General features: G+C 41.1%; 1 protein-coding gene across 21 annotated transcripts; it reads right to left on the minus strand.

Moving 5' to 3' along the window:
- Window positions 1-4,346: 4,346 nt before the first annotated feature.
- Window positions 4,347-29,104, minus strand: LOC132603417 (uncharacterized). Of its 21 annotated transcripts, none has more exons than XR_009568235.1 (8): window positions 28,910-29,079; window positions 17,183-17,256; window positions 16,303-16,352; window positions 15,348-15,500; window positions 6,724-6,789; window positions 5,735-5,870; window positions 5,034-5,174; window positions 4,601-4,896 (listed from the first exon to the last, which is right to left on the minus strand). XR_009568235.1 is itself a non-coding variant. In XM_060316467.1 (4 exons), exons 1-4 carry the CDS (start codon window positions 29,022-29,024, stop codon window positions 5,832-5,834), a joined length of 309 nt encoding a protein of 102 aa, XP_060172450.1. In that variant the 5' UTR covers window positions 29,025-29,093; the 3' UTR covers window positions 5,467-5,831. The 21 variants fall into 21 exon arrangements, 1 of the variants encoding a protein (XP_060172450.1); XR_009568234.1 differs by having other exon boundaries at window positions 4,601-4,936; XR_009568243.1 differs by lacking the exons at window positions 4,601-4,896; window positions 5,034-5,174 and adding an exon at window positions 16,659-16,738 and having other exon boundaries at window positions 5,467-5,870; window positions 15,348-15,428; window positions 28,910-29,100.
- Window positions 29,105-72,089: the final 42,985 nt, after the last annotated feature.

Raw genomic sequence — 72,089 nt, forward strand, 5'->3', positions numbered from 1 at the left:
ACTTGACTAATCTTTGGAGCTAAATTGGATTAAATCAATTCCATATTTTAAAATTATAATTTAGTTATTCAAAAAGTACTACAAGCTGCAATTCTTCTCATATTAATATGGTGAAATGATATATCTCAAATTGTTGGTCAAAGTTTATATAGTTTGACTTTTAAAAAAGTAAAGTGGACAAGTAATATGAAACGGAGAGAGTAAATATCACACATTATCACATTAATTGTAATTGTACATGTTTTATCATTTATGATAACACATATAACAGAGATTCGACCCCTTCGCTCTCTCCATTTCCTTTCTTAGCTCCATTTGTGCCTTCCTTCTTCAGCTGAAATACACCGAAAACACAAAACAATCACCAATACATTGATCTTTGCGTCTTTAAATAAGAATATGACAAGTAAACAACTTTAAGCCCCTACAGCATGTCGTAATATTGATGATAACTCATTCCATTTTCTACTAGTTGCACGTAATTAACTCAATTATAGTTTTTTTTCTTTTTTGTATAGTCACTTAATTAGTTCAATTGTTACAAGAAGAATAAATACATAGTTACATACTCCTATATAATATTACTTCTTCGCCATGACACAGATCATATTTTACGATTTTTATATAGAATACACGCAATAGTACGTCCTTTTAATTTGATAGGTTCCTGAGATCCACATGACATTGAAATTCTTTTAAGATGACACGGTTGATTCGCTCTGCGACACAATGATTTGCTTCTTATGCAAGATGTGACCATCCCAATATAATTACTTTGACGAATCATAACAAGCTGGAACGTCATATGTTCCACACGCTCTATCCTCGTTAAAATTATATGGACCTCCAATTCCACAGCATGCTTTCAGTAATGATTAATTTTTCGTCGAATCCAAAATAGTCCGGGCGATCAAGAATTGATTTAAACGCACCCTAATAATCTCCATACATAATCGCAACATCCGGATTTTCAAGTTTTAGTAAAGATATATCCCCCTCCAAATAATCATTGTAATAAATAATGAAGTCATTGTAGGATTTCAAACATCCAAACTCGTCGTAATCTTCATAGTCCAAGCTTGAGAACTTAGTAAGGTAATAGGGGAAACAACCAATTGGATAATTCCCAGGAATCACTATACGTTTACCCCGTATTTAATCACCTTTCTAATACCTTTTACCATGGCCTCGACTTATATATACGGGACAAAAGTTTTAGCTTCATCAATGGATTTTTCTTGTGAAAATGCTTGGTAAGAATCATTCCCTCCAATTTCGAACATAAAAAGAGACTTTCCAAGAACTTTTGAACAATTTCGTATAGTGTGTTGCATGTGGTTTTAAGGTAGGTTGTCAACCAGTCAAGTTGAATTTTTATGTGACTTGTTGTATGTCGGTATGCTGATATTTCTAAGCTTAAAAAAACGGTTTTCTAGAGCTGTAGCTTCTGCTGTTGCGAAGTTTATTCCATGTGATCTGAAGGAAGCTTTCTTTTCCAAGTAAGGATTGAGAAGGGAAGGTTAAGAGCCTTGGCAATATAGTCTATAGACGACTATCAGAGAATCTGCCAGTAGGTTCGCCAAAGAAATTTCGACCATAAGGATATAGGTCTGCACGATAACTTGTGGTTGCATCAGGTATGCGACCTAGGTTTCCAGTATCAGAAATCAAATCCCCAAAATGGAAAATGTATTCGTAGGTGCAACTATTGGGGTTTCTTGAGCTATTAGTATTATTAGCAGCATAAGCAAAAGCCAAGAAAGATAGAGTAAGGAAAAAGAACTTGGAACTGATGAAGACGCCATTTGCAAAAAATATGCAGTACAAATGTTAAAGGCGAGGTGTTATATTTATTTATATTAAAAAAGTTATAGGGTTAGGTAGCCTGAGTTTTCCTCTTTATTTAAAGACTAGCAATATATGCCCGGGCGATACACGGGTCAAACATGTCTATTCACTTTAATTAGTCAGTTTTTAAAGTTTATATTTTAAAAATAACTTGTAAAAACATTCTAATTGTTGTTATATATACAAAATGTATTTTAGGTACCATCACTTTAATTGTAACTAAAAGTCTTTGAGATAGAAAGAGTCGGACTTTTTTTATCATTATCATGACAATGAAAGTTGTTCATTGATGTAAAAAAAAAATTAGTAAGAATATGAGGGAAAATTAATATTTTGATTCTAAATTTTTCTTTTAAATTTTTTAATATTTTATATGTATACCGACAGGTATCCATTTCAATTAAGTAACTGTTCAGATCCAAACATAAGAATCACTTTGTTGTATATATTGGATTAAAATATTTTTATTAAATTATTTAAGAAATATATTATAATTTTTTATATTAAATTTTACGAAGAAATCAAAATTAGAAATATATATGTTATATGATTAATCAAGAAATTTTAATTCTGAAATGAAAATATAAAGTAATACATTTTATAAATGTAAAGAAACAATAATCAGAGACTGCAAAGGAAAGTAAATAAGTAAAATATTGATAATGAAGGAAAACGGGAATAAATGTCACTCCCTCCCTTTACTTTTACTTGTCGACGTTAACATATCAAGGGAAAAAATTCTTCTTTTTATTTTATCCTTCACATTAATTATTCATTTTCAAATCATTTTCTGAAGCTATTGAAACTACATACTAATAAGTATGGATATTATGATATAATATATAGTTTATTTATTAATTTTCAAAGAACGTGAAAAGTCAAAAGTAAACAAGTTATGTGTAGGAGCATTAAAATAACTTTTGATACAAATTTGCATTGCTATTGTTCGTCCTCTCTTCACGTTTAAAGTATTGACAAAGAAGGAAAACGGAGATAATAGCAATAGAAAAGAAGATAAATATATAATAGAAATTAGACATATATTTTTAGTAATGTGGCCAAGTAATATGGACGAAGGGAGTCCTTCATTTTTATTTCTATAAGTACAGTAATGTAGTCAAGTAATATGGGACGGAAGGAGCACTTCATTTATTAATTCTTAAATAATATGAAAAATCAAAAGTGAACAAGTAAAAGTACACGGAAGAAATAAATGTAGCGGAGAATTCAAATTGAAGTGCATACTTCTATACTTGAGAAATAAATAAATATTAAGTACTATGACATATTAGAAATGTCCATGTGAGATAGGAAAATAGTTGGGTAAAGTGTACAAATTATATAGTTTATGGTATAAGCATTCATTGCGGGTACAATCTGTGAAACTTTTTGTACGGCTATTTAAAGCTGTGTTCGTCTCTTTATACATGAGAAGAGAATAAATATTCAGTACTATGGCATATATCCACGTCGGATTTATTAATTCTCAAAGAATGTGAAAAGTAAAAAATGAACAAATGAAACTGCACGGAGGAAATATATTTGTGTAGGAGAATTAAAATTGAACTGCATATGTCCATAAATGAAAAGAGAATAAATATTCAGCTAGATCATGAAAAATCAAAAGTGAACAAGTAAAAATGCACGGAGGAAATAAATGTGTCAGGAGAAATAAATTTGAAGTGCATACGTCTATACATGAGAAGGGAATTAAATATTATGTACTATGACACATGTCTACGTTAATATGGACGAAGAGAATACTTCATTTTTATTAATTCTTAAAGAACATGAAAAGTAAAGTATAGTAATGTGGCCAAGTAATATGGGACAAAAGGAATACTTCATTTATTAATTCTTAAATAACGTGAAAAGTAAAAAATGAACAAGTAAAAATGCATGAAAGAAATAAATGTGTCAGAGAATTAAAATAGAAGTGCACACATGTATACATGATAAGAGAATAAATATTCAGTACTATGACATATATCCACGTGAGATTTATTAATTCTCAAAGAATATTAAAAGTCAAAAGTGAACAAATTAAAGTGTATGGAGGAAATAAATTTGTGTAGGAGAATTAAAATTAAACTGCATATGTCTAAATGAGCAGAAAATAAATATTCAGCTAGAACACGAAAAGTCAAAAGTGAACAAGTAAAAGTGCACGGAGGAAATAAATGTGTCCGAGAATTAAATTTAAAGTGCATACGTCTATACATAAGAAGGGAATAAATATTAAGTATTATGACACATGTCTACATTGGATATAAAAATAGTTGGATAAAGTGTACAAATTTTATAGCTCATAGTATAAGAATTTAATGCGGGTACAATTTTTAAAGACCATGGGCAGCTGTGTTCGTCCCTTTACGGGGCTTATATATAATAGAAACTAGATAGAGATGGCCCGTGCCAATATTGTGAAAGCTGAAATTATTTTTGATCAATTTCATTTTGATATGAACTTCCAGATAAATAAAATTGATGTATGTAAGTTGGCGTTAGAATAGATATGTATATGTATATCATTGCAAGATAACAATACATAAATGGTCGAAACAAATTATGAAGTTTAGAAGAACATAAATTGTGGCTTAAAACATGCGAAGACCTCTACCACTTTCCATAACCTGCAGAAAATGCTACCAAATGGTATGGCTATACAAGTAGTATGGCAATCCAGGTAATTTCTCGTTCTCCTGCATTTCTCAAAGCCACACAATTACTTCTATTATATTGCTGAGATCTAGAAAAATTCTATCATCATTGAATGAGATAATAAGAACTTATTATTCAGCAGGTTACTCTATCATCCAATGTAAATGCTAAATGCTTCCAACCATGAGCATAGAGATGAAATGTGTAAATGCCTCGAGGAACTTGCACTACTTGTCCTCTCTAAGCTATACATCCATCCATTCATAAATCATACATTCTATATTGCTAGGACAATGTAGAAATAGACCAGATGCATCATTATCCACCAAACTTATACCAGTGTTGTTTGCTCCGGCAATTATTGTGAATACAGTTTTTGGTAGCATCCTGAGCAGACAAATTGTACTGAGCACACCATTAGAAGTATCTAAATAAACATTGAGAATTAACGTGCAGTTAGATGGAACCTCTAAGATCCATGCATCCAATAAGTGGTTTTTTAGTTGGAGGAGATGAATCAATACCTCTAGAACTAAACCATTCAAAAACTTCTTTGATTGATAGTGAAATATTCAGCAGCGATTGGGATATTATAAGTTCTTGACAAATCGATGAAAATATTGCAACTACTTCAAATCTTTAAACTTGTCATGTCAAGATGGAATCTGAAATTACATATACTGTCTCATATTACAAAAGTTGCAAGTACATAAAAATTTAAAATAGAACAAAGAAATGTGTCAGAATATGGTTTAAATGTTCACATGCATTAGTTTAAAGGACAACTTATAGTAAAGGTTCATGTGTGTACCAGCACAAAGGTATTACTGTTATACCAATATACAGTTGTGAACTCGAGCTAACAAGATAAGTACACATTACAAATAGAAGCCCAGAAACTCACATTTTGGTAACCATTGTAATGTATTTATTCTAACAATTTTTTAAGGCATCACAAAAGAGCAACTGCAATTTATATGTAACGTCTGAAACTCATTAGCAGGGAAGAAATTCAATGTGCACAAGATATAATAGTCAATTCAACAATCTTACATGGCTTGAGAGTTCCATATGCACAATGGAATAGTGTAATGAAAGTGGGGATTGTAAGTCTAGCCCAAAACAGACATAAAATTTCCAACTTCACAAAAGTAATATCAATTCTAAGGGAAGGGGAAAATTTAGTACGAAAGTAACACGCTCTGTCGTAAAGCAATAGGTTTACCGTCTTCATATTGTTGGTTGTTTATGCTAATGTTTCCATGGCTTTTCTCCATTGGATTTCGGAAACGCATAGCATTGGTCTGGCACAATTCCCATACTTAGCAGTGAGCGGTAAAAATCACAAAATTCTGTAAACTCTGCATAGAAGAGAAGGCAATAACATAATTACTTATATTTCTCCACAGAGCAATTATTAGATTAATGGACATGAAATTAAGTAACTACAATTGGCAAAGACGCCAACACATTCTTAAAAAATAAAAATGTAAAAGAGAGAAGATATAAGCTTAACTTAAAAGTGAATAGAATTGATCTCGACACTATCTTATTTATAGTTTTCAACTTCTTGGATTTTATGACTCTTTTCAACTCGAATTTCATGTTCTGCATTATGAATGTCATAGTGTAACATGCAGCTCAACAAGAGGAACCGCATTATCAATACAAAAAAGAATTTATATCTGGAAAGAAATATACAACTACAAGAACAAAACTCTAGATCAAATTATTAACCAATATTAGCACATTCATATTTATCATACAGAGGCACTGCTTCAGAAGAATTGATATCTTATTGGATTACCATGGAAAAAAATACTGTGAGAAGAAAAGTAAAACCCGGAGAAACAGAGAGAAGTAAAAGTGTGAATGATGCTTACTCTGAAATTCAGGAATAAGACACTCAAAAATGAAAATTCAATAGCATTCTCAAAACACATAACATATTGAATAAGAGTTGTACTCCTTAGATTCACCCGAAAAGAACCCATAAAAAGGTAGCATCAAATCTTAGACCATTTTAAAATCCATCTTTGAATCCTAGGTCTAAATCATAAAATCCCTGTCAATAGGATCATAGCTTTCCATGTCTCAATATAAAGCATCCCAACTAAAATTGATGAAAGCCACAGGAACTAATCTCGTACTTATAGAAAAGTGAAGTTCTTGAAAAATAGCAAATAAGCAAGTAGAAATAGAAAGAGAGAGTACCCATCTTCACAGAGGATGCCATCACGGAAATTACGAATTGGATTTGTACAAGCCCACTTCAATTTTCTGTACTTTTCACAAAAGATGATATGAAAGAACATGGAAAAGGAAGAAGAAAAACGCTAGAATGCCGATGGAACCTAACGGTAGAAGATGGGATATGCTACGTGGCTATTGCTGCCAAGGAGGCACGTATAAGAAAACTATGAAAGGTCTAGTATGCCCTTAGTTCTGAATTTATAAACATATAAGCAATATCAATCAACATAGGAAAAATGCTGACATAGAATATGCAGAAAGAAGAATCATTGTTCATTATTACAAAAATTCATGTGTCGTCCATTCATCTTCATTTCCTTCTATATGTGCTCTGTGTCCTCTGGCTTCAATTTTGTGCAGCCTTACTAATTTTCTAACACCGGATATTTGGATATTTCTATATGGCTTTAATTTTGTGCAGCCTTCTATATGGATATTTCTAACAAATGATTGTAACACAGGTGCCAGAAATCAAGAAAATTCGACGCTCATGAAAATGTAGATAGTTCCAACAACAACATTAACATACCCAGTGTAGATAGTTCTTCATTGCATGTACGGATAACAGACATATCTATGTATGAAACACAAATCAGGACCATAACATTCTCCACTTTGATCATCATTCACAAATGCACCTTTGAATTGGTCTACTGATCCAAAAACAGTCGTGCATAGCTACTAGCAAGAGTAAGCTCCACATTGTTTACCCCGATTTCGGATAATCAATTAAATTTGTGAGTAGGTATATGATATGTGGTTAAGCCTCAATCTATTTGATGGATAAAAGATACGTATGGTTATGATGTGAAGAAAGCGATGATGCTTAGAGGACTGCTATAGATTTATATATCTACCAATATATAAGTGTTATTTGATTGAACAAATAATAGAGATGAACACAATGAATTTGGATTGCAACACGATGATGAGAGAGATTTGTATATATTTCTAGTACAAAAATGTTCTTGATATGAAGGAGCCAACCCTTTAAAAGTAGGGCAATGACCCCTATTTATAGTATTGCCCCATGGGTTTCATACAACAAGTGTTTCTAAAAATAAAGAGAAAAACTCTGAAGTGGAGCAGGTTGGATTAGGTTGATCGTACGGTCTGACACCTGTACGATTGACAGTTGAACATGGCAGGACGTTATCGACGCGTGACAACCGCGCAACGGATCTCCCGGACCAACGGCCACGATTAAACGGACTAACGGCCACGACCAAACGGACCAACGGCAACGACCCACTCGGCCATGGGGAAACCGGACCAAATGATGCCCTCCCTTTGCTTCGGTCCAAGGATTCCTCCGGTTCAGAATGAAAATCTTCGTGCACATTCTTGTCCCTTTCTTCCTTCGGTCTTTGGTCTTACCGGTTTAACATATATCCGATTTTTACCGTATACAGATAGTCCCACACTTCCTAGACCGTAGATTTATCGGAGTAACGGGAAGTGGATGAATCAAAAACCGGTGGTTCCGAATGCCCGTTCTTATCTCTTAGTTTTGGCGGGAACAGTTGCGTCACGTCTCGTCTGTCACCAGCCACGTGTCTCATCCCGGGCGGCCAGCTCTGACAACCGCCGCAACGCACGTCGCTTCAGGTCATTCCTCATTAATTATGGGACACGTGGCGCTCCCCGGTTGGCTGGGAATTGTAACCGCCCAAATCTCTTGCCTATTTAACGTTTTTTATCCCCTCATTCAAAAATTTTTACCTCTTCAATTCATCTCTCTGCTTTTCCAGTTCTTCACTTCCCCTTCATTTCACTTCTTAACTTACCTTTCAACCCACTTTTCTCGTTGATTCGCTGCCTATATTAGGTGAAAAGGAACAATTCTGACAACAACTCCACTTTAACCATTTTGTTGAGTAGGCTGTTGCTTCTTCCTCTCATTTTCTGCCATTTTCGAATTCTCTGACTGTTCTCTTACTTCACCTTTTAGCTTCTCTTTGGAATTTTGCCAAATCTCTCTTCGTATTCTCCAAATGTCTGCTAACACTGAAACTACTTCCCATGATGTCCCCTCGGTTTCTTCTCAAGGAACCGAGCCAACTTCTCCAGCCAAGGCAAAAAGCACCTTTGAGCCCACTGCCTCGGACATAATACCGGCCAAACCCAATTTCAACAAAGATTTTGAGGTCGAAAAGCCTTCTTCGGTATCCGATAGAGGGTATGATGTGAGGCGGTATCCCTCATGCATTACCGAGGATAAACTTGATCTAGTGCGGGCTGATTGTGGGTGGGACACCCGTTCGGTTCATGTTTTTGCCCCGGGCCAAGTGAATTAGTCACTGACCATCGGGAAGGTTTTTTATACGTTTACACTTACCCCTTCACTCTCAAGCTCGACCCCCCGGTTGACTCGGTCATCTTGGACATGTGCCGGACCTATAATGTGACCCTGGCACAGATTGGCCCGATCGTTTGGAGGGTCGTGGCCTACCTCCGGCTGCTGGCCAAATAACACCGGGAAAGAGCTTACGCTGGCCCACTAGATCCATTTATATTCCCCGAGGTTGTTCCGGGGAGGCGTAATAAAACTCGCAAAGCGTAGCCGGAATCCATTTTTCTCAAAAATGGACAAAGATAGAGACAGGGGCTGGTTGGTATATGCTGCATGGTCCATTCTTTAAACCGATGTAGCACCACTTGGATTTTTTCAAGATACCTCTGCATCCGTTCGTCCTTGACCTCGAAGACGTTGTTCACCTGGTTTACGACCAAGAGCGAATCGCACTTTGCCTCGATTATTTCGGCCCCTATACTTCGGGCCAATTCCAAACCTGCAATCATAGCCTCATACTCGGCTTCATTACTAGTCAATTTAGCAGTTCTAATAGACTGTCGAACGACATCCCCGGCCGGGGTTCTAAAGACGATTCCTAGCCCGGAACCTTTGAGGTTCGAGGCTCCGTTCGTATGTAGCGACCAAATACCCGAGGCTTTCCCCAAGGTTAGCAAAAGCTCTTTCTCAACCTCGGGAACCATAGCCGGGGTGAAATCTGCCACAAAATCGGCCAAGATCTGGGACTTGATGGCCGTTCGAGGTTTGTACTCGATATCATATCCGCTAATTTCGACGGCCCATTTAGTTAGTCTACCCGATAATTCCGGTTTATGCATGATGTTTTTTAGGGGGTAAGTAGTCACTACGCATATTGGATGGCATTGAAAGTAGGGCTTGAGCTTTCTAGAAGCACTTACCGATGCCAATGCCAATTTTTCCAAGTGGGGATACCGGGTCTCCGGATCCCCCAAAGTTCTACTTACATAATAGATAGGGAATTGCGCACCTGATTCTTCTCGGACCAAAATGCCACTTACCGCTATCTCGGAGACAGCAAGGTAGAGAAAGAGTTGCTCGTCCGCCTTTGGCGTGTGTAACAGCGGTGGGCTGGACAAGTATCTTTTTAATTCTTGTAAAGCTCTTTGACACTCCGGTGTCCAAACGAAGTCATTCTTTTTCCTCAATAGGGAGAAGAAGCGATGACTCTTGTCCGAGGACCTCGATATGAAGCGACTCAACGCCGCTATCCTCTCGGTGAGCCTTTGTACTCCTTTGACGTTATTCACCACCTCGATATCCTCGATGACCTTGATCTTGTCCGGGTTGATCTCGATCCCCCGGTTTGACACCATGAAACCTAAAAATTTACCGGACCGGACCCCGAAGGCACATTTTTCCGGGTTGAGCTTCATGTTATACTTGCGGAGCACATCGAAGTTTTCCTGCAAATGTTTTAAATGGTCCTCTGTTTCCAGGGACTTGACCATCATGTCGTCAATGTAAACTTCTATTGTTTTCCCTATTTGTTCTTCGAACATCCCATTAACTAGGAGTTGGTAAGTTGCACCGGCATTTTTTAATCCAAAAGGCATAACATTATAACAGTAAGTCCCATATCGGGTAATGAAGGATGTTTTCTCTTGATCCTCCGGGTGCATCCGAATCTGGTTATACCCGGAGTAGGCATCGAGAAAACTTAATATCTCATGCCCGACCGTTGCAACGATCATTCTATCGATGTGAGGCAACGAAAATGAATACTTCGGGCATGCTTTGTTTAAATCCTTGTAATCAACACACATTCAAAATTTATTACCTTTCTTGGGCAGCACTACCACGTTAGCTAGCCAGTCTGAGTACTTTACCTCCCGGATAGAACCTATTTTTAAAAGCTTTGTTACCTCGTCTTTTACGAAGGCGTGTTTTGCTTCCGCCATGGGTCTTCTCTTCTGCTTCACCGAGGGAAACTTCCCGTCTAAGCTGAGCTTGTGAGTTGCTACTTCCGATGGTATACCTATCATATCTATATGGGACCATGCGAAGCAATCTGCGTTAGTTCGAAGGAATTCAATTAACTTGTTCCTGAGCTCCGGGGTTAACCCCGTGCCCAGGTATACCTTTCTGTCCGGTAGATATTCGAACAAAATGATCTGCTCCAGCTCCTCTACTGTCGACTTGGTTGCATCCAAGTCATCCGGCATGACGAATGATCTGGGTACATCGAAATCATCCTCTTCATACCCCGGGTCCAAACCCGCGTGCTTTGATTGCTATTTGGTGTCCGCTCCTCCGGTTGGATCTTCTTCCTTGTGATCCGATTTTTTGGGCTGAGGTATCGCCTCCTCGACCGCAAATATCTCCCTTGCAGCGGGTTGTTCACCCCGGATGGTATTTATCCCCTCCGGGGTTGGTAATTTCAGTAGCTGATGCAATGTTGAGGGCACGGCCCTCATGCTATGTATCCAAGGTCTACCCAGCAATGCATTATACTTCATGTCCCCTTCGATCACATAGAACACCGTTTGCTGGATAGTGCCATTGATGTTCACCGGCAACGAGATCTCCCCCTTTGTGGTTTCGCTCGCCATGTTGAACCCGCTGAGTACCCGGGCTACCGGTACGATCTGATCGAGCAGCCTTAACTATTCGACCACTCTCCACCGGATGATGTTGGCCGAGCTACCTGGATCAATCAAAATACGTTTAACCTGAGTTTTAAAGATAAGTATAGAAATTACCAATGCATCATTATGTGGTTGAATGATGCCTTCTGCATCCTCGTTGCTGAAATAGATAGAACCCTCGGGCAAATAATCCTGGCTACATTTTTCGCGAACAACAGAAACCTTGGCCCATTTCATCACCGGCCCTCGAGGAGCATCGGTACCTCCAACTATCATGTTGATTATATGCTGGGGTTCTACTGGCTCGGCCCTTTTATGAATCTCCCTTTCCTTGTAGTGACTTTTGGCTCGTTCACTCAGCAATTCTCGGAGATGACCATTCTTCAGTAACTGGGCTACCTCCTCTCTTAGCTGGCGACAATCCTCGGTTCTGTGACCATGGGTTCCATGGTATTCACACACCATGCTCGGGTCCCGTTGCCCCAGATCCGACCTCAGAGGTCTCGGCCATCTTACATCCGGTATACGGCCAATTGCCGAGACGAGGTCCGAGGTGCTGACATTAAAGTTGTACTCCGATATCTTTGGCAAATCCTTGTTGCCGGCAGAGCTTTTGGCATCGCTCCTGAATGAGAGACCCCAACTGTTCGACGGGCGCTCGACCCGTTTATTACCCCGACCGGAGAAATGACTTGGGCTAACCCTTGATTTCTCTGACCTAAAGCTTGGCTTCTCCGAATGGGAGTATGGCCGATACCTTTCCCTCGACGACTCGGCCTTCGTTTCATAACCTTTCCTTGGTCTCTCAAAACTTCTGTTCACATTTATTGGCCCCGGGGGAAGCTCAAATTGATCATCCTCCACCCGAATCTTCGACTAGTATCGATTATGGACATCAGCCCATGTCACAGCCTCGTACTCCAGCAAGCTTTCCTTTAATTTGAACGAAGCCGTTGAGCTCTGAACATTGAGCCCCTTTGTGAAAGCTAGTGCAGCCCATTCTTCTGGAACCGGGGGGAGCTCCATTCGTTCCCTTTGGAATCGGTTGACAAATTCACGCAGTAATTCATCGTCTCTCTGGGTTATACGGAAAATATCTGCCTTACGGGCCTGCACCTTCTTGGCATCGGCGAACATTTCGAATGAAGTGATCGAATGCTCGGGCAGATGGTCGTACCATGTCAACGCTCCCTTTGACAAAGTTTCCCCGAACTTTTTCAGCAATACCGATTCAATTTCGTCTTCCCCCATATCATTGCCTTTTATAGCGCAGGTGTATGAGGTCACGTGTTCGTGCAGGTCCGTTGTGCCGTCATATTTCTGGATATCCGGCATTTTGAATCTCTTCGGGATTAGTTTCGGCGCTGCAGTCGGAGGAAAAGGCCTTTGGATGTACCTCTTCGAATCCGGCCCTTTCAGTAAAGGCGGAGCCCCCGGGATTTGGTCCACTCGAGAGTTGTATGTTTCCACCCTCTTTTCAGTCGAGTCTACCTGCTTTGCCAAGGTCTCGAGCATTTTCAGAACCTCGGTGGAGGAACCAGCTCCGGACCCATTGCTCTCGACCATCCGTGCCTCATCTCTTCCGGGTTTGGCAGCACCCTTCGCCTCCTCCGAGGTCGTTTTATCCTTTCCGTTTTGCAACCGGGCTATCGCGATTCCCTGTTCGGTAATCGCCGCTCTCTGTTCCTGCGACATTTCAAAAATTAAACGTAAGTCAATGTTATCATTCGGGGTATCCGGTTCTTTCCGGCCTGGTGTCCGGGACAAAGTAATTGAATTGTGTGTATTTAAAGGGTCAGTGGCCGGTTGGGCGGCATTCTCCTGATCCACGGTATTTTGATGGTTGAGGCCCTCCCTCGAATTAACGGGGTTAGGGTCAGAAGGGTTTGGTAATCCTCGTGGCCCGCTGCCTTCATTTTCGGCCACGATCTCGTTGTTGTTGACGTGATTAGAGCGCCTACTGTCAGCCATTTAGTCCGTTTTTTCAGAGACGAACAGAGGGTGTTTTTTATTTTAATGGGTGAGGTAGAGATCAGGATAAAAGACCACTATTATCCTAGCCCCACGGTGGGCGCCAAACTGTTTACCCCGAATTTGGATAATCAATTAAATTTGTGAGTAAGTATAGGATATGTGGTTAAGCCTCAATCTATTTGATGGATAAAAGATACGTATGGTTATGATGTGAAGAAAGCGATGATGCTTAGAGGACCGCTATAGATTTATATATCTACCAATATATAAGTGTTATTTGATTGAACAAATAATAGAGATGAACACAATGAATTTGGATTGCAACACGATGATGAGAGAGATTTGTATATATTTCCAGTACAAAAATGTTCTTGATATGAAGGTGCCAACCCTCTAAAAGTAGGACAATGACCCCTATTTATAGTATTGCCCTATGGGCTTCATACAACAAGTGTTACTAAAAATAAAGAGAAAAACTCTGAAGTGGAGCAGGTTGGATTAGGTTGATCGTACGGTCTGACACCCGTACGATTGACAGTTGAACATGGCAGGACATTATCGACGCGTGACAACCGCGCAACGGATCTCCCGGACCAACGGCCACGACCAAACGGACCAACGGCCACGACCCACTCGGCCATGAGGAAATCGGACCAAATGATGCCCTCCCTTTGCTTCGGTCCAAGGATTCCTCCGGTTCAGAATGAAAATCTTCGTGCACATTCTTGTCCCTTTCTTCCTTCGGTCTTTGGTCTTACCGGTTTAACATATATTCGATTTTTACCGTATACACACATGAGTGTGGAATCTCTATATTTTTTTTTGATCAAGTATATATGAGTAGAGTAGCTATATTCTTGCACCCGCATCAATACACTATTAGATATTCAAGCTTCACACCCAAAGTTTCACAGACCAATGATGGGCTGTAGTAAGTAGTAACAAAAGTTTTAGGGAGCTTCTGCTTGTCAATTCTTATACACCAAAGGAAATAGTAAAACGAAAGCTTTAGGCAAACCAAAATTAAAGGTATACAGATAATGAATTTAAATTTATATATACCATGATATGTTTCTTTATGGTTATCTATTCGAGTCACCCCCTCAAATTTAGCTCACAACAGCTATGGAATTACAAAATTAAGGACCCGTTTGGCCATGAGAATTTTTCACTTCTGTCCACAAAAAAAAAAAATCAACTTTATTTAAAAATTAGCGTTTAGCCATGAAAATTTCAAATACAACTGGAGAACACCTAAAACTTTTTTCACTTTCATTACATTCAAACAACCAAGTACTATTTGCAAAAACTATGATCAAAATCAATTATATCTTCAACTCCAACTTCAAAATTTCAAATAAAGTGAATTTGTTTTGGTTTTCATGGCCAAATGTCTACTTAGAAAGTATGAAGGGAACCCAGAAAAAAAGCACCGAAAGAAGAAAAAAATTGAAGAAACGAAGTAGGAAGAGAACCCAACAATAAAATCCGAAGGGATTGTTTTTGGATCAGATGTATGGGCTTTCGTTTGTCCCTCCGTCTCAAATGGTTAAATAAAACGGCAAGGTTAGAATTAAAAATGGAGTTTCAAGGTTACATTTAACACACGCCAATCAATGGATTATGAAAATAAGAATTATGAAGATAAACCCGAAAAAAAGGATGCTAACAAAATTAAAAGAGGAACAAACCTGTACGTTAGAATACCCAGCAAGAACACCGGCCAATCGCAGAATCCTCAACCAAATCGGAGCTTCTTGTTGTAACGAATTCTAACAGATGACTAAGAGAGTAAGCTCGAAGCTACATTGAGGAAGAGCAACTAAGGTGCATATTGTTCACAACTGTAAAAAAAGGCTCAAGTTTAATTTTGTACTGATATTTTTATTGTAGCACTTTTTAAGAATTAATAAGACACCTGTAGACCAAGCAAACAACACATCCATCTGAAACATGAGATCTAAATCTTCAACCAAGAGAAAATTAAGAAGTAAAGAAAAATTAGGAAGTTGTTCCAGCAAAAGAATTATTATATAAACAATTAGAATGAGTATGTCAATTGCAATCCACTCAAAATATCTTCATCTAAAAATGTTATATAGTTTAACCAGATATCCTACTTGAAACATCTTATCACCAGCGCCTTTTTTCTCTGGAGCAGCTCATAGTAGGAAACTATTCAAACAAAAGAATGTTCTCTATTTGAAAAACAATTTGTTTCTCGCAACTCTTTCTCATATAAAGTAGCCTACACAAGAATTACCTCTTCCGAGTTTCAATTGCATGTATGAAAACCAAGAGCAGTGAAAGTATTCTTAGTTTAGTTGACAGATGAGAAATAGTGCTTTTCCATTGAACGAAACTCATTTATTTGATATGATATTTTCTTTTCCCACTTCTCTAATAAATCTGATGTAAATCACATTACTCAATTCAATTAGATACTTATTTATGTGATGGTTGTTCAATTGTAGGATTGAAAAAACGCCCTTACATAAGTACTGTTGAAAGTTTAATACCGATAAAAACCATTGCCAAAATTTTATAATATCCTCAAATGTAGGTTAAATAACAGTAAGCGGCATCAAGAATCTGTTATTTATAACACTGATAAAGCTCTTTTATGATATAGCAGTAGCATCATACCTAAGAGTATTTCTACTCTAGAGTGTTGACATTATCAGAGGAAACACCTCCTGCAAAGTAACATAAGCAGTAATTACTTAATTACGTTATTGATCTAAGCATCAAACAGGAAATTAAAACGTTTTTGAAATTTAGAAATGCATTGCTAGAGTGCTGCTTCGTGACAATAAATTAGGCCTTTCCAGATTTTTTTTTTTTTTTGTGATTGGTGATTGGTGCCTTTACAGATGTTTTGTCTCTGCATTATATGCAGTTCAGTAATGATTGTTTGTGGAAATAGCCTATTAGCCACTTCGTATAAACACAAATATTCACAAAAAAAAAATGTGGTGAATTTTCTGTTGAATCCCCTTTACCCTTGAAGGAAGCTATAAGTCTTGAAAATGGACTTGATACGCCCCCATGTGATTTGCTGAAATGTTTTCCAAGCATTACTCTACATTTGTAGAAGACTGAATTAAATCAAATTTTTGAGTACTGAATCAGAGAATTTGGGCTTAGATTACATTGTAATTCAGATGATGGTGTCATTGTTGCTCCCAATACATGTTCTTCAAGCTACTCGATGCAGAAGTATTTATTAATTCTTGTAATTATTTAATTCAAGACGTTGTAGTGTTTGTTTTGTTGTTTTTAACTCTCTTTCTTCAGTTTTATCTTCCACAATCAGCTTATTGTAAACACTACACCAAATAACTCTTTCAACTGAAGTCCAACCTTCAGTTAACTAATCCTCATGAACCAGTAATACATCTTCTATATCAATATTAACTTGCACCATTTTGCAATGTAAAACCCATGCCCCAATCTTTTGCCTTATTTATTTCCACTCAAGTTACTCAACTATAAGAAAGAATTATCATAAACAAGAAGTTATTACCTTACGTGAAACCGATATAACAAAAGCATTAGTAATTGACAGGCGCAACCCAAAAAGTTGGAGGAAGACGCAGCCTGTGGAAAACAAATCTATATCAAAATCCCATCACCAAGAATTGGGTAAAACCAAATGAAGAAATCAGCAGAACTCACAGATTCAAAAACTGAGAACAAACAGAGAAACCAATGAAACTAAGAAGAAAAGCTGAAAACATCAATAATCGAGCAGCATGACTTTAAATCAAAACCAAACCGATCAATCTACCAGATATTAGTCATCAAACTATCTCTGTAATAATCATTCGGATATTGATCAAACGCTGCGAACACCCACAAGATATACCAACAAAATAACACAAAAAAGTGTCAGTAATAGACAACACCAGCAAAAAAAGATGGAGAAAGATGAAAAACGTAACTAATTTAAGAGATAGCCAGTCAACTGGAAGGGGAAAAAAATAACCAAACGAAAACTTCTTACAGATATTTATTTAATCTTGTATACGGTAAAAATCGAATTTATGCTAGACCGGTGAGACCGGGAATCGAGGGGAGAAAGAAACAAGCACGAGCATGAAGACTTTCTTTCAGACCGGAGGTATTACACTAGAAGTGATTGATCAGAAGAGAGCAAAGGAAATCGTTTGGTCCGGCTTCTCCATGACCGAGTTGATCGTGGCTGTTAGTCCGGTTTTTTCATGGCCGAGTTGATCGTGGCCGTTAGTCCGGGTCATCAGTTACAAAAATTGCCACGCGTCAAGACCGTTCTGCCACACTGTACTGCCAATCGTACGGATGTCAGGCCGTACGACCCAACCTTATCCTTTTAGGGTTTTCTTTATTCAAAAGGACTTTATGTTGTATAGAAAGCCCATAAGGCAAAACTATAAATAGGAGACATTTTCCCTACTTTGGGGGGTTATCTATTCAAAAAAAGAACATTGTAATAGCAAAATATATAAAATCTCTCTCTCTCTCTGATATTGGTCCGGATTTGTGTGTTCTTCTTTAGCTTTATTTACGCATCCAATACCTACATATTACTTAATACATATATTTAGTGTAAATCATCAATTTCGATTCACTTGCTCACAGCAATCACACATATAGACACATCTATTGCAGCAAATCCATATACATTTCCTACCAACCAAATAGATTAAAGTTCATCCATATATCCAATACCTCACTTACAAATTCAATTGATTACCTAAATTCGGGGTAAATAGTTTGGCGCCCATCGTGGGGATAGGATAATAGCGGTCTTTGATCTTGGTTTCTATCTCTTACCCGTTAGGATCGAAAAAATCTTTTATTCGTCTCTGTGAAAACGGACCAAATGGCAAACAGTGGACAATCTAGTCACGCCAACAACAACGAGATTGTGGCCGAAAATGAAGACAGTGGGCCACGGGGATTACCAGCAAATCCCGTCGACCCAAACCCCGTTAATTCGAGGGAGGGCCTCAACCGGTAAAACACCGTGAATCAGGAGAATGCCGCTCCGCCGGTTACCGATCCCTTAAATACTTACAATTCAATTACTTTGTCCTGGACACAAGGCCGGAAAGTGTCGGATACCCTGGATGATATAAACTTACGTTTAATTTTTGAAATGTTGCAGGAACAGATGGCAGCTATTGCCGAACAAGGAGTCGCAATAGCCCAGTTGCAAAGCAAAAATGATGAAACAGCCCTGGAGAGGACCAAAGGTGTTGCCGAACCCAGAAGGGACGAAACACGGATGGTCGAGAGTAATGGGTTCGGAGCTGGTTCATCCACTGAAGTTCTGAGAATGCTCGAAACATTGGCGAAGCGGGTAGACTCGACTGAGAAGAGAGTGGAAACATATAACTCTCGAGTGGACCAGATCCCGGAGGCTCCGCCTATTCTGAAAGGACCAAATTCGAAGAGGTACATTCAGAGGCATTTACCTCCGAGTGCGGCTCCGAAATTGATCCTGAAGAGGTTTAAAATGCCGGATATCCAGAAATATGACGGCACAACGGACTCTCAGGAGCACGTGACTTCATACACCTATGCCATAAAAGGCAATGATGTTGAAGAGGATGAAATTGAATCCGTGTTGCTGAAAAATTTTGGGGAAAATTTGTCGAATGGAGCATTTACTTGGTATGACCATCTGCCCGAGCATTCAATCACTTCCTTCGAAATGCTCGCGGATGCATTCATAAAAGCTCATGCCGGTGCCAAAAAGGTGCAGGCCCACAAGGCGGATATTTTCCGTATAGCCCAAAGGGATGATGAGTTATTGCGTGAATTTGTCATCCGGTTCCAAAGGGAACGGATGGAGCTCCCTCCGGTTCCGGAGGAATGGGCTGCACAAGCTTTTACCAAAGGGCTCAATCCTCGGAGCTCAACGGCCTCGTTCAAACTAAAGGAAAACTTGTTGGAATACGAGGCTGTGACCTGGGCGGATGTCCATAACAGATACGAATCGAAGATTCGGGTAGAGGATGACCAACTCGAGCTTCCCCCGGGGCCCGTGAATATCAACAAAATCTCGGAGATATCGCGAAAAAATTACGAGCCGGAGTCCAGCCCATCGAGGGAAAGGTATCGGCCATACTCCCATTCGGAAAAGCCAAGCTTCAGGTTGGGAAAATCAAGGGTTGGCCCGAGTCAATTCTCCGGTCGGGGTGATAAACGAATTGAGCGCTCGATGAACAGTCGAGGTTTCTCATTTAGGAGCGATGCCGGAAGCTCGGCCAGCAACAAAGACTTGCCAAGGATATCGGAGTACAACTTCAACGTCAACACTTCGGACCTCCTCTCGGCTATTGGCCGTATCGAAGAAGCAAGATGGCCGAGACCACTAAGGTCAGACCCGGGCCAACGGGACCCGAGCGTGATGTGTGAATATCATGGAACCCATGGGCACAGAACTGAGGACTGTTGCCAGTTAAGAGAGGAGGTGGCTCGATTACTGAAGAATGGCCACTTTCGAGAATTGCTAAGTGAACAAGCTAAAGGCCACTACAAGGAAAAAAAATCTCATAAACGGGTCGAACCAGTGGAACCTCAGCATATAATCAACATGATAATCGGGGGTACCGATATCTCTCGAGGGCCGGTGATGAAATGGACGAAGGTTTCCATTGTGCGTGAGAAGCGCAGCCGGGATTACTTACCCGAGGGTTCCATCTTTTTCAACAACGAGGATGCAGAAGGCATCATTCAACCGCACAATGATGCATTGGTAATCTCTATTATTATTTTTAAATCACAAGTTAAAACATATTTTGATTGATCCAGGTAGCTCGGCCAACATCATCCGGTGGAGAGTGGTTGAACAGCTAAGGCTACTCGATTAGATTGTACCAGTAGCCCGAGTGCTTAGTCGGTTCAATATGGCAAGTGAAACCACGAAGGGGGAGATCTCTTTGCCGGTCAACATTGACGGCAATATCTAGCAAACGGTGTTCTATGTAATCGAAGGAGATATGAAGTATAATGCATTGCTGGGTAGACCTTGGTTACATAGCATGAGGGCCGTGCCATCGACATTACATCAGCTGCTGAAATTCCCGACCCCGGAGGGGATAAAAACCATCCGAGGTGAATAGCCCGCTGCAAGGGAGATATTCGCGATCGAGGAAGCGTCACCTCTTCCCAAAAAACCGGATCAAAAAGAAGATGAGTTAACCGGGGGCAAGGACTCCAAATAGCAACTAAAGTACACGGGTTTGACAACGGAGCAGAAGGGGTTGGACCCGGGGTACGAAGAGGATGATTTTGGTGTACCCAGATCATTTGTCTTGCCGGATGACTCGGATGCAACCAAGTCAACAGTAGAGGAGTTGGAGCAAATCATCTTGTTCGAATATCAACCGTACAGAAAGGTATACTTGGGCACGGGATTAACCTCGGAGCTCAGGAACAAGTTAATTAAATTTCTTCAAGCTAATGTCGATTGCTTCGCATGGTCCCATATAGATATGACAGGTGTGCCACCGGAAGTAACAACTCACAAGCTCAGCCTAGACAGGAGGTTCCCCCCGGTGAAGCAGAAGAGAAGGCCCATGGTAGAGGCAAAACACACCTTCGTAAAGGATGAGGTAACGAAACTTTTGAAAATAGGCTCTATCCGGGAGGTAAAATACCCGGACTGGCTAGCTAACGTAGTAGTGGTGCCGAAAAAAGGTAATAAATTTCGAATGTGCGTTGATTATAAGGATCTAAACAAAACATGCCGGAAGGATTCATTTCCGTTGCCTCACATCGATAGAATGATCGATACGACGGCCGGACATGAGATGTTAAGTTTTCTCGATACTTACTTCGGGTATAACCAAATTCGGATGCACCCGGAGGATTAAGAGAAAACATCCTTTATTACCCGGTATAGGACTTATTGTTACAATGTCATGCCCTTCGGATTAAAAAATGTCGATGCAACTTACCAACGCCTAGTTAATGGAATGTTCGAAGAACAAATAGGGAAAACAATAGAAGTTTATATTGACGACATAGTGGTCAAGTCCCTGGAAACAGAGGACCATTTAAAGCATTTGCAGGAAACCTTCGATGTACTCCGCAAGTACAACATGAAGCTTCACCCGGAAAAATGTGCCTTCGGTGTCCGGTCTGGTAAATTTTTGGGTTTTATGGTGTCAAACCGAGGGATTGAAATCAACTCGGATAAGATCAAGGAGGATATTGAGGTGGTGAATAACGTCAAAGGAGTGCAGAGGCTCACCGGAAGGATAGCGGCGCTGAGTCATTTCATATCGAGGTCTTCGGATAAGAGTCGCCGTTTTTTCTCCTTACTAAAGAAGAAGAATGACTTCGTTTGGACACCGGAGTGTCAAAGAGCTTTGCAAGAATTGAAAAGGTACTTGTCCAGCCTGTCACTACTGCACACACCGAAAGCGGACGAGCAGCTTTTTCTCTACTTGCCGTTTCCGAGGTAGCGGTAAGTGGTGTTTTGGTCCGAGAAGAATCAGGTACGCAATTCCCTATATATTATGTGAGTAGAACTTTAGGGGATGCGGAGACCCTAGAAAAGTTGGCATTGGCATTGGTAAGTGCTTCTAGAAAGCTCAAGCCTTACTTTCAATGCCATCCGATATGTGTAGTGACTACTTACCCCCTAAAGAACATCATACATAAACCAGAATTATCGGGTAGACTAACTAAATGGGCCGTAGAGATTAGCGGATATGACATCAAATACAAGCCTCGGACGGCCATCAAGTCCCAAATTTTGGCTGATTTTGTGGCAGACTTCACCCTAGCTATGGTCCCCGAGGTTGAGAAAGAACTTCTGCTAACTTCGGGGAAAGCTTCGGGTATTTGGTCGCTACAGACGGACAGGGCCTCGAACCTCAAAGGTTCTGGGCTAGGAATTGCCCTTAGAAGCCGGCCGGGGATGCCGTTCGACAATCCATTAGAACTGTTAAATTGACTAACAATGAAGCCGAGTATGAGGCTATGATTGCAGGTTTGGAATTAGCTCAGAGTATGGGGGCCGAAATAATTGGAGCAAAGTGGGACTCTCTCTTGGTCGTTAACTAGGTGAATGGCGTCTTCGAGGTCAAGGACGAACGGATGCAAAGGTCTATGGAGCCGAAGCCCTCATTCCCATAGAAGTTGGTGAACCGAGTCTCCGGTTCAGGTACTCTACCGAGGAGTCAAACGAGGAGGTCATGGCCGTAAAACTCGATCTCACGGATGAACTTCGTGAAAACGGTTTGGTCCGTATTGTAGTCCAGAAGAATAGAATGGAAAGGTGCTACAACCGGAGGGCTAATTTTCGACATTTCCAAGTTGGGGATTTGGTGCTTCGGAAAGTTACCTTGAATACCAAGAATCCCAACGATGGAAAACTGGGTCCGAACTGGGAAGGGTCGTACAAGATAACCGAGGTAACGGGCAAAGGATCGTATCAACTGGAATCCGTGGACAGGCAACGATTGCGCAATAACTGGAATGTGGCTCATTTGAAGAGGTACTACTGCTAAGGTGTGGACACCTTGTGTTTATTTATTAACCTTTTCTTTTTTACAAGAAGTCAAGTACCAGATAAAGTTAGGAGCTAGGTCTGAAAACACGTGTTGCACTCTTTTCCTTAGTACGGTTTTGTCCCAAAATGGGTTTTTCGACGAAGTTTTTAATGAGGCAATAAGTACAACGTGTTACTAGATAAAGACTAGGACAAATGCCCGAAAACTCGGGGCCACACCCTACGAGTGGGGACTTGATATTGCTTACCCGATCTTGCAGCTCGTATACGCACTAGGGGACTACTATACCCACATCAAGGTTTACCCTGGTTAGTAAAAAACGGAAGAGATTTTTGTATTTCCCATCTTCGCCTAAAGCCGGACCTTCTGTATTAGGTTTCAATGTAAGGACCAAACGATCAGAATGAATCGTGTCCACTTAGTATTTGCTACGGCAAAAACAGAAAGAAACAGACAAAATTCTCATATCATGTACGTACAAATACTTGCAATACAAAGATTATCGAAAGTTCGAATTATTACATTTTGGATACGTCTTCTTGTTAAAACACCCTACCCAGTGATTACTGCCGAATTTCGGCATCGCTTTGTTCATATACCCTACTCCGGGCACTATAGTCGAAATTCGACAAAGGCAACAAGGTCACATTGAATCGAGCCAAAATCTTTAACACCCTCGAATGGGGACTACTACATCAGAAATTGGTAAGGCAGGGATTCAGGTGTCCAAACCTAACCTATGATAAGTGAATAGCCAAAAAAATATCTGCCCTAAAAATGCCTAACGTGCTTCGGAGACGTCTGAATTCACAAAGCATAAATAAGTCCAACGGGTAAACCACTCGATCAAATTCCCGGACAAAACGTACCGGACGAAGAGAAAAGCCAATATTCAGGCATAGTAAAAAAAATGACTCCAAGTCTCCGCTCATCCTTAAAACAGACCGACAATTCGAGCAAAAGTCATAGCAAGCATTCAAGCAAAAGAATAATGAAAGTCAACAAGAAAAATGCACATTTCATATATGTAAGGTTTTTTACACCTGAAATTCCTACGAAGTTGAAAAACAAAAATCAAGCCAAAAAGGCAAAGACAAGATAAATGCTAAATACAGGCCCTGGTTTATCCGGTGTGGCTGGATCCAGAATGTTCGGATACTGTCCGCTTGGAATCTTCAGAGTTCGTATCGAGGGCTCTCTTAGCTTCTTCCTCGGTTCTTTTAGCTTCGAGTATCAGGGTCGGGAGATCCGCAAAGCCATGCTCGGCTTGCTCATGGGTGGCCCTCTGGGACTTCCACCGTTCATACTCCACTGCAATCTTGGAATGAGCCTTGGCAGCCTCCACACTCCTAAGGGCTTCTGCCAAATCGGCCTCAGCCTGGGCCAGCTTGGCCACTAATTCATCCCTGTCTTCATCAAGGACTCTTTGGATTTAAGTGGCCAACTCGAGCTCGGCTTTGAGAAGGTCATTAGCCTCGGCCGTCTCCTCGAGTTCGGTTTTCAGCTCGTCGCATATCCGGGCCCTGTCCTCGGCTTTTTGCTCGAACATCCTCATCCTCTCCTTGTACTTAGCACTCTCAGATTCAAGTAGCCGATGCCTCTCGGCCATGTTCACGGCATCAGACTTGACCGGGTCAAGCTCCCCCCGGAGTTGAGAGATAGTGGTTTCGAGCTCACCAAGCCTCGAACAAAAACCAGCGTTGTCTTGGCTAAGGCCGACCTTGTCCGCTTCCAGAAGCCGGTTATTCTCAACCATCCCGGCCAACTCATTCTTTAACCGAAGGTTTTCGACCTTCGCTGCTTTGAGCTCAGGTTGAAGGTTGGAAAGGGCAATAGCTCGGTTCAATTCATCCTCTTTCACTCGCAAAAGGTGCTGGAACTTCTCCATTTCACGACCCTGGGCATCCAGCTGGCCCTTAAGGTCGTCAACTTCTTGCTGAGCTTGGACGAAGGCTTCATTGACGAGCACCACACTCTGTAAAAGAGACGAGAAGTTAAAACTCGGATAAACGAGAAGCTAAAATTCCCATTGAATTATGCAAGGATGGGCTGATAATCTTCCTCGATTGCCAGGGGACTCCGTTCATCTTCCGCTTATCCGAGTCCGAGACGAGGGGCCTTAGATAGCTTGCTACTCCCACCGGACGAGACAAAAAGCTGCAGTCCTCGGGGACGGTAATCACGGCCGATCTTGTCCACCTAGGTTCCACACTTGGGGTCGGAAAGATGCGCACAAGGCTATACCTTGCACTAGTCTCGGTGGACCGGCTAGCTGCTCTCGTGACTCGAGGGATAGGTAGATGTCCGAAACCGGTAGCTTCCCCGATAGCAAGAGGAGTATCCGAGAACATATCATCAAAATTATCCGACCTCGAAGCTGGAGTTGGAGAATTCGGAGCAGCCTCGGTAGAGGCAGGGATCTCGAAAGTTGCAGCAGTCTCATAGCCGGACAGTGGACCAACATCCATCGGAGCCTCGGTCTCGGGGACCGGCTCAGCCCTCTGATCGGCTTCGGCAGCTGGTGCATGCCCGGACCTTCTGGTCCTTTTGCAGGGGGGTCTCCTCGGATGAAGCATCACCTGAAATATCAACATATTCAATCGACTTTAGAGGAGTCGGGTAATGAATTTCTTCCCCACCTGTGTGCAATGCCGGAGCTGACGGTCCTTCTCCGGCTGAAGGAAGTGATGAAATTGTGGTATCCTCCTCCGGAATAGAAGCAACGGAAGGGGTCAGACTGATCCTCCGGACGAGGAAATCGAGCTCTGTTTCGTCTCTTAGAGTCCGAACGACGCTCCTTGCCCTCTTTTTCGGTTTCTGCCCTTTGTCCGAGGGGTTTCTCCTCCTTTTGTAGGCAGCAACAATAATACGGGATGTACCCGCTGAAACAAATTCGGGTGCCGGCGCAGCGGGTTCGGCCGCTAGCTCCGGTCTTGGGTCCACCGAGCCCTTGGGTAAACCTGAATACCGAAGATGTTATAAAAAGGAAAAGGTAGAAAATGCAATGAATACCGACCCAAGCATAGTATTACCCAGTTTTGAGTGACCCATCGGCCACGCGACAGTGAGTCCCCATGTCCGTGCTTCATGGGTGTGTTGGCTAAGGAGAGCACCAACCCATTCGTTCATGTTCCGGACAGCCGGAGGTATCCATGCCACGGCTGGTATAAAGAAGGGGACAAATCGTGATAATGTGAAAGGACTAGTGTTTGAATGCTTTGTCAAAGGTAACTATTAAAAGAACTGAGACACTTACGATTATCATTCCACCTCTCCGGAAAGGGCATATAGTTGGCCGGAATAATGTCCGCGGTCCTCACCCGGACGTAGCGCTCTAGCCAACCTCGGTCTCTATCTTCATCCATCTTCGAAAAGATTGGGTTCCGGCTTTGCTTGGCAAGCTTTATTACACCCCTTCGGAACAACCTCGGGGAATATAATCGGATGAAGTGAGCCATCATAAACTCCTTCTTCAAGTTGTTGGCCAACAGCCGGAGGCAGGCCGCGGTCCTCCAGACTATCGGACCAATCTGGGCCAAAGTTACATTATATATCCGGCACATATCCAAAATAACTGGGTCGATTGGGGGGGTCGAGCTTAAGTGTAAAAGGATAGGTGTAAACGTACAGGAAGCCCTCCCAATGATCGGTGATCGATTCATCAGGTCCGGGGGCAAACACTTGTACCGAACGGTTATCCCATCCGCAATCAGCCGGGACTTGATCAAGTTTGTCCTCGGTAATGGACAACGGGTACCGCCTTACATCAAACCCTCTATCAGCAACCGGAGAAGGCTTCTCGACTTTAAAATCCTTGTTATAGTTGGGTTTGGACGATACAATGTCCAAAGCAGTGGGCTCAAAGGCGATTTTCCTTTGGGTTGTGAAGTTGGCTCGGTTCCTTGAGAAGAAACTGAGGGAACATCATGGGAGGTGGTTTCGGTGTTGGCAGACATTTGGAAGTTATGGAAAAGGAGATTGGCGAATTCGAAAAGGGAGAAGGAACAAGTTAAAAAAATAAGAGTGAAGGAGCAGTTGAAAAAATTCAAAATGGAAAAGTGAGAAGAAACAAAGCAGCACTTTCGATAGGAAAACAACAAATGAAGAAGTTGGCAGAGTTGGTTTTCTTACACACAATATAAGTAACGAATCGAGGGGAGAAAACGGTTGAAATCAACAAAGAAATATGAGATGAAGATGATTAGAAATGGAGAAGAAGAAAGAGAAGTAGTAAAATGGAGAAATGAAAGGGTTAAAGGCCTTATATAGGCATGGGAACCGAGACGGTTACAGATCCTAGCCAACCGGGGGATGCCACGTGTCCCACAATTAATGAGACGTGATTTGAAACGACGTGTGTTACGGTGGTTGCCAAAGTTGGCCATTCGGGATAGGACACGTGGCTGATGGCAGAGGGACGTGACGCAACTGTTCCCGCCAAAATCAGATAAGAACGAGCTTGTGGAACCACCGATTTCGTGACTCATCCACTTCCCGTTACTCGATAAAATTACGGTCCGGAAAGTGTGGGGACTATTTGTATACGGTAAAAATTGGATTTATGCTAGACCGGTGAGACCAGAAATCGAGGGGAGAAAGAAACAAGCATGAGCATGAAGACTTTCTTTTGGACCGGAGGTTTTGCACTAGAAGTGATTGATCAGAAGAGAGCAAATTTGGTCCGGCTTTTCCATGACCAAGTTGATCGTGGCCGTTAGTCCAGTTTTTCCATGGCCGAGTTGATCGTGGCCGTTAGTCCGGGTCATCAGTTACAAAAATTATCACGCGTCAAGACCGTTCTGCTACACTGTACTGCCAATCGTATGGGTGTCAGGCCGTACGACTCAACCTTATCCTTTTAGGTTTTTTTTTATTCAAAAGGTCTTTATGTTGTATAGAAAGCCCATAAGACAAAACTATAAATAGGAGGCATTTTCCCTACTTTGGGGGGTTAGCTATTCAAAAAAAGAACATTGTAATAGCAAAATATATAAAATCTCTCTCTCTCTCTGATATTGGTCCGGATTTGTGTGTTCTGCTTTAGCTTTATTTACTCATCCAATACCTACATATTACTTAATACATATATTTAGTGTAAATCATCAATTTTGATTCACTTGCTCATAGCAATTACACATATAGACACATCTATTGCAGCAAATCCATAAACATTTCCTACCAACCAAATAGATTAAAGTTCATCCACATATCTTATACCTCACTTACAAATTCAATTGATTACCTAAATTCGGGGTAAACAAATCTATCCTATCCTAAAATACCCAATTTAAAATTCTAGGTCAAAACCTCAAAATCCAAATAAGCACAATCAGAGGTCCAATCTATAGCGAAAAATTAGATCATAAAACTATGGGGTTACCTTGAATAGAACAAAAATCAAGCTTGAAAGTAGCCGGCTGGTTTCATAGAGTTTGCAAAAATCTTACTTGATTAAACTAATTTTTGGGGAGAAAATAGCACGATAATGAAAGGGATAAAGAAATGAGCAGCTAAGCAAAGGGAGTAAGAATGCCCATCAAACAGAGATAAAGCAATAGCAGAACAAAGAAATGTTTTTTTTTCCAATTCAAATATTTCTTGGAATTGATCAAAACTTTTTCCATCCAAACTTGTTCTTTCATAGAAATCAAAACTTTTTCCATCCAAACTTGTTCTTTCATAGAAATCGCAAAAAGAACACGCCAAATTAAAAGTAGGAATCTACAGAAAATTGAACTCACCGGAAAAGGAAACAAAACCAGTAGAAAACTGATCAGATGAAGGATGGCAAATGGGAGAAGATTGTAGACTACTGATCGGATGAAGGAAGGCAAAGGGCAGAAGATCGTAGAACATGGTAGAATTGTAATGAATATGTGATTTATTTTAATTAATTGGATCAACGTGAAATTACAGTTTTAGGTTTGGTCAAAACCAAGGCTCTTATTATTTTTATTAAACTATTAATAAGTGAAGCTTTGGTGAACGACGAATGGCAATTTCGTAATAAAGTATTTACCCTGAGTCCATTCTTAAAGCATTTACCCAGATTTCCAGATCAGTACGTGTCCAATTATAGATAACACGTGGCTTTAATTTTTACCCTTTCGTTTGGAGTTAAATTGTTGTGGGTTGTTGTAAGGATTATAGAGATAATAATGTGGTTTTATTGCACATGAGTAGATGATGTGGTGTCGAGTGGCTGCTGTTGTATTTCCCTGAAATTTTCTGAAAATATGGCATGAAATAAGGTATAAGAAGTGCATATGGGCTGCTTGGTGTATTGCAAGTGTTCGTTAGAATTTCGGGCATCGTTATGTTACAGTTGGGGGCTGTTTTGATATGTTGTTGTTCTTGTTGAAATAAAAGAATTGAAGATATGGTTGTTTCCATATGTTATTGTTGGTATTTCTGTGTCAACAGGAGAGCAATTGGAAATTCGGATAGACGAGTTTATAGGGGAAATGCTGCCCAAATTTTTGTAGACAAGTGATGAGTTAAAGATTGAATACCAAAAGCCTTATAGTTAACAATTGGTAAAAATGACCATTTGTAGGTTTTGGGCGATACGGAGATTGAGTTTGGACAAGCGTGAGTAGCGCGAAAGGTATGTAAAGCTTATCCTTTCCTTCTTTGGCATGCCCTAGGTCTACTAGGTTGAGATTTCGGCCTCGGGGACCATTCTGCTCATCGTAACCCGAGATTAGTTTTCGTTACTATTCATTCAATAGAATTGAATTATAAAAGGTGCATTTTACTAGAAAAGTGGTTGGACTTCCAAAACGTTTACAAATGTAACCCGATCGTTCTAAAACTTTCTTGGATGACTCCGTAGAGTCTAATGGGCGTGATTCTCGTCCGCCGCCTCGACTTGGCCCGAGGTGGGCCCGCTATCCCCGATGCCTCTCTTATTGTTCTGTTTGTCTTATTCCCGTACGGTAAGTCAAGGGAACTCATGGTTATTGTTTCGACTACTAAACGGGAGATATTTTATCTATCCCGAGACGGATTTTAATGATTATTGACCCAATTGTGGGGACCGAAACCCTGACATGTGATGTACGGCTTTAGCCAATGTACTCTTGTCCGGAGTTCGCAGGTAACTCCTGGTTATTATGCTGTTCACTATATGATAGGTGTTATGACCACCTTCATGAGCATTATAAAATGTTTTTGACATCTAAAGCGTTTTTAAAAATCTTACCCTGAGATTCTGGACAAACTACTTATTTTCTTTATTTTCCGATATACGATTTTGGTATACCTGAGTCCTGTGTGATGCATGATCCTGGCATGTGTGATTATGTTTGGAAAGTGATAATTTGGCATTTTGTCTGGTTATCTTCTGTGTTACCGAGTCCCGGGCCGGTTATGTGAATATGCACATATGTGATATTGGCCGCTGGACCCTCGACCGCGGCGTGCCCGACATTGACTGCTGGACCCTTGACCGCGTCATGCCGGACGTGTGGCATTGACTGCTGGACCCTTGACCGCGTCTGCCGCACTTGTGATTATGCCGACATAGACCGCTAGACCCTTGACCGCGGTATGTCGAACTTGTGATAGAAAACCGCTGGATACTTGACCGCGGTATGTGTGATTGTGACCGCTGGACTTATGGCCGCGGAAATTGTGCGTTGATTCTTCTATGTGTGTGAAACAAAGATGTTTTCCAAAAGAAAGCAAACATTTTGTCATCCCGATTGCCGTGTTGATTTCTCCGGAACTTCTTTTGCCTGTTGTACGCCGGATACGACTCCTTAGTATGCTGGCTATTGTGCTCGCTTTCTATATATCGTATTTCAGTTGTGACTTTGCTTTCTGTGTTGTATGCTTTACATACTCAGTACATATTTCGTACTGACCCCCTCTTTTCGGGGGGCTGCGTTTCATGCCGCGCAGGTACTCCCAGGTGAGTTGAAGACAGTATAGAATATGTTCCAGTGCAGATGGCAAGCTCCATTTGTTCCCGGAGTGCTGCCGAGTCAGAGTTGGTATGTTATGCTTTCTAGATTACGTTAGAGACTTTGCATACAGCGTCGTGGGTATTGGTTGTCAGTCTGTAAGCGGCTCCGTCAGCCAAAATGTCGGTCTGTGTTATGTACTGAATTTTGTATGATTATTGATTCGTTATGCTTGGAAGCTACGTGAAAGAATATTTCTGGAAAAAAAAAATTTACGATGTATTTCATCTCATTTGATTTGAAAAGTTTGACATGATTTTATGTGCAGCAAGTGTCTGAGGGTTCGCTTGGCCCTAGGTAAGGGTCGGGTGCCCATCACACCCTAGCGGAATTAGGGTGTGACACATTTAATATAATAAGTTTATTTGAAGGTGAAGCTACAAAAGTAAGGTTACCTATGATTTGTTGATTTTGTAAGAAATTTGTTATCATATTTCTTCATTGCCATTGCCAATTCTCACTTTTCCATCCAAGTTTCAAACACTACAAATAAAAAAATTAATGAATTCTATAATCCAAAGTACTATGGTTGTTCTAAGATCCGAAAACCAACTTAAAAAACTAAATGCTTAAAATAAAGCTTCTTTTTATTTTTAGCTAATATGATTGGAAAAGTAATTACGCAATATGACCTGCACTGACATAAAAAAATAATAAAGAAGATAACTTATGATATAAATTACCCAAAGATATTGATGAAAAATTACTATATCTTTATCATTTCCCACACATTTGTAGCACTATAAAACACAATGAAAATAAAAAAATAATTTGGAAAAAATGGAGATTCTTTTAACAAATTGTAACGACCCGTTTCGTCTTTACTGTGAATTTCGAGGTAATCCGCAACTCTGACTCCTTAAAAATGTTTTCGTTCAGTTATATTCCTGGAAATCGCTAAATTCAATCGAACCTGTTGTACGCATCACGTGAGAGCTTGAAATTTGGGCCACCAGGTCCAGTTGGGCCGCCGCAGCTGCTGGAAAGGCGCTACAGCGGTGGCACTGTAGCGGTGCTCTCACTGCCAAGGTGGCAAGTGTGTTGGCCAGTTACCTGCCATGGTGGTCACTCAGCCACCCTAGCGGCACCGTCGAAGCGGTTCCCATACCGCTGGAGCGGTTACGTACAGTGAAAATCCCTATTTAAGACTTCGTTTCGGGAATTGGCCCCATTTTCTCAAAAACCCTAAAGTCCAGCTGCCCTCTAGTCATTTTGGGAGCCTAAAATCAGATTTTGTTGGGAATGAAAATCCTCCTATGCTCTCCTAATTCCTCCATTCAATAGTAAATTGTTCCTAAAAGTCTTCACCAAGAGAGCTAATAAAATGGGTAAACCCTAGATGGGAAGGATGATTGGTTAACTTGTTCTTCATATGTAGTTCATTGCCTAGATTCCTAAATTCTTCCTAATGGTAAATTAGTTTTTCCATGAATCTTGGAAATGGGTTTTCTCAAGAAAAGAGTAAAAAATGGCAACTAGGTCTAGAAATAACTCCGTATGGTTAGGAAAATAGTTCTTTTGGTAATAGAAGCCTAGAAATCTAAGGGTGGTTCAAATTCCTAATTTTTCCTTTTCAATCCGAAATCCCTTCCAAGTGTGTTAATGGTGATTCCTATCCTTGGCTCTCATGAGCATTCCAAGTTCCTTCGTTCGGGTTACAACGTGATGGAAGAATTGAAGGTCTTCGGATGTTCATGGTACCCGCTTGACCTTCAGGTTGGTTACGACTTCCTTTTTGGTAGACTCCGGTTAGATTTACATATTCATGTATTAGAAAGAAATGGAGAATGCATGTATAGGTATTGGAGATTTGGGATGGATTCTTAGGATGGTACTGTTATGTAACTTTTGTGTTCGGTTTTGTGTCCTGTAGATTTCGTAGGATTCTTGTGTTGAATTTACTTGAATATCGGTGGATTGTTGTGACTTGGAAGTAGTTGTTGTTAATTATTTTCTATGCGCCTTGGTGAGGAATTCCGTAAGGTGTCCTAATTGGTTCTATGCTAATAATATTGAACCTGCTTGATATTGAAACGAGTAAAGTTACCAACAATCATGAAAGGGATTCTAGGCTGGGAATTAGGGAAGTCTTGTAAATAGACGATGAATTATCATGTATTAATTTGGTTAGATAGTAAGGAAGTGAAGTAATATGTTACGTGGCTTGATTGTTCTATTGTGTTGGCTTGATGCCACGTGTTGTTAGTAGACATTGGGAATTGTCGTTTCGTCTTGTTTGCGATATAGTAGTACCGTATGACTTGTGTAGTCTTTCATGATATTGTTGGCGCACCCATGTTGGTACTCGTGATATTGATCTGATCATTGATGATTGATTTGAGGATAGAGTTTCGTATGACTTGTGTAGTCTATCATAATATTGTTGGCGTACCCATGTTGGTACTTGAGATATTGATCTGATTGTTGATATTGACACATACATTGCACGCATTCTTATTCTTCATGATATATTGTTGATACACTTTTGGTACTTGATGAAACACTGTGATGAGTTGGGCTCGGTTTCTAAATTAGAGTGATGTGAGAGTCTGATATCCGATATTAGTCCCGGAATCGTGGATTGAGTGAGTGCATGGACTTCACGGGTTCCCCAGGGTGGTGCCGGTGAGACCCCCCCGTGGGCAAAGATTCGGGGTCTCGTTTGTCTGTTGGGCAAAGATTCGGGACGAGTGGCACTTAGACTTCGCGAGTCACCTTGGGTTATGCTACCAAGACATGGAGGTATTCCGTCCGGAGTACATGTGTGCACAATATTGCATGGCACTGCATTTGCATTCATACATTGTTGCATTGCATTACATCATAGCTTATATTGAGATGATTTGGTGCTGTACTTGTGATGTCAGTTTCTAGTTGGGTATATTGGAATTTGGTATAATTGGGTTTAGATGTTCTACTCAGGCGATGACGTGTACTTGGTTACGGTTATGGTTTCCTTATACTTGTTAATTTATCTCTTAGATCGTTCGTAGGATCAGTTATATGTTTGTCTTACAAAAGGATGTAGGATAAGGAATATCTTAATGATGAATGGGCTTCTGTACTAAGAATGAATGGCATAATTATATAGGACTAGAGTGAAACTATTGTGGAATTGATTGGTGGATATTAGAGAAGGGTTTGCATGATTAAAAGAATCGTGATGTTATAACGAGTAGTAAATAGATGTATGGCATTGATCTAGTTGCTTATCCTGCTTATTTGTGAATTCTTTTGCTGATATGTGTTGCTAACCATTGTCGGCCTATGATGCTTACTCAGTACGTGTTAATTGTGCTGATACTACTCCTGCTACATCCCTTTTGGGGTGTCGAATGTTTTAGGTAATTGATTGCAATACGTTAGGAGATGCACGGTACTTATCGTGAAGATCTCCTCCCATTTCATTTCGGGATGGAGGCTTAGTCTTGGAGTTGAATTCCATTCTTAAATTTACATTAATCGCTCTTGCACTAGGCTAGACCAGGTCGTGGGAATCGGAATGAGTCATGTAATTATTTAATTGTTGTAAGCATTTTTAAATCTTGAGTTTATATAATTATTTGGTTTCTGCTATTAGTTATATATATTGGATTAAATGAATTGTTCCTTGATTTTAAGGTGTTAATTGATTAAGGGTTCGCTTATTGAGGATAGAAAGGTAGGTGCCCGCGCGATCCTAAATTGGGTCGTGACAACTTGGTATCAGAGCCTAGGTTACCGGCCTCACAGGTACAAGAGCAATACCTAGTAGAGTCTAGTGGAATGGTATGTAGACATCCGTGCCCATCCATGGGAGGCTATAGGGCATTTAGAAAATTTCTCCTCTTTCTTTCAAATCGTGCTACTTCGGTCAAATTGTTATCTCGGTGGATTCAATTGGTACCTGGGCGGTTCCAATTGGTATCTACGCAGGAGAGCGTGTTACATCGCTGTTTCGACTTAGTTTGTGTGAGGACCTTATTTGATTTGTTCCATGAGTGCAAATTGTTGAAAAATGTTAAGTGTTACCATTCAGTGGTACCACCACCGAGGTCCTTTAGCCGCTGTGATGGCACCGCTATGGCGGCGTCTCCATCGCTGTAGCGGTTTACCCAGTTCCCTTTCGACCGTTATGTGGTCCTTTTTACAGCTGAAGTGGGGCCGCTATAGCGGTCTGAGAGACCGCAGAAGCAGCGTGCCTGAGAATGTGAGACCTGCCCCTTCCCTGTTTTTCATTTCCCTCCCCTGTTCTTAATACAGCCCAAACAGAATGCACAACAAAAAGTTTACAAATCGCAATCACATAAAACAAGCCCAACAAGGGGAGGAAATCATTCAAACACTTATTACAACCCAAATTAGTTGAAAAACCAAAAAGGAATGGCCAAAACAGAAGACCAAACCACAAATCCAAACAAGAGAAAACTAACAGAAATTGTTGCAAACATCTAAGCCAATAAGGCAAACCAAATGAAAATTTTCTGAAAAGTAGAAAGCCCTACAAGGGCAACCAAGAATAAATATGAAGGGGAAAGGGGAGTCTCTAGGCCACCAGCATACTGGTCGCACCATCATCATCCGAGCTGCCACCATCAGCATCTGCAAATCCACCGTGGCGAACATCCTCTCGGGGCACACTCTTGAAGGAGTACTGCTCAGAGTCATCATTTTCCTCCACTGGCATCGGCACATTAGGGTACATGTTACCCCACATTCCCTTGATGCTCCTCCAAGACCTGATGTGAAGCTTGTTGCGTGACTTGTTCTTCATCTTCTCTCTGTCAAAGTCATTGCGAAGCTCATTGTGATTTTTAGCCAGCGTGGTATAGGCAGTCTGTAGGTTGGTGAGTGACTCACCCATCTTATTCTGGGTCTCAAAATACCCCTTTATCTCCTCCTGAGTGGGGCAGCTAGTGGCAGTTCCTGATGAACTGGACTCGTCAGAAGGCATGGACATTGTCCAGAACATGGCCATCATCTCATTAAAGTACGAATCCATGCGCTTAAAAGGGCCCTGGATACGAGGAGCCTCTGTCTCAGCACCATCTTCAGCCCCAGTTTCAGCCCCGGCTCCACTTCCCCCTTCACCTACATTGTCCACCTTCCTCCTCTTTCGGTTGACGATCACAGTACCGTAACCCTTCACCCGTAATGGATGAGAAGGAGCATCAGAGTGGACCCAGTCATCATCATCCTCCTCAGGAATCTTAGCCCTCCGGCATAAGAAAGCAATCAAAGATGGGAACATTAAGCTCCCTCCACCATTCTCCAGAAAATCTTCCCACTCCACAATAATCTGCGCCCCCACATTTACAGGTATGTCGGCGAGGACGCAAACAACAACAAGTTCACAAGCATAGGTCACATCATGGGTGTTCAAAGAGGGGCGGACCCGGCGACTAACAATGTGCAGCCATCTCTTGGCTTCAGTAGTAAAATGATCACTATATATCGCTCCCCTACCATGAGCCCAGAGGGTCTTCCCTATATCATCTGCATGTACTACTTGGGAGGCCAACCACATAAAGTCCTTCTCAGTTGTTTTCTACTCATAAGGCTCTTCCAAATGATTGTCTAATCTATAGACCCGATTGATAGCCCTTAACCCCACCTTCATTGGAGTACCCATCACTATGACCTCCGGGCTAGAAGAATCCTAATCAACTATAGGAAACATGACATAAAATTCCCTTATCCATGATTCGTTGCAATCGCCCGGATCTCTGACAAAACGAGTCCATTTTATCCTAAAACCCATTCCAGAAATCAGGAGCATGCCTTTCCACATTGGCCATGTCAAATCCCCGCTCTAACAGTAAAGGAACGGACTTCTAGATTAGGTGTAATCATTTTCTTTGACGAGTGGGGAGCTTATCATAAGCGAGCACCTCCTTGTTTTATGGTACCGCCTCTTGGTTTTGAGGTACCTTTTCCTGGTTTTGAGCCATTATGCCTGTAAAAGAATCAGTAATGTGTTAAACTCTTGTCTTATCAGTTTTATATCATTCCAATAGGAAACGACGTGAATAACTCGGTAAAAATCTATCCTAGCATGAGAGTGCATAGTTGCAGAATCTTCAGGTACCGATGTAGCGGTCTACAGATCGCCATACTGGTACCGCAATGACGGACCAAAGACCGTCACAGTGGTCTCGCACAATTCCCTGATGACCGCCACAGCGGCAACGCTACAGCGATCAGCTAACCGCTGTAGCAACATCGTCGTCCCTGACGAAACCTCAAATTTTCAAATTTCTAACCCCACTCTTCAAGTCAAAAACTTGTTTTTAAGCATGGATCGGTCAGGAAATCAGTGAGCATGAAGTTTTAAACCCATAGGAGTGCTATTCTAACAACAAATTAGCTCGAAATTTGAGAAAACTCCAAAAAACTTTTTCAAGAATTTCCTTTACTATGTTCAAGTTTTGCGGCTTAAATCAGTGCTATAACCACGCTATGTTCAAGGAGAAGGTTATCCTAATAATTAACTAGTTCCAATTACTCTTAAATTTTTCCTAGTGGTGTATCAACCCAAAACCGAAAACCCCCAACTTTGCGCTACAAAATCCCAACCTCCTAGGCTTGTTACTCCTAATTTCAGTTTTATTGTTTAACTAGGGAGTAAGGGGGAACAAATTTTTACCTTTTTTTTGAGACTTGATGGAGTGGATGGAAGTTGAAATTTCTTGCCTTGGGTCTTCCTTTTCTTCTTGGGGAAGAGAGAAAAATTGATAAATGGGGAGCCTTGCTTTGTCTTGAATAGGAAGAGTAAGGGTTTGGGAGAGTTTTAGTTAGAGTAGAATAGGAGTGGGGGTAGGAGATTTGAGTAAGGTAGAGAGGGTTTTCAATTATGTGAGAAGTGGGAAGTGAAGGGATAGGGGTTACTACCCCTTAATATTCTGCCCAGCGATTGGCCACTGTGGCGGTATCGTAGACGCTGCTGCGGCGACGCCATAGCGGTCAATAATGTCGTCATGGAAGCTACTTGCAAATTGTTGTGACAGCAGCAGTGGCCTATGTTGGCACTGTAGCGGTGCCGTCCCGGCGGTCTTCTAGCCGCTGGAGCGGTTTGGCCAATTCTGTCCATGAAGTTCTTGATACCTTTGGGTATGTTTTTTAGCCTTACGTCATATAGTGGACCTCTAGTTAATCGCTCATTGTCCTTGAGTTATTCTTATTCGATACCTTAGGAAGCTTATGCAATCCAGCGGACTCCTATTTGCTCGGGATTATAGTGCGAGTTATGAAAATAGGTGGTGATCACAAATATGGTGTGGATACGTGACCCGGAAAGGTTGAGTATAACCGGGTGATTTTCTGTTGAGTTATGTCTGAGTGCGATAAGTCATGAAAGGTTCCTCGGCTACGATATTCATCCTATTTCCTTCGGTAAATTCGAGATACGAGAGTAAGAATGTTCTATCATGTTACTGGCTGCTAATGTGTCAACCGTCAGCGCTTGTTCATTCCCTTGCCGTTCGAGGACGAACGGTTGTTCAATTGGTATCTGATGTAACGGCCCGTTTCGTCAATACTGTGAATTTCGAGGAAACTCGCAACTCTGACTCCTTAAAAATGTTTTCGTTCAGTTATATTCCTGAAAATCACTAATTCAATCGAACCCGTTGTACGCATAGTGTGAGAGCTTGAAATTTGGGCCACCATTCCCAGTTGGGCCGCCAAAGTGGCTGGAAAGGCGCAACAGTGGTGGCGCTGTAGCAGTGCTCTCACCACCAAGGAGGAAATTGTGTTGGCTAGTTGGCGGCCACTCAGCTACCTTAGCGGCACCGCCAAAGCGGTTCCCATAACGCTGGAGCGGTTAGGTACAGTGAAAATCCCTATTTTAGACTTCATTTCAGGAATTGGCCCTATTTTCTCAAAAACCCTAAAGTTCAGCGGCCCTCTAGTCTTTTTGTGTCATGCCCCAAATCTGGGGTGGCGTGATCGACACTCGACGCCAAACTAGGCCCGAGCGAACAACTCTAAATTTGAAACTCTGGGGAATAGCTCCCTACTTAAGCTGGTAAGGCCTACCTGCACACAGACAATACCAACAAGCCGGCGAGGCCGCGATCTGGATATATATATATATATATATATATATATATATATATATATATATAAAAATACTGGTTATTTCATCTGAACTGGGCACACACACCCATTATATATATATATACAACTCAACCAGCCTACGAGGCTGCTATGGTCGTACAAAGCCAACAATATCCAAACAGACATATACAAGTTGACGAGGCTGTCACACAGACGCACTATATACAGTACTCGTCTACAAGCCTCTAGGGAATGCATGACTATACCACACAATCTGTAATCAAAAGGAGCGACTCCAAGGACCGGGTAACTCCGAACAAAAAGGGAGCTCACCAATCAGCTGATATTGTTATATCCCGTGTTTTCACACCTTTGGAAAATTGGAAATAATTTGGACTTGTATGAAATAAGGTCATAATTGAATTTATGTAACCCTTGAGTTGTTATGAAAGAATATTAATATGGAAGTGTCGAGGAACGCTAAGGGCAAATTTGAGATTTCGAAAATTAGTTTCGGGAATTACAAAACGGGAATTATAATCCATTGGGCCCAAATAATTGAAAGAAAAATTTGGGCCCAACTCAAATGGGGTGGCCGGCCAACATACTTGGCCCAAACCCAAGTCACATGGCAACCATGTGACAATTTAATTAAGGGGCTAGTATATACATTGGAAAGTTCAAGAAAAACTTAGAAGACAAGAAAAACAAAGCAAGAGAGGAGAAAGAGAAGAGGGTTTCGGGTTTGGAGTGCAAAAAATAAGCCACAAAAATCTTGCTTCAAAAATTCATATTTTGTGGTTTTCCTACTAATTTGGGTAGCCTCTTCAACTTGGTGTAGTTGTCTTGGAGGAAGAAGCACTTGGTTCCTCAATTTGATCACTAGTTCAAGTAAAGAAGACTAGAGAAAAAGGTAAGGATTCATTCCTTTTTATTGTGTTATGAAGTTTTGTTTGTGTTGTAGTATGTGAGAATGAGTTGATTGTATGAAAAAATAGAAGTTTACCAAGTGGATATGTATATAGGCATGTGGCCGTGTATATATATGTATGTGTATAATTGTAAGGTGTTGAATTTATATCATATTCTAGTTGTGGTTGGGATGAAATGCATCTTGGAAATGAAAATTGAATGAATTGGATAGTAGTTGGTAGTGGGGTGTTTGGCCGTGTGGTATGGGGTGTGTGGAATGGAAATGGATTAAGTTTGTCTAGTGTGTTAATTGTGTTATTGTGATTCTTGCAATGTAAATGAAAGTAAAACGATATGAGTTTGCTTTGAAATGGAATGTAGAAAACTTATGTCGTTTAAGTATGATTTTGCGACATTATGAAAATGAAGTTATTAGGTTGCAAATTATGACGGGTATTGATGAATTTGGAAGATGGAATCATGTTATGAATACGTAAGTCAAAGATTAGAAGTTTCGAATGCGTTATGACTTTGGCGGAAAGTTTGTATATTATGTATATCGTATGAATATCTTGTGGAAAACGATATGAAATGCTTTTAAACTATGTTGTGGTAATCTAGATGGATAATGAATGTGAAATTGTTGAGAATAGTTTGAAAGTTAAGGTTAAAGTAAAGGTTATGACATTATGTCGGCAAGTAGAACTAGTGTTGCCATATTGTGTTTCTAATGTTTGTTGTTGATGTTGATGTTGTTGCTTGGGTTGTTGTTGATGATTGTGAGCCGAGTTAAGTTCTCGGGGGTGCTATATGTATAGGGGAAGTGCTGCCGAAATTTCGGTAGACAAATAAGAGTTGAATTGAATTTGTAGCATCTATAACTTACAATTGGCAAACTTGACCATTTGCAGATTTTTGACGAAACGGGAAGTGAGTTTGGAAAGGCGTAAGGAGCTTGAAAGGTATGTAAAGCTACCCCGATCCTTCTTTTGGCATGTCTAAGTGTTTTAGGATCAGATTCGGGCCTCAAAAGACCTTCTTGGCCATCGGAATCCGCAAGAGAAAATCTCAGTTTTTCCTTCAGTAGAATTGAACCATTTTGATATGCTTTTCCTGAAAGTATGTAGACTTCCTCTAAACTCCTTGAAAAGCTATAGAATGTCCGTAGAACCTTTATAGGTGACCCCATAAGCTTAAAGGGCGTAATTTGAGCCCACCGCCTTGCTTGTTCCGAGGTGGGCCCGCTATTCCCGGTTTTGCCCTTAATGTACTAAAGTCCCCTTTTTTTGAACGATTTTTGAAAGAAACGTTTCGACTACCCTTTTAATTACCTAACTAATATGGTTTTAAATATTCCATTAAGTCTGATAAATTGTTTCGATACTCGAAACTCATTTACTATGATTCCTTCCGACTTCATCGAATCGGTTTGTCTTTGATATGCCTCATCGAGTCTATGGAAACATTTATGATATTTAACTTGCATTAGTTTCTCACGACTCTATTCGTGGATGCCCCAATGTTTCCCACACTGAGCCCGGGCCAGGATATGTTGTCAAGCGTAATCCCCTGCATTGTTCGCCGTGCCTCGATGTGAGGGGGCAGGTATATGCGTATATGGGTTTGTGGAGTATGCTGTGCCATGTACGTTTGTTCTGATATGATTTACTATGGCCATCTGATATGACATATTATGTTACGGGGTTATGCCCCTATTCTGATTCTTCTGTGTTGTGGCACCAGCGTCGGGAGGGTGGCCACGTTCTGTCTGCCGAGTCCCTTGGCAGGGGCCGGATTTGATATGACATATGTTCGGTACACACTCTGCATGTTTTGGAAATATGTATCTGACACTTTGGATTTTCCGTTTACTTTCTGTATGTTCTGCACCAGTTATGATTTTGTTTCTGCAACTCAGGCTTTACATATTCAGTACATATTTCGTACTGACCCCCTTTCTTCGGGGGCTGCGTTTTCATGCCGCGCAGGTACCGACGACAGGTATGCTGATCCGTCTGCTTAGGATCTCATTCTGCTATCCTTGGAGCGCTATTTTATTCAGAGCCATCTTTTCGTATAGTCTGTCACTTCTATGTATGTATATTCTCGTTCATGGGTACGGCGGGGCCCTGTCCCGTCATATGATTCTGTCGGTTTGTTAGAGGTCTGTGGACATGTTGTGGGTCGGGATCTTTCTGTACAGTTGGGTCGTGACAAAAGTGGTATCAGAGCGGTTCGTCCTCGGAATGTCTACAGACCGTGTCTAGTAGAGTCTTGTTTATCGGTGTGTTGTGCACCATACCTATAAACAGGAGGCTACAGGGCATTTAGGATACTACCCTTCTTTCTGTCTTAGATCGTGCGATAGAGCTGTGTTATCAGGATGATTCCTCCCTAACGAATTGTTACATTTGCAGTTATGCCTCCAAAAAAGGCGACAGCGGCCCAAAAGGCCAAGGCAGTAGCTGTGGGAGAGACTAGTCGGACCCAGAGGGTTACTAGGGCCCATGCTCATATTTCTCCTGATATTTTGCCCCTGGCAGAGGGCTCTTCCACCCCGCCACACGTAGAGGATATTGGAGCAGCAGCGGCTGCAGGTCGAGGGGCGGCTCCACCGCCAGCTCCCGAGATTCCAGTACCTGAGCCTCCAGCTCCACGGCCAGGGACTGAGGATCAGACTATGAGAGAGGCAGTCCAGCTATTGACTAGACTTGTGGCAGGACAGGTTCAGGGGCACGAACTGGGAGGTGACCGGGCTTACAGGCGTGACAGTTCGAGAGCCCGTGAGTTCTTGACTTGTGGCCCTCCAGAGTTCTTCGGGACAAAGCCCGAGGAGGATCCCGAGGAGTTCATCAGGAAGATGCGGCGCACCTTACAGTTTATTAATGCTTCCGCGACAGAGTCAGTCACATTGGCTTCTTACCGGTTGTATGATATAGCGGCAAATTGTTACGAGTCATGGGAGTTATCCAGAGGCGACGACGCTCCCCCAGCAGTTTGGGATGATTTTTCTCAGGCTTTTCTTAGCCACTTTCTGCCTCCGGAGTTACGGCGGGCCAAGGCTGACAGATTCTTATTGCTGAGGCAGAGGGGTCGCAGTGTTCGAGAGTATAGTATGGAGTTCGACTCATTGGCCCGATACGCACCTGCTGTGGTAGCTACTATGACTGACAGGATGCACAGGTACATTATGGGGCTGGACCGTTATTTTGTCGATAGTTGCTTGGTATTGGCTGCTCAGCCCGGCATGGATATTGCCCGGATTCAGGCCCACACCCAGGGCATGGAGGACCGTCATAGGGAGCGTCAGCCTGATAGGAGCCAGGATCGGAGACAGCCCAAAAGGGCCAGATCATCTGGGTATTCTGGAGATTCTCGGGGCAGGCAGCCTCAGCAGCCTCAGCAGCCGCAGCAGCCTAGCAGACATCTATCCCAGCCGGCACAGAGCGCACCTCCACAGCCTACAGGTCGCAGATTTGATAGCCCAGGTTATTCAGGAGCAGGTCAGAGCTCCAGGGCTTCAGGTTCGCGGACAGACAGGGGTTCTGGTCAGACGAGGCCACCTAGGCCTCAGTGTTCTTATTGTGGCAGATACCATCCTGGGGAGTGCTACAGAGCCACCGGTGCATGTTTTTCTTGTGGCCGTCAGGGCCATTCTGTGAGAGATTGCCCGTATAAGGGTAGTTCGGGTGGTGCAGCGCAGCCTACCGGATCAGCCGCCGGGTCTTCATCTTCATCAGTGGCTATGCGCCCTACGGTGCCAGGCACTTCAGCACCAGCGGGTCGCGGCAGAGGCCGTGGTGGAGCTTCTAGTACTAGCGGTCCTTCGAACCGCATTTATGCTCTGTCCAGCCGCAAGGATCAGGAGGCATCGCCTAATGTCGTTACAGGTACATTATTGGTTTTCTCTCGGTCTGTGTATGCATTGATTGATCCAGGTTCGACTTTGTCATATATTTCGCCTCTGGTTGCTTGTAAAATTGGTATAACATCTGAACCTATAGAGCCGTTTGAGGTAGCCACACCGATTGGGGACTTTATTGTAGCAAAACAGGTATATAAGAACTGTTCTGTAATTGTATGTGGCCGTGACACTAAGGCAGATCTGGTGGAGTTAGATATGGTCGAGTTCGATGTTATTATGGGAATGGACTGGCTAGCCTCCTGTTATGCTAATGTTGATTGCCAAAATAAGGTAGTTCGTTTCCAGTTTCCTGGGGAGCCAGTTATAGAATGGGCCGGTAATACAGCATCGCCGAAAGGTAAGTTTATTTCATACCTTAAGGCAAAGAAAATGATCAGAAAGGGTTATTTTTATCATCTGGTTCGGGTACAAGACTTGACAGCAGAAACGCCGACTCTTCAGTCAGTTCCCGTGGTTACTGAATTTCCAGATGTGTTCCCAGAAGAGCTTCCAGGCCTTCCTCCAGAGCGGGAGATAGATTTTACTATTGATTTGCTTCCAGATACTCAGACGATATCTATTCCCCCGTACAGAATGGCACCGGAAGAATTGAAAGAACTGAAAGAGCAGTTGAAGGATCTGTTAGAAAAAGGCTTCATTAGACCCAACATTTCGCCTTGGGGAGCCCCGGTATTATTTGTGCGTAAGAAAGACGGGTCGTTGCGTATGTGTATTGATTATCGACAGCTGAATAAGGTAACCATAAAGAATAAATACCCCCTCCCCAGAATTGACGATTTGTTTGATCAGTTGCAGGGCGCCAAGTATTTTTCGAAGATAGATCTTCGGTCTGGCTATCATCAGGTACGGGTACGGGAGGCCGATATTCCTAAGACAGCATTCCGGACCAGATATGGGCATTATGAATTCAGAGTTATGTCTTTTGGGCTGAAAAATGCTCCTGCGGTATTCATGGATCTAATGAACCGGGTATTCAGGCCATTCTTGGATATGTTCGTAATTGTATTTATCGATGACATCCTGGTCTATTCTCGGTCCGAGGCAGAGCACGCGGATCATCTGAGAGCGGTATTAGGGGTACTTCGGCATCAGAAATTATATGCAAAATTTTCTAAATGTGAATTCTGGCTTGCTTCAGTGGCATTCCTGGGCCATATTATTGCAGCTGATGGTGTCCGGGTGGATACACAGAAGATTGATGCCGTGAAAAATTGGCCCAGACCCACGACGCCCACAGAGGTACGTAGTTTCCTGGGGTTAGTAGGCTATTACAGAAGATTTGTGGAAAAGTTTGCTTCGATTTCAGCGCCTTTGACAAGGCTAACTCAGAAGGGAGCCAAGTTCCAGTGGACTGATGCTTGTGAACGAAGCTTCCAGTTGCTGAAAGAGAAGCTGACTACAGCCCCAGTTCTGACTCTTCCAGAGGGACCCGATGGATATGTTATTTATTGTGACGCTTCTGGCGTGGGATTGGGCTGTGTATTGATGCAGCACGGCAGAGTTATAGCTTATGCTTCTCGGCAATTGAAAAAGCATGAAAAGAATTATCCTACTCACGATCTGGAGCTTGCAGCGGTGATCCATGCCCTGAAGATATGGAGACATTATTTATATGGCGTTCATGTTGATATCTATACAGATCATAAGAGTCTCCAGTATATTTTCAGGCAGAAAGAGCTTAATTTGCGGCAGCGGAGGTGGCTGGAGCTCCTGAAAGACTATGATGTGGATATTCTGTATCATCCGGGCAAGGCTAATGTTGTTGCAGATGCGCTTAGCCGGAAATCTATGGGCAGCTTGGTCGATTTACAGCCAGACAGGAGAGAGATAGTACGTGACATTCATCAGTTGGCTAATCTTGGGGTTCGTCTGGCCGATTCTGGAGGTACACGGATTTCTGTCCGAGGGGTTTCTGAATCATCTATTAAGGAAGATATCAAACGGCATCAATATGAAGATCCTGTTTTGGCACGATACAGAGACACAGCCTATGATAAGGAGAAGACTCCGTTCGAGTTCACTCGGGACGGGACTTTATTATTCAGGGGCAGGTTGTGTGTACCTGATATTGCAGGTCTTCGGCAGCAGGTTATGAGCGAGGCACATTATGCTCGCTATTCGGTCCATCCTGGGTCTACGAAGATGTACCATGATCTCCGATGCTTATACTGGTGGGACGGTATGAAACGAGATATCGCAGAATTCGTCGCCCAGTGCCCAAATTGTCAGCAGGTCAAAATTGAACACCAGAAACCGGGTGGACTGTTGCAGGAAATGGAAATTCCGACGTGGAAGTGGGAGATCATTAATATGGACTTCATTACAGGGTTGCCTCGCACTCCACGGAAGTATGATTCCATCTGGGTTATTGTTGATAGGCTGACAAAATCAGCCCATTTTCTCCCCGTCAGGACTACTTATTCCGCCGAGGATTATGCCAGGCTTTATATTAAAGAAATAGTGAAGCTTCATGGAGTTCCTATATCTATTATCACTGACAGAGGTGCTCAGTTCACGGCGAACTTCTGGAGATCTTTTCAGGAAGGATTAGGGACTCAGCTGAGCCTGAGCACAGCTTTCCATCCTCAGAGTGACGGACAGGCTGAGCGCACTATCCAGACGCTTGAAGATATGTTGCGAGCCTGTGTTATTGATTTCAGAGGTAGCTGGGAGGATCACTTGCCATTGATTGAATTTTCTTATAATAACAGCTACCATTCCAGCATCCAGATGGCTCCGTACGAGGCTTTATATGGTAGGAAATGCAGGTCACCTATCGGCTGGTTTGATATTGGCGAGACAGAATTAATCGGCCCAGATATGATCCAGCAGGCCGTTGATAAGGTGAAACTTATTCGGGAACGACTATTGGCAGCCCAGAGTCGACAGAAATCATACGCTGACAAACGACGTCGTCCTTTGGAATTCCAGGTTGGTGATTGGGTATTTCTGAAGGTATCGCCTATGAAAGGCGTAATGCGGTTCGACAGAAAGGGTAAGCTTAGTCCGCGTTATATTGGGCCTTATCTGATCGTGCGGAAAATCAGAAATGTCGCCTATGAGTTAGACCTGCCATCTGATTTGGAAGCTGTACATCCGGTATTCCATGTGTCTATGCTCCGCAAATGCATTGGTGATCCCTTCAGAATATTCCCTGCGGATGATATTCAGGTGACGGAGCAGTTATCTTATGAGGAGCAGCCCGTAGCTATTTTGGACCGTCAGGTACGGAGGCTCCGTAATAAGGATGTAGCCTCTGTTAAGGTACCGTGGCGGAACGAGAATAGGGAGGAAATGACCTGGGAGTCCGAGGAAGAAATGAAGAAGAAATATCCTCATCTGTTCCCTATGCCCACAGGTAACCTTGAATCCCTACTTAATTTCATTTCAATGCCAATCGTATGTCATATGTGTTGCTTGTAACCATGAACTCCCCCAAAGTGTTTTCAAACCCTATAAGATTAATTTTACATTCGAGGACGAATGTTCTAAAGGGGGGGAGGATGTTATATCCCGTTTTTCACACCTTTGGAAAATTGGAAATAATTTGGACTTGTATGAAATAAGGTCATAATTGAATTTATGTAACCCTTGAGTTGTTATGAAAGAATATTAATATGGAAGTGTCGAGGAACGCTAAGGGCAAATTTGGGATTTCGAAAATTAGTTTCGGGAATTACAAAACGGGAATTATAATCCATTGGGCCCAAATAATTGAAAGAAAAATTTGGGCCCAACTCAAATGGGGTGGCCGGCCAACATACTTGGCCCAAACCCAAGTCACATGGAAACCATGTGACAATTTAATTAAGGGGCTAGTATATACATTGGAAAGTTCAAGAAAAACTTAGAAGACAAGAAAAACAAAGCAAGAGAGGAGAAAGAGAAGAGGGTTTCGGGTTTGGAGTGCAAAAAATAAGCCACAAAAATCTTGCTTCAAAAATTCATATTTTGTGGTTTTCCTACTAATTTGGGTAGCCTCTTCAACTTGGTGTAGTTGTCTTGGAGGAAGAAGCACTTGGTTCCTCAATTTGATCACTAGTTCAAGTAAAGAAGACTAGAGAAAAAGGTAAGGATTCATTCCTTTTTATTGTGTTATGAAGTTTTGTTTGTGTTGTAGTATGTGAGAATGAGTTGATTGTACGGAAAAATAGAAGTTTACCAAGTGGATATGTATATAGGCATGTGGCCGTGTATATATATGTATGTGTATAATTGTAAGGTGTTGAATTTATATCATATTCTAGTTGTGGTTGGGATGAAATGCATCTTGGAAATGAAAATTGAATGAATTGGATAGTAGTTGGTAGTGGGGTGTTTGGCCGTGTGGTATGGGGTGTGTGGAATGGAAATGGATTAAGTTTGTCTAGTGTGTTAATTGTGTTATTGTGATTCTTGCAATGTAAATGAAAGTAAAACGATATGAGTTTGCTTTGAAATGGAATGTAGAAAACTTATGTCGTTTAAGTATGATTTTGCAACATTATGAAAATGAAGTTATTAGGTTGCAAATTATGACGGGTATTGATGAATTTGGAAGATGGAATCATGTTATGAATACGTAAGTCAAAGATTAGAAGTTTCGAATGCGTTATGACTTTGGCGGAAAGTTTGTATATTATGTATATCGTATGAATATCTTGTGGAAAACGATATGAAATGCTTTTAAACTATGTTGTGGTAATCTAGATGGATAATGAATGTGAAATTGTTGAGAATAGTTTGAAAGTTAAGGTTAAAGTAAAGGTTATGACATTATGTCGGCAAGTAGAACTAGTGTTGCCATATTGTGTTTCTAATGTTTGTTGTTGATGTTGATGTTGTTGCTTGGGTTGTTGTTGATGATTGTGAGCCGAGTTAAGTTCTCAGGGGTGCTATATGTATAGGGGAAGTGCTGCCGAAATTTCGGTAGACAAATAAGAGTTGAATTGAATTTGTAGCATCTATAACTTACAATTGGCAAACTTGACCATTTGCAGATTTTTGACGAAACGGGAAGTGAGTTTGGAAAGGCGTAAGGAGCTTGAAAGGTATGTAAAGCTACCCCGATCCTTCTTTTGGCATGTCTAAGTGTTTTAGGATCGGATTCGGGCCTCAAAAGACCTTCTTGGCCATCGGAATCCGCAAGAGAAAATCTCAGTTTTTCCTTCAGTAGAATTGAACCATTTTGATATGCTTTTCCTGAAAGTATGTAGACTTCCTCTAAACTCCTTGAAAAGCTATAGAATGTCCGTAGAACCTTTATAGGTGACCCCATAAGCTTAAAGGGCGTAATTTGAGCCAACCGCCTTGCTTGTTCCGAGGTGGGCCCGCTATTCCCGGTTTTGCCCTTAATGTACTAAAGTCCCCTTTTTTTGAACGATTTTTGAAAGAAACGTTTCGACTACCCTTTTAATTACCTAACTAATATGGTTTTAAATATTCCATTAAGTCTGATAAATTGTTTCGATACTTGAAACTCATTTACTATGATTCCTTCCGACTTCATCGGATCGGTTTGTCTTTGATATGCCTCATCGAGTCTATGGAAACATTTATGATATTTTACTTGCATTAGTTTCTCACGACTCTATTCGTGGATGCCCCAATGTTTCCCACACTGAGCCCGGGCCAGGATATGTTGTCAAGCGTAATCCCCTGCATTGTTCGCCGTGCCTCGATGTGAGGGGGCAGGTATATGCGTACATGGGTTTGTGGAGTATGCTGTACCATGTACGTTTGTTCTGATATGATTTACTATGGCCATCTGATATGACATATTATGTTACGGGGTTATGCCCCTATTCTGATTCTTCTGTGTTGTGGCACCAGCGTCGGGAGGGTGGCCACGTTCTGTCTGCCGAGTCCCTTGGCAGGGGCCGGATTTGATATGACATATGTTCGGTACACACTCTGCATGTTTTGGAAATATGTATCTGACACTTTGGATTTTCCGTTTACTTTCTGTATGTTCTGCACCAGTTATGATTTTGTTTCTGCAACTCAGGCTTTACATATTCAGTACATATTTCGTACTGACCCCCTTTCTTCGGGGGCTGCGTTTTCATGCCGCGCAGGTACCGACGACAGGTATGCTGATCCGTCTGCTTAGGATCTCATTCTGCTATCCTTGGAGCGCTCTTTTATTCAGAGCCATCTTTTCGTATAGTCTGTCACTTCTATGTATGTATATTCTCGTTCATGGGTACGGCGGGGCCCTGTCCCGTCATATGATTCTGTCGGTTTGTTAGAGGTCTGTGGACATGTTGTGGGTCGGGATCTTTCTGTACAGTGGGGTGCTTATGTTGTGTTTGGGCGATCCCATTCACCGCGGCGGCCGGTCCGCATATATGTAAATGTTGCTTTGTTGGCCCTGTGTGGCCTTTGTTGGTATTTTCTGCGTGCAGGATATATGGGATAGTCCGTAAAACAAAGGAAACTCTGCCGAAATTTTTCTAAAAATGAGCTAAATTTGAATTAAAGCCTTGTCGGCTTCTGCCATATACTAGAATGCGTTTGAGTGCCCAGATCGGGCACTAGTCATGGCCTACGGGGTTGGGTCGTGACAGATATCGGATTCTGCCTACTGGGGAGGTCGATCAGCCTGTCGATCTGTACCTGTAGGCATGAATGCAGTGCTCCCGAAAAAAAAGACATCAGTACAAAATAATGTACCGAGTGTGTAAGGCAAACGATAATTAAAACTGAACTGAAAACAATACAATCTGGAGTCCAATTGTTACACCTCGGAAATTCCGTATGTGTTGATTTGTGGATAGGCTAGTGTGAGCTTAAGATGATTATGAAATCCCTACGAGGTTAAGCGAAGGATTAGATAGCTTGAGGTTCATCTAATAAGATTTTGAAGTTCTATGAAAATGTGAAGTTTAGTTTGTTGAAGGGAGCGAAACGTAAGTCGTGTTCGGAAAGGTTCCGCTATGATTGAGATAATATTTATGTGGTGATGTTTTAAAGGGCTGATATAGAGCCTATTGTATGGTTAATGAAGTATTATACAAGTGTTAAGAAGGTTCCATAAGGATTGGAGATCGAACGAGTCGACGAAAACGAACTTCGGGAAACTGGGGATTATACGGCTAAACATACTGGCCGTATAAAACATACGGACCGTATGTTTCACCGTATAATAAGCCCAGAATATCAACCCTCTCTGGACCAAATCTACGGCCAGACATACGGTCAGTATAATTTATACGGACTGTATGTTGGTCCGTAGAAACTGGTCGGGACAGATTTGGTGTATTAATAAGGGACCAAGTTTCATTTTATTTCATTTCCCTTTCACACCCCTCTCTCTAAAACATCTCTCTACACTTCTACCATAAGAATTCAAGAGATATTAGTGATCAACAACATCAAACTAAGTGAATCAAGTGTAAGAAACCCATTAAAGTTCATCCAAGGCAAGGAATCCAAGTGAAGGTGAAACTAGGGTTTTGCTCAAGTGAGGTGTTTTCACCCAAGGTTCATCCGTACACCATCTAAGGTAAGATTTATGGTATTTCCATGTTGTTTAAGGTATTTTAAAGTTGAAACACTTGGATTGTAGAAGGATATAGAAAAATGGGTCATGAATGAGGAAATAGTGCCATTTTGAGTAATAGCTTGAATTGAGTCATGATTCTTGATGTGTTGTGATCTGGATATGTTATAAATGATGTTAAGAACATGGGATAGACATTGTATATGAATGAATGTAATTGTGTGTTATGACCATGGATATGAATGATTGGAAGTGAATTGAGAGATATAGATAATGTGGATGAATAAAGACTATTGTTATGATATTGTGAATGTATTATTGACGTTTGGGAGTTGATTTACGATATGGAGGAATGTCGTATAAATAAAGGAGATGCTGTCCAATTTTCTCTAGTGTTAGTCGTGTATGCTAGCTATCGATTTTCTAATGATAGTATAACTCTAATGAAGGTAGAAACGTGAGCATTGAAGGAGAACGTTCAAGTGATAGAATAGTTGAACAGAAAGGTATGTAAGGCTAACCCTTCTTTCATAAGGCATGGTTCTTTGGCCAAATATCTATTCTTCTATGAGCCTATGATGCCCTCCAAATGATTCTATCTTCAAAAATCTACAAAGCTTATAATTCTTGATATGTATTACGATTGTACTAAATTCCTCATATGACGAATAATCCTATAAGGATAGATGTAATGAACGATGATAATGATGACGACGATAATGGTAATGATGATAATGATGACGACGATAATGGAAATAATGACGACGATAATAGCGATAACGATAATGATGACGACGATAATGGAAATAATGACGACGATAATAGCGATAACGATAATGATGACGATGATCGTAGTGATAATGCTAAAGATGCCTATGAGCTTATATGTATGTGTGCCTATGTATGGCTATTATGAAACCCCGAGCTTACATGGCCGGGTAGAATATATAGAAGTATATATATATATGACGATGCGCGCGCACCACTGCAGTTGGGTACGGATAACCCTGAACCCTTGGTAGGGCCAGGTATGTGTAACACTGAGCCTTGGTTGGCCAGGTATGTATAATAAACGAGCCTAACCATGGCCGGGTACGTGAAACACCGAACCTTCGTGGTCGGGTATGCTATGTAAATGATATGTCTATGATATGGATATGTATATGACATAAATACGAGAATGAATACGAATATGATACGAATACGAATAAGAATACGTATGTGGATATGATTATGGATACCAAATGTAAATGAGTACGGATATGAATACTGATACGGATATGGAGGTATGTACACAATCACGTATTAGAAATGGAAAGTCCCTATGAAAGGCAAGTAAGTGCTTATGACGATGATACTTCTATCTCCCATCTTATGCTATTTCCTATGTTGCTTATTGTGCTTCTTTAATGATATTGATGATGCTTTACATACTCAGTACATTTTTCGTACTGACGTCCTTTTGTTTGTGGACGCTGCGTCATGCCCGCAGGTGGCTAGGGAGACAAACTTGATCCATAGCTATATTTCTCAGGGACTGCATAGTGGAGCTCCACTTCATTCGGAGCTATAGCTTTTGGGTATTGATTCTTTTGTGTACATATCTATGGGCATAGCGGGGTCCTGTCCCGCCTATATGATATGACATACTCTCCTTAGAGGCTCGTAGACATGTGTATACGGTTCGGTGTGTTTGGCCTTGTCGGCCTATATTTTGGATATCATTTTGTTAGCCTCGTCGGCTTATGTACATTGATATGGGCATAGTTGCTAAGGATGATATAAATGTATTGATTGTCCAATGGGATTAGTATATTGATGGATAGAATGCATGATTTAATATGTGGCTCACCTAGATGTAAATGTAAAAGTATATTAAGAGGTGCCCGGGTGGGCTAGCACCGGGTGCCCGTCGCGGCCCTCCGGTTGGGTCGTGACACCAAAGAATTCTCAGAATGTCCCTCTGATCTGTCTCAAATGAAATGCATTACCACGATATCATATGTCTCACTGACTAAGTGGCCAGGCTAAATAAAAGTCCCACTGACCCGTTGGCCAGGCAATTCTGTCTCACTGACCTATTGGCCAGGCAATCTGTCTCACTAACCAAGTGACCAGGCTAAATAAAAGTGTCACTGACCCGTTGGCCAGGCAATTCTGTCTCACTGACCCATTGGCCAGGCAATCTGTGTCATTGACCAAGTGGCTAGGCTAAATAAAAGTCTCACTGACTATGTGGCCAGGCTAATTAAAACTCTCACTGACCAAGTGGCCAGGCTAAATAAAATATATGCATACCATGTATGTGCAAAAGAATACCGATACTGTAACATGTCTCTTCCGTCTCTCTATGAACTCAAGGACATAGGAAGGGAATATAGTCCCTCAGAAAGAATAACAGAACACTCAGAAATCATGTAAAGAATAACAGAACACTTAGAAATCATGTAACATTATGACAGGTTCTACTTAGATAATTTATGGTCACAAGGTTATTACGCTCTTACCTTATATGGAATCATGCCAAGAAAAGAAGGAATAGCCTTAACATACCTTTTGGGTCTCCTTAATACTTAACACTTATCCTCTCAAGCTCGTAAATCTACATGCGAGAGAATTCATACTATTGTTAGGCTTATCGTTATATGCTTGTCTTAAGCTTTCAAGTTAAACCACTTTAGACTCCGCCGAAATTCGGGCAGCATCTCCCTTGTTTATATACCTAGCCCGAAATCACAATACCAACAACCAACCACAATAACCACAACGTTAACATCAACAACATCATCATCAAAACCAAAATATTCCATAAAACATCCCACATGATGTTTATCCAATTTCTCATCCAGCAAATTTGTTATACGATTATTTAATAGCTCTACCTCCATAATTAAACCTAAATCGATATTAATAAGGAAAAATTCATACCTTGTTCCCACTAGAACCACAATATCATTAATATCCTCCTTGAATCCAAGCCAAGATTCCTCGCAATACGATATTATAATCGCAACTATACGCTGTTCGAACCTAAATCTAGAGATTCCACTTGATTTGGACTAAAATTCTATGGGTGGAAGTTGGGGAAGGATTCCAGAAAGTTTGGGACAGTTTTTGGGTTGTTTGGATGAAAAATAAGGGGGTAAACCCCTTTTTATAACATTCCAGAGCCGATTTGCACCGACCTAGAATTTGCTCAGCGCATTCGCGCCACCTTGGGGCGCGTTCGCGCTGAGTTATCCCTTGCTCCTCTACATGTTCCTGCTACCTCTAAGCGCGTTCGTGAAGAGTTAATCTTTGCACTGGCAGTCTATCTTAAAATTCTCATAACGTTTGATTCTGATGTCGGATCAACGCGCGGTTTGTTGCGTTGGAAACTAGACTTCCTGAACTTCAATTTAGGCCTTTGTTTCACTTCAAAACTCCTGATATACGAGGATATATTCCTTTCTCAAGTTAGACCAAAATTGTCGTACAAACCTTGCCCAACTTTTCTCTAAAGTTCCAAAACGTTGTCTTCTTGATTCACTTGTTCTCCAATCCTTCCATAACCTATTACATGAACTTAAACCCTCATAACAATAAGATAGGCACATATAATCTCATTTATCTTAGACAATAACTCCAGTGTCTACTATTGAACAACTAATACCTAACGAATTTCAATGTACAAAACTACGAGGTGTAACATTCCTCCCCCTTAGAAACATTCGTCCTCGAATGTTGAGCTCTTAGGAATTTTACAAAAAAAATTCTAGAGTTTCCCTTGTAACTATATCACTATCATCCTGCCACAACAACCCAAAATATACAGTGCCTCAAAGGGCTACAACATCAATATCCATATTGGCCACACATGACCAAGAAATCATTCAAAGAAGCATCACATACCTAAAGACAGTGATCTCTCTGTCAGAAATTCTTCTAGGAGTGGAAACAAATGTGGATACCTCGACTTCATATCTTCCTGAGCTTCCCAAGTCATTTCTTCCCTATTATTATTTCTTTAATGAACTTTAACTGAGGCTACATCTTTAGTTCTTAGCCTCCGAACCAGTCTATCCAGGATTGCAATGGGAACTTCTTCGTAGGATAATAATTCAGTGATCTGGACATGTCACGACCCAACCGGAGGGCCATGACGGGTACCCGATGCTAACCCACCCGGGCACCTCTTATCATATATTCACATTTATATCTAGGTGAGCCTCATAGCTAAATCATACTTTTCATTCATCATTCATGCTATTCCCATTGGGCAACAATACATTTGTATCACTATCAATAACTATGCCCACATCAATGTACATTAGCCGACGAGGCTAACAAAATGATATCCAAAATATAAGCCGACAAGGCTACATACATCTAACATTATACACATGTATATGAGCCTCTAAGGAGATTATGTCATATCATATAGGCGGGACAGGACCTCGCCATGCCCATAAGTATGTACATAAAAGAATAGATACTAAAAGTTGTAGCTCCGAATAAGATAGAGCTCTGCTACGTAGTCCTTGAGTACTAAAGCTATGGATCGAGCCTGTCTGTTATATCCCGTACTTTCGAGTGTTCAGGAAAATTTGAGATAATTTTGATTTGTAAAGAATGAAGTCATGTGTTGATTTGAATTCACACATGTGTGTGTTGTTCATGAGAAATATTGGTGTGGAAATACGGAGGTAGGCCAAGGGCCAAATTTGGAATTTTGGAAATTAGTTTCGGGAATTACAAAACGAGAGTTATAAGTCTTTGGGCTCAAAATAATATATGAAAAATTAGGCCCAAAAGAGGGGGGTGGCCGGCCACTATGGCCCAAGCCCACACCTCACAATTTCCATGTGTTAAATATTAGATTAAGGGGGTCTTTATCCTTTAGAAGTTTCATGAATAATTGAGAGAAAGAAAAAAAAATAAAGCAAGAGAGCAAGAACAAGAGGAGGGGTTTCGGCCCCTTCAAAAAGAAAAGAAAAAAATCTTAGCTCCTTGAATCATGGTCCAAAAATCATGATTTTCTAGTAATATTACTCACTCAAGTATGCTCTCCAACATGGTATAATTTTCAAGGCAAGAAGGTGTTTGTGTTGGCAAGTGGAGAATTGAAGAAGAGGTAAGGATTTCATGTTCTTCTGATGTTATGAAAGCTTGGTTTATGTTGTAGTGCATGGAAATGAGTGGAAATTATGAAAATATGGAAGTTTACATGGCATTTATATATATACATGTGTGGCCGTGTGTGTGCCTTGTTGAATAGATAATATGAATTGAATTTTATGTTGTAATCTAGTTGTGGTTATGATGGAATTCATATTGAGAATAAAAGTGGAATGAATTTGGTTGAAGTTGGAAATTTATATGATTGGCCGTGTGATGTTTGAAAATTGAAATGGAAATGAATTAATGTTGTTTAGTATGTTAATTGTGTCGTTGTGAAGTGAATGGAAGAATAATGGTTTTTGTTATAATGGAAAGTTTGTTGTTGAGTTGTTGTAGGAAATATGTAACCTTATTGTAGTTTATGTAAATATAGAAATGGAAGTTTTGAGGTGTTAATTATGGTGATTGTTGATGAAGTGGAAGATGGAAACATGTTATGAATATGTATGTTAAAGATTAGAAGTTTTGTATGATTTTATGACTTGGATGGAAAGTTGGTATATTTGGTATATCGTGTGAATATTTCGTAGAAATGATATGAAATGCTTCCAAATGGCATTGTAATGATCTTGATTAATGATGACTATGAAAACGTTGAGATTAGTTTGGAAGTGTGAAGTCGGAATGAAAGTTTTTGCGTTGTATCGAAAAGGAAGCTAGTTGTATTATGATGTGTTATATTGGTGATTGTTGTTGTTGTTAGTGTTGTTGTTGGTTTGGTTGTTGACATATGGAGCCGAGCTAAGTCTCGGGGATGCTATGTATATAAAGGAAATGCTGCCGAAATTTCGGTAGGCAAGTATGTGCTTAAGTTGGGCCCTTAAGGCTTGAATTTGACAATTGGTAAAAGTGACCATTTGCAGATTTTGGACGGAACGGGAATCGAGTCTGGACGAGCGTAGAGCGCAACTAAGGTATGTAAAGCCTTTCCCTTCATTCTTTGGCATGTCCTAGACATACTAGGCTGAGATTTGAGCCTCGGGGGCAATTCTGCTCATAGAAATCCGAGATTGATTTTTGGTACTATTCATTCAATGCAATTGAACTACAAAAGGTGCATTTTGTTAGAAAAATGGTTAAGCATCCGTAACTTTCACAAATGTAATCCGATCGCTCTGAAACTTTCCTGCGTGACTCCGTAGAGTATAATGTGCGTGATTCATGTCTGCCACCTCGACTTGACCCGAGGTGGGCCCGCTATATGGTCCTGTTTGTTTCATTCTTGTACGATAAGTCAAGGGAACTTATGGTTATTGTTCCGACTACTAAACGGGAGTTATTTTAACTATTCTGAGTTTGATTTAATATTTATTGAAACGATTGTTGAGACAGAAACCTTGATATCTTCGGAATGGCTTTAGCCAGCTCACTTTTGTCCGGAGCTCACAGGTAGCTCCTGGTTATTATGCTGTTCACTATACGATAGGTGCTATGACCACCTTTATGAGCCTTATAAAATATTTTTTACATCTAAACCGTTTTGAAAATCTTACCCTGATAATTTGGATAAACTACTTATCTTCTGTATTTTCTGATATACGATTTTGGCATACCCGAATCTTGTGTGACGCATGATCCTGGCACGTGTGATTTATGTTTGGAAAGTAGTGATTTGGTATCCTGTATGGTTATTTTCTGTTTTACCGAGTCCCGGGACGGTTATGTGAATATGTGCATATGTGATATTGGCCGCTGGACCCTCAACCGCGGCGTGTCCGACATTGACTGCTGGACCCTTGACCGCGTCATGCCGGACGTGTGGCATTGACTGCTGGACCCTTGACCGCGTCTGCCGCACTTGTGATTATGCCCGACATAGACCGCTGGACCCTTGACCGCGGTATGTCGAAATTGTGGTAGTGATCGCTCGATACTTGACCACGGTATGTATGATTGTAACCGCTGGATACTTGACCGCGGTATGTGTGATTGTGACCGCTGGACCCCTGGCCGCGGTATGTGTGATAATGACCGCTGGGTACTTGGCCGCGGTATGCGTGATGGCGACCGCTGGACATATGGCCGCGGTAAGTGTGCGTTTGATTCTTTTGTATGCATGAAACAAAAATGATTTTCAAAAGAAAGTAAAGCATTTTGGCATTCTAATTGCCGTATTCGTCAGCCGGAACCTCTTGTGTGTGACTTGCACGTCAGAGGTAACATTGTGGCATCCTGGTTATTCGTGCACACTCCGTTGCACTGTCTACTGCGCCCCTCATTAAAGGGCCGAAACCTGATATAAATGTATATTATCTGTACTTGTGTAAGTTATGATTCTGTATGCATGGTTCTGCCTGTTACACTTCTAGACAGTTGATTCAGAGAATGATTCTGTCGGTGTTGCTTCTGTATGACTGAGCCGGACTATGATTCAGTCGGCTATAGTTCTGCACCCCTAGCTTTGGTTGCGGGTACGTCAGTCGCACTCTGTGCCCCGATCCGCACGATGATCCTGTCAGTTAAGCTCTGTGCCTCTGTTTCATATCACGATTCAGACGGCTACACCCCGTGCTTATGATATATGTCGTGGTCCTGCACACACACTCTGTATTTCTGTTTCGGACTCGGGTCCGATCCTACCTGTTGTACTTCTATACTTCTGGCTCGGGTTTTGATTATATTGTTACATGGTCGCTTTACATACTCGGTGCATTTCCGTACTGACCCCCTGTCCTTCGGGGGCTGCGTTTCATGCCACGCAGGTACTCCCAGTTGAGGTGAGGACAGATGGAAGATATCTCAGCACAGATGGCAAGCTCCATTTGTTCCCGGAGTGCTGCCGAGTCAAAGCCTGTATGTTATGCGCTTGGAATCTGGTTAGAGACTTTGCAGACAGTGTTGTGGGTGTTGGTTGTCGGTCTGTGTATGTAATGAATTTTGTATGTTCACAAATTTGTTCGGCCTGAGGGCCACGAGAAAGAATTTTTCTGAAAGAAAAGTTTTGCTATGTACTTTATTATTTGATTTAAAAAAAAATATGACGTGATTTTATGTGTACCAAGAGTCTGAGGGTTCGCTCGGCCCTAAGTAAGGGTCGGGTGCCCATCACACCCTAGTGAGGTCGGGGTGTGATACTGTCTCCCTGGCCACCTGCGGGCATGACGCAGTGTCCACAAACAAAAAGGATGTCAGTACGAAGAATGTACTGAGTATGTAAAGCATGATCAATATCATTATAGAAGCACAATAAGCAACATAGGAAATAGCATAAGATGGGAGATAGAAGTATCATCGTCCTAAGCACTTACTTGCTTTTCATAGGGACCTTCCATTTCTAATGCGTGATTGTGTACATACATCCATGTCCATATCCGTACTCATTTACTTTCATATCCATAATCATATTCATACACATATTCATAGCATATTCGTATTCTTATCGTATTCATATTCATATCATTTACATAGCATACCCGACCATAAAGGTTCGGTGTTTCACGTACCCGACCATGTCTAGGCTCGGTGATTATGCATACCTGGCCCTACCAAGGCTCAGGGTTACACATACCTGGCCCTACCAAGGCTCAGGGTTATCCGTACCCATCTGCAGAGGTGCGCGCGCGTTACATATCATACCCGGCCATATAAGCTCGGTGTTATGTAATAGTCATACGTAAACACACATACATAAGAGCTCATAAGAACCTTTAGCATCATTACTATCATCGTTTTACTACATTTATCCTTAGAGGATTACCCATCATATAAGGAATTACATAGAATCGTAACATAACAAGAATCGTGAGCCTTAGTAGCTTTTAAAGATAGAATCACTTGGAGGACATCATAGGCTCATGAAAGAATAGATATTTGGCCAAGGAACCATGCCTTATGAAATAAGGGTTAGCCTTACATACCTTGTCGTTCAACTATTCTATCGCTTGAACGTTCTCCTTCAATGCTCACGTCTCTACCTTCATTAGAGTTATACTAACATTAGATAATCAATGGCTTAGCATACTTAACTAAAGCTAGAGAAAATTAGACAGCATCTTCTTTATTTATACAAATTCCGCCATATCATATATCAACTCCCAAACATCTATAATGACATTCACAACATCATAGCAATAGTCTCTATTCACCTACATTATCCATATTCCTCAATTTACTTCAAGTCATCCATATCCATGGTCATAACACACTATTACATTCACTCATATACAATTTTTATCCCATGTTCTTAATGTCATTTACAACATGATTATATTCATAACATATCGAGAATCATGACTCAATCCAAGCTACCACTCAAAATGACACTATTCCCACATTCATGACCCATTTTCTATCTCCTTCTACAATCCAAGTCTTTCATCCTCTCAACACCTTAAACAACATGGAAATACCATAAAACTTACCTTAGATGGTGTAGGAATAAGACTTGGGTGGAAACACTTCACTTGAGCAAAACCCAAGTTCCACTTCCACTTGGATTCCTTGTCTTGGATGAACTTTAATGAGTTTCTTACACTTGATTCTATTTGTTTAATGAAGTTGATCATTTATATCTCTTGAGTTCTTATGGGAGTGGTGTGGAGAAATGTTCTAGAGATTTCTAGAGAGAAGGGGGTGAAGGGGAAATGAAATAAAATGAACTTGGACCCCTTATTAATAATACAAAATCTGTCCCGCTTGGATTTCACGGACCAACATACGGTTCGTATAAATTTTATTGACCGTATGCTTGGCCGTACTTTTGGTCCAGTGAGGGGTGCCAATCTGGACTGAATATACGGCCTAACATACGGCCAGTATATTTTATACGTCCAGTATGTTGGGTCGTATAATGCCTAACTATTCCGAACTCGTTCTCGCCGACTCGTTTGATCTCCAATTCTTATGGAACCTTCTTAACACTTGTTTAGCATCTCATTAACAATATAAGGGACGTTATAACTCTTCTCCAAAATATCATTAAGTCATCATTAACTTGTTACTCGAAAATCCTTCCCGATACATAACGTATACCTTGCCTTCTCTTACCTCGAATGTCTTTTAAATCTCGATTAGAGTCATCAAATGCTATTTCTTACTTATTGCAATATCGTATACTTCGTGCCCTTCGTTAGTCTATTCACTGTGCATTAACGGAAATTTTCCGAGGTGTAACATTCTTCCCCCCCTTAAGAACAATCGTCCTCGAATGTTAAGTTCTCGGGGATTCTATAAAAATTTCGCCAGAGTTTCCCTTGTAATATGGCACTACCATCTGGTCACAACAGCCCATAATAACAATGCCTCATAGGGTGTCACGACCCATCTAGGGGGCCGCGACGAGCGCCCGGTGCTAGCCCACCCAGGCGCCCCTTGGCTTGCACTTACACTTACATCTAGGTGAGCCACATAATTAAACATACATTTCTATTCATCAGTCATACTAGTCCCATTGGACAACAATGCCTTTATATCATCATTGGCATCTATACCACGTCAATGGACATGAGTCGACAAGGCTAACAAAATGATATACAAAATATAGGCCGACAAGGCCAAACACATCTAACCACGTACACATGTCTACGAGCCTCTAAGGAGAGTATGTCATATCATATAAGCGGGACAGGACCCCGCTATGCCCATAATTATGTACACAAAAGAATAAGTACCCAAAAACTATAGCTCCGAATGAAATGGAGCTCCGCTATGTAGTCCCTGAGAATGTAGCTATAGATCAAGCCTGTCTCCCTGTGCACCTGCGGGCATGACGCACCTTCCACAAACAAAAGGACGTCAGTACGAAGAATGTACTGAGTATGTAAAGCATAATCAATATTAATATAGAAGCATAATGAACAACATGAGAAATAGCACAAGATGGGAGATGGTAATATCATCGTCATAGGCACTTACTTGCCTTTCATAGGAACTTTCCATTCTAATGTGTATTTGTGCACATACATCCATATCCGTATCCATAATCGTATCCGTATCCATAATCGTATACCTTGCCTTCTCTTACCTCGAATGTCTTTTGAATCTCGATTAGAGTCATCAAATGCTATTTCTTACTTATTGTAATATCGTATACTTCGTGCCCTTCGTTAGTCTATTCACTGTGCATTAACGGAAATTTTCCGAGGTGTAACATTCTTCCCCCCCTTAAGAACAATCGTCCTCGAATGTTAAGTTCTCGGGGATTCTATAAAAATTTCGCCAGAGTTTCCCTTGTAATATGGCACTACCATCTGGTCACAACAGCCCATAATAACAATGCCTCATAGGGTGTCACGACCCATCTAGGGGGCCGCGACGAGCGCCCGGTGCTAGCCCACCCAGGCGCCCCTTGGCTTGCACTTACACTTACATCTAGGTGAGCCACATAATTAAATATACATTTCTATTCATCAGTCATACTAGTCCCATTGGACAACAATGCCTTTATATCATCATTGGCATCTATACCACGTCAATGTACATGAGTCGACAAGGCTAACAAAATGATATACAAAATATAGGCCGACAAGGCCAAACACATCTAACCACGTACACATGTCTACGAGCCTCTAAGGAGAGTATGTCATATCATATAAGCGGGACAGGACCCCACTATGCCCATAATTATGTACACAAAAGAATAAGTACCCAAAAACTATAGCTCCGAATGAAATGGAGCTCCGCTATGTAGTCCCTGAGAATGTAGCTATAGATCAAGCCTGTCTCCCTGTGCACCTGCGGGCATGACGCACCGTCCACAAACAAAAGGACGTCAGTACGAAGAATGTACTGAGTATGTAAAGCATAATCAATATTAATATAGAAGCATAATGAACAACATGAGAAATAGCACAAGATGGGAGATGGTAATATCATCGTCATAGGCACTTACTTGCCTTTCATAGGAACTTTCCAGTCTAATGTGTATTTGTGCACATACATCCATATCCGTATCCATAATCGTATCCGTTCCATATTTGTACTCATATTTGTATACATACCCCTTTTCGCATTCATATCGTATCATATTCGTATTCGTATTCGTACTCGTATCTATATCATAGACATAATAATATCATATACATAGCATTTACATAGCATACCCGACCATGCAGGATCGGTGTTTCATACATACTTGGCCAGCCAAGGCTCAAGGTTACACATACCTGGCCCTACCAAGGCGTCATGGTTACATCTACCTGGCCCTACCAAGGCGTCAGGATTATATCTACCTAGCCCTACCAAGGTGTCAGGGTTATCCGTACCATCTGCAGAGGTGTGCACGCATTAGATAATTATATACATATTTATTTACATATCCTACCCGGCCTCATAAGCTCAAGGTTCCATAATAGTCATACATAAATACATATACATAATAGCTCATAAGCGTCTTTACTATTATAGTTACTATCATCGTCAGCATCGTTATCGTCATCGCTATTACCACCATAGTCGTCTTCCATATCATTGTCACTATTATCGTCTTTCATCACATCTATCTTTATAGGCTTACTCGTCATACGAGGAACTTAGCACAATCGTGGCGTATCAAGAATCGTGAGCTTACAAGCTCGAAAGATCAAATCATTTGAAAGATATCATAGTCTTATAGAAGATTTGGATGTTTGGCCAAAGAACCAAGCCTTATGAAAGAAGGGTTAGCCTTACATACCTTTCCGTTGAACTATTCTACACTTGCACGTTCTCCTCCGAAGCTCACATCTCTACCTTCATTAAAGTCATACTATCATTAGAATCGATAGCTAGCATACATGACAAAAACTAGAGAAAATCTGGCAACGTCTCCTCTATTTATACGACATTCCTCTATAGCGTATATCAACTCTCAAACGTCAATAATACATTCACAATACTATAACGATAGTCATTATTCATCCACATTATCCATGGCCATAACGCACGACGATGTCCATTCTCATACATTGCTCATATCATGTTCTCAACATCATTTATAACATATTTACATCACAACACATCAAGAATCGTAACTCAAGTTAAGCTATTTCTCAAAATGGCACTATTCCACATTCATGACCCATTTTTCTATACCCTTCTACAATCCAAGTATTTCAACTCTAAAATATGTTACACAACATAGAAATATCATAAATATTACCTTAGATGTCGTAGGAACAAGCCTTGGTTGATAATACTCCACTTGAGCAAAAACCCTAGTTCATCTCCAATGAGATTTCTTGACTTGTATGATCTTTAATGGGTTTTCTTACACTTGATTCACTTGGTTTATGTTGTTGATCACTAATAATCCTTGAATTCTTGTGGAATAAATGTAGAGAGATGTTTTAGAGAGAAGGGGTGAAATGTGGAAATGAAATAATAAACTTGGTCCCCCTTTTAATAACCCAAAATCTGATCTGAAATGAACAGTCGTCGAAAGTGCAACAGTGGTCGTAAACCCAATTTACGGTCTGTATTCCAGTTTACGGGCCGTATTTCGTGGACGTATTTAATCATAATAGAACCACAAAGTCAGGCTGAGACATGGTGATTTACGAACACAGTTTACGAGCCGTATTTCAGTTTACGGACCGTATTTCAAGTCGCCTTTAACCATTCAAGCATTTGATAGAAAGTTGAAGTTTTGGAAGTTTAAATATGACATGGAATTTTACGGCCCGTAAACTACTTTACGGTCCGTATTTCATTTTACGATCAACTAGCCAAAGTGCAAATCTACAACTTTCCACATTTTCAGAACCTATAGTTAGTCATTATGGAGCATAACCCATCTCTTATTGCAATTGCCTTTGGAATCTTACTTAGGGTCGTCAAACGTCGTTCCCTTCTTATTAAAATATCGTACACGCTATGCCCTTTGTTAGCCCATCCACTGTACGTTCGCGGGGAAATTTTCAAGGTGTAACATTCTCCCCCTCTTTTGGAACATTCGTCCTCGAATGTTAAACACTCGGGATCCTGCGAAAATTTTGCTAGAGTTTCCCCTGTAATTTGGCACTACTAACCTGTCACAACAACCCATAATATCATCGCCTCACAGGGCTACATCACAATATCAACATATCTATGGCCATACACGACCAAAAGCATGAAAAGGAAATCATACATACCTTATGATCTTGATATCTCGTCTGGGATCTCTCCTAAGGGCTGAAATAAATGCGGGTATCTGGATCGCATACTTTCTTCCGCTTCCCATGTCATTTCTTCTCGTTTACTGCTTCTCCATAGAACTTTAACTGAGGTCACCTCTTTGTTTCTAAGCCTCCGTACTTGCCTATCTAGTATGGAAATGGGTACTTCTTCATAAGCCAACTTTTATATCACCTGCACATCACTTATTGGCACGACCTTAGTAGGATCTCCAACACATTTTCGAAGCATCGAGACATGAAAAACTGGATGGACTGACTCCAAATCCGGAGGTAACTCTAGCTCATAGGCCACTTTGCCTATCTTTCGTACAATCTCATAGTGCCCAATGATCGGGGACTAAGCTTCCCCTTTTTGCCAAATCTCATCACGCCCTTCATTGGCGACACTTTCAAGAATACCCAATCTTTCACTTGGAACTCTAAGTCTCTTCGACGATTATCCGTATAGGACTTTTGACGACTTTGGGCTGCTAACAACCGATCTTGTATGAGCTTGACTTTCTCTATAGCTTGTTGGACCAAGTATTGCCCTATCAACTTAGTCTCTCCTAGTTCAAACCACCCAATTGGGGATCTACACTTCCGCCCATAGAGGGCTTCATACGGTGCCATTTGAATGCTAGAGTGATAGCTATTATTGTAAGCAAATTCAATGAGCGGCAAATGGTCATCCTAATTTCCTCCAAAATCTAGCATACATGCCCGTAACATATCTTCAAGAGTCTGAATGGTGCGCTCAGCTTGCCCATCGGTCTGCGGGTGAAATGCCGTGCTAAGGCTCACTTGGGTCCTTAAACCCTCTTGGAAAGACTTCCAAAAATTTGCTGTAAACTGAGTCCCTCTATCAGAGATAATAGATGCGGTAATACCATGGAGTCTCACTATCTTTTCAATATAAAGCCTTGCATAATTTTCTGCCACATAGGTCGTTCTGACCGGTAAGAAATGAGTTGACTTTGTGAGCCTATCCAAAATCACCCATATAGAATCATACTTACGTCGAGCGCGGGGTAAGCCTGCAATGAAGTCCATGCTAATTACTTCCCACTTCCAAGTTGAAATTTCTATGGCTTGCAACAATCCACCCGGCTTTTGGTGCTCGATTTTCACTTGCTGATAGTTGGGACATTGAGCTACGAATCTCGCTATATCTTTCTTCATTCCATTCCACCAATATATAGACTTAAGATCATGATACATTTTCGTTGCACTGGGGTGAACGGAATAACGGGAACAATGAGCTTCTTTCAATATCTGGTGGCGTAAACCTGCCACATCGGGAACACATAATCTGCCTCGACATCGAAGAACACCATCTTTTGAAAGCTCAAATGATGACTCCTCTTTCTGAGGGAATGTATCTCTGTAATGCATTAGCATAGGATCTTCGTATTGTCGCTCTTTCACTCCCGTTACTAGCGACGAGATTGCTGAATTTTGAATAGTAGTTGCCTTGCTACCTGAGTCTACTACTCGAACTCCTAGACTAGCTAGTTGCTGGAGCTCACGAGCCATTTCTCTTTTCTCTGGTCGTACATTACATAAACATCCCATAGATTTGCGGCTAAGGGCATCAGCCACAACATTTGCCTTTCCGGGGTGATACATTGTCATGACCTAGCTAGGGGCCGCGACGGGTACCCGGGGCTAACCACCGAGCACCGCTCATTCTGTCGCTCATTTTACTCATTTTGTACCTTTTTATCATCTTTATACTCATAGCGTAGGAAAAATCATATCTCGTATGGAAACATAAAATACTTTCATGTACATGTGCCCTTGGGCTAGCAAAATAGTATATATATATGTATAGATATACAACAGCGATCTCGTGAGACCATCTAACCCGTACTGCGTATCTACGAGCCTCTATTGGGGAACTGAACATAGGGGCGGGCCAAGATCCCGTCGTGCCCAAAATACATATACAAGGCTGTATAAATATATATACACAAAAGAATAGGCATAAGCACCTCCGGGACAATGGAGGGCTTCCAATCAGCTGATAGCTACTACGGATCTGGATCGAGCTCTCCTCCCTATCTAAACAATGAAGTAAGACAATGATACAAAGAAGATACTCATATGGAACATCGGAATTTAACTGCCAAGTATAAGAAAACAAATCATGTTGTCTTACTCATGCTCATCATCATATCATATCATATATGCATCATGTATAAACTACCGTCCATATCGGATCGGTGTGATAATTATAACATGAGCCCGCTTCCAGGCCTCCTGCGTCCGGGGTAACATCTCATGCCGTCCACTAGTGGTGTCTGCCCATGCCATCTGGCCATGGTGTATCGCATAGCTGCCCGCCTTGGTGGTGACTGCCCGGCCAAATAGGCGCGGTGTAATAGTAATATTATCATATGCTCATCACAATATGCTTAGCTTATCATAATACATACTTAAGACTCAAGATCAACCATACTCTATCGGGGTGACGTAAGGTCGTGTTCCCCCGATTGCATTATGGAACAATCAAGGACATCCTGCCTCACCTTGAAGGAATTAGCATATAAGGTGAGTGTAAGCGATAAATAACATCATTAGACTTTCTATACTTTAATTCATTACCTTGTGTAGCTAATTATAGACATAGGCTCGTGGATAAGAAACAAGTTACGCTATAGGATTCATGCCATTAGAAAGAAGGGACTAGCCTCCCATACTTTTGACGTTTAACTAAACGATCGCTCGCTTGTTCTCCTTCGATACCACGTTTCTACCTTCAAAAGAGAATCAAACTTATCTCATGGTTTACATGTCATTTATAACGTATTCATACTCACAACACACTAACATTCATGGTTCAATTCAATTACCATTCACTCATGGCACTATTCACTCATTTATGACCCATTTGCTATGCTTTTCTACAATTCGGGTATCTTAACCTTACAATACCTTAAACAACATGAAATGGTCATGAAACTTACCTTAGATGATGGTTGAACAAGCTTTGAATGGATTTACTCCTCTAGCACCAAAACCCTACTTCACTCCTTTTTGGAACTTCTTGGTTTGGATGAACTTTACTTGAGTTTCACACACTTTGTTTCATGGATTTAATGCTGTTGATCATTGATTTCCTTGTTATTCTTATGGTTGAAGTGTTTGGAGAATTTTCTAGAGAGTTCTTGAGTGGTGTAGATGAGAAAATGAAATGAAATGAATGAAAAGGGTCCCTCATAGTTGTTACACCCCGTAAGAGTCTGTGCTATTTTAATTAAGACAAGAAAGAATGAGTTAAGAAAGTTCAAGGAAAGTTAATCGAGTTAGTAAGAATATCGTTATATATATATGGTTGCCTTAAGTATCCCGACGCGACATCGTAACCTAAAGGATTTGAAATCGCGTTATGAGCGTATATGAGGTAATGTGAGTGCCCTTTTAAAGTATTTGAGATTATTAGTAATGATATAGAAGATGGATAAAAGATATGAATATATTTTTGCGATTGGAGTTTCGTCGAAGCTTCGTAAGTTCTCTAGTTACGTTTAAGGTTATTGTGATTCTCCGGACCCTTCAAGATGTGTATGGATTGTTATGTATGTATATGAGTACGTATATGTATGTATAAGAGGTTACATGAGGGTCGGAAGAGGATTAGAAGTTAAACGAATCTGAACGAAATGAATCGGAACAACTTCAGAAAAATCTCGGACCAGATTTTTAGCCCATATTGTTGGAGGCATATCTCCTAGTATATGAGGAGTTTTAAGGTGTTTCAAAATCCTAAAATTAAGTTCATCGAGTCTAGTATCCAACGCAACAAACCGCTCGGCAAAATGATAATTGGATAAAGACATATGGACGATGCAATTTGGGCTGGCAGGGCAGCAAGTTTGGACCCGACCCAAACACTAATGTTTCGGCCCATGAGGCCCATTAACGTTAATATATATAGCAAATTCATTTGAGGGCTGATCATTTTCAGCTAAGATCCTCCAAAAACATTAGAGAGAGAGAGAGAGAGAGAGAGAGCTCCTAGGCTAAGGAAGCCATTTCGATCAAAATCCGAGCCCCGAATCCCGAAGCTCATGAAGAGAAAAGTGTTGTACGTTGCGTTGCCTTCAATTTGAGCTAAATATTGGTCTTGGGGAATGAAATTTTCGTGGTTGAGCTGCTTCTAAGGTATTTATAAGATTCCTTTTATGTTATTAAAGTGTTTATTTAGAGTTTAACGAATTAGAACGGAGAAAACAACATTATAAACTCGTTTGTTGTTTTGTTGAGATTTATGGATTAGGGGCTGTTTTAATTGAAATTGATGGACTGATTTGAATTAATATTTTGGTTGTTGTAATCACAGATTATGTGATGAGAATGAAGGAATTTAAAGGTTAGAGTTGGAGTTAAAATTGTTGTGGGTTGTTGTAAGGATTATAGAGATAATAATGTGGTTTAGTTGCATATGAATAGATGATGTGGTGTCGTGTGGCTGCTGTTGTATTTCCCTGAAATTTGCTGAAAAGATTGCATGAAATAAGGTATAAGAAGTGCATATGGGCTGCTTGGTGTATTGTAAGTGTTCGTTAGGAATTTCGGGCATCGTTATGTTATAGTTGGGGGCTGTTTTGATATGTTGTTGTTCTTGTTGAAATAAAAGAATTGAAGATATGGTTGTGTCCATATGTTATTGTTGGTATTTCTGTGTCAACAGGAGAGCAATTGGAAATTCGGATAGGCGAATAGATAGGGGAAATGCTGCCGAAATTTCTATAGACAAGTACCAGTTAGAATTGGATTTCTAAGTACTTGTAGCTAATATTTGGTAATTGATAATATTATTGTAGATATTGGAGAGCCCGAGACTTGAGTCGGGATTTGGTTAGCGAGCGATTGAGGTATGTAACGCCTACCTTTCTTTCTTTTGGCATGACCTTTTTGGAATGAACAAATAACGTATAAGTATGCTCCTAAAGAAAATCCTATTCTTAGAGCCGCTAGGATGGCTAACATCTTTGACTTCCATAAGCTATTCCATATGGCTAGATCCATATTTTATGATGTTCAAAGATCCTATTTGTTATGTTCCGAATGTTGTTCGAAAGAAAGAAAGAAAAACGAGAAAACTAAGGCCTTTGATGAATATTTCGACATAAAAATATGGTCTTAAAGTCCCCATTTGATTTGATCCATAATGTTATTCGCAAGTTTCCTAGTATGATTATGTGATCCGTAATGATGTCCGAAAAACATTTGATATGGCTAAAGTTTTGGATACCTATATTTTGATACATACATATGATCTTAAAGGCTCCATTTGATTTGCTCCATAGTAATGGTTGAAAGTTCCCCTAATATGAATGTCACTTGAAATTCCGAAAAGAGTTTCTGAAATGCTTTTAGAAAGTTCTATACTTCAAAAAGTTTGTAACTTTCGTAAACTAACTCCGATTGACCCGAAACTGATTTCTGAGCCGTCGGATGCAGTAAATACATTTGTTCACCGAGTTTTGAATTTTTTATATTTTATTATGCATATGGTTTCCGCACTACTCTGCTTGTTCCTACTACTATGATATCGTTTGCCGGATCCCGGGCCGGTTTTGTAATCGTACGCACCATGTATATTCGGCAGTATGATGTGTTACGGTTCCCGAGTTCTTCGTCATAGGGCCGGGTACCGCTTATATACGGCGTTATGATGTGATATGGCATATGATATGTTTTGATGTTGTGATATGATATGATGATATGATATGTTCGGGGATTGTACGGAGATTTGAAACCTTCTGGAGTATGATGTGTTGTGGCGCCAGCGTCGGAGTGGCGACCACGTTCCTGAGCCTTATGCATGATTTTTATTTGCATTACTTATGTTTTTAAAACAGGTTTGATATACTGGTTCTGTAACCGCTTTCCATACTCTTTATTTAAGTTCTGATTTGGATTACTGTACCTCATGCTTTACATACTCAGTACATATTTCGTACTGACCCCCTTTCTTCGGGGGCTGCGTTTCAAGCCCGCAGGTACAGACATTCGTTTTGGTGATCCTCCAGTATAGGATACATATTCTGCCACCTGGAGTACTCCTTTTGATCCGGAGCTCATATTTTGGTACATATCTTCTGTTATACACGTTCTATATATGTATGGCTGTTTGGGTACGGCGGGGCCCTGTCCCATCATATGTTTCTGTTATGTTTTGTAGAGGCCTGTAGTCATATGTGTGGGTCATGGGTCATGTTTGTTCGTTTCTGTTTATGATCTGTGCCTTAAGCGGTCCCGGTTACTGTTATGGCCAAAACGGTCCATAGGTTTGTATATGTTTGTAAATCTGGGCGATGTGTATTCCGCCAGCCTACCGGATTTGATATGATA

This window comes from Lycium barbarum, chromosome 7 (genome assembly GCF_019175385.1).
Source record: "Lycium barbarum isolate Lr01 chromosome 7, ASM1917538v2, whole genome shotgun sequence".
NCBI lineage: Eukaryota > Viridiplantae > Streptophyta > Magnoliopsida > Solanales > Solanaceae > Lycium > Lycium barbarum.

What these genes read in the sequence shown, in the direction of transcription:
- LOC132603417 (XM_060316467.1), bottom strand. Translation starts at nt 29,024, where the DNA reads ATGTTCTACGATCTTCTGCCCTTTGCCTTCCTTCATCCGATCAGTAGT. An exon ending in TGGTTTTGTTTCCTTTTCCG is followed by an intron (nt 17,257 to 28,909) that starts GTGAGTTCAATT and finishes TGTTTTCCACAG; the next exon opens with GCTGCGTCTTCCTCCAACTT. An exon ending in TTATATCGGTTTCACGTAAG is followed by an intron (nt 15,429 to 17,182) that starts GTAATAACTTCT and finishes GTCATCTGTTAG; the next exon opens with AATTCGTTACAACAAGAAGC.